At 45.6% G+C, this 70,811-nt stretch overlaps 20 non-coding genes across 20 annotated transcripts; all 20 read right to left on the bottom strand.

The window, feature by feature from the left end:
- Positions 1–40,424: 40,424 nt before the first annotated feature.
- On the bottom strand, positions 40,425–40,587 carry LOC148508988 (U1 spliceosomal RNA). Its single transcript, XR_015869515.1, has one exon. It is a non-coding gene; the product is annotated as a U1 spliceosomal RNA (small nuclear RNA).
- Positions 40,588–41,621: 1,034 nt separating this feature from the next.
- On the bottom strand, positions 41,622–41,785 carry LOC148508987 (U1 spliceosomal RNA). The gene has a single exon (XR_015869516.1). It is a non-coding gene; the product is annotated as a U1 spliceosomal RNA (small nuclear RNA).
- Positions 41,786–42,818: 1,033 nt separating this feature from the next.
- On the bottom strand, positions 42,819–42,982 carry LOC148508986 (U1 spliceosomal RNA). The gene has a single exon (XR_015869510.1). It is a non-coding gene; the product is annotated as a U1 spliceosomal RNA (small nuclear RNA).
- Positions 42,983–44,015: 1,033 nt separating this feature from the next.
- LOC148508985 (U1 spliceosomal RNA) lies at positions 44,016–44,178 on the bottom strand. The gene has a single exon (XR_015869513.1). It is a non-coding gene; the product is annotated as a U1 spliceosomal RNA (small nuclear RNA).
- Positions 44,179–45,210: 1,032 nt separating this feature from the next.
- On the bottom strand, positions 45,211–45,374 carry LOC148508984 (U1 spliceosomal RNA). The gene has a single exon (XR_015869506.1). It is a non-coding gene; the product is annotated as a U1 spliceosomal RNA (small nuclear RNA).
- A 1,033-nt stretch (positions 45,375–46,407) lies between these two features.
- Positions 46,408–46,571, bottom strand: LOC148508983 (U1 spliceosomal RNA). The gene has a single exon (XR_015869508.1). It is a non-coding gene; the product is annotated as a U1 spliceosomal RNA (small nuclear RNA).
- Positions 46,572–47,603: 1,032 nt separating this feature from the next.
- On the bottom strand, positions 47,604–47,767 carry LOC148508982 (U1 spliceosomal RNA). The gene has a single exon (XR_015869525.1). It is a non-coding gene; the product is annotated as a U1 spliceosomal RNA (small nuclear RNA).
- Positions 47,768–48,801: 1,034 nt separating this feature from the next.
- Positions 48,802–48,965, bottom strand: LOC148508981 (U1 spliceosomal RNA). Its single transcript, XR_015869523.1, has one exon. It is a non-coding gene; the product is annotated as a U1 spliceosomal RNA (small nuclear RNA).
- A 1,033-nt stretch (positions 48,966–49,998) lies between these two features.
- Positions 49,999–50,162, bottom strand: LOC148508980 (U1 spliceosomal RNA). Its single transcript, XR_015869507.1, has one exon. It is a non-coding gene; the product is annotated as a U1 spliceosomal RNA (small nuclear RNA).
- Positions 50,163–51,194: 1,032 nt separating this feature from the next.
- On the bottom strand, positions 51,195–51,357 carry LOC148508979 (U1 spliceosomal RNA). The gene has a single exon (XR_015869519.1). It is a non-coding gene; the product is annotated as a U1 spliceosomal RNA (small nuclear RNA).
- Positions 51,358–52,376: 1,019 nt separating this feature from the next.
- LOC148508978 (U1 spliceosomal RNA) lies at positions 52,377–52,539 on the bottom strand. The gene has a single exon (XR_015869518.1). It is a non-coding gene; the product is annotated as a U1 spliceosomal RNA (small nuclear RNA).
- Positions 52,540–53,571: 1,032 nt separating this feature from the next.
- On the bottom strand, positions 53,572–53,735 carry LOC148508977 (U1 spliceosomal RNA). Its single transcript, XR_015869512.1, has one exon. It is a non-coding gene; the product is annotated as a U1 spliceosomal RNA (small nuclear RNA).
- Positions 53,736–54,754: 1,019 nt separating this feature from the next.
- LOC148508976 (U1 spliceosomal RNA) lies at positions 54,755–54,917 on the bottom strand. The gene has a single exon (XR_015869520.1). It is a non-coding gene; the product is annotated as a U1 spliceosomal RNA (small nuclear RNA).
- A 1,032-nt stretch (positions 54,918–55,949) lies between these two features.
- On the bottom strand, positions 55,950–56,113 carry LOC148508975 (U1 spliceosomal RNA). Its single transcript, XR_015869511.1, has one exon. It is a non-coding gene; the product is annotated as a U1 spliceosomal RNA (small nuclear RNA).
- A 1,020-nt stretch (positions 56,114–57,133) lies between these two features.
- LOC148508974 (U1 spliceosomal RNA) lies at positions 57,134–57,296 on the bottom strand. The gene has a single exon (XR_015869521.1). It is a non-coding gene; the product is annotated as a U1 spliceosomal RNA (small nuclear RNA).
- Positions 57,297–58,328: 1,032 nt separating this feature from the next.
- On the bottom strand, positions 58,329–58,492 carry LOC148508973 (U1 spliceosomal RNA). The gene has a single exon (XR_015869514.1). It is a non-coding gene; the product is annotated as a U1 spliceosomal RNA (small nuclear RNA).
- A 1,033-nt stretch (positions 58,493–59,525) lies between these two features.
- Positions 59,526–59,689, bottom strand: LOC148508972 (U1 spliceosomal RNA). Its single transcript, XR_015869509.1, has one exon. It is a non-coding gene; the product is annotated as a U1 spliceosomal RNA (small nuclear RNA).
- A 1,033-nt stretch (positions 59,690–60,722) lies between these two features.
- On the bottom strand, positions 60,723–60,886 carry LOC148508971 (U1 spliceosomal RNA). The gene has a single exon (XR_015869524.1). It is a non-coding gene; the product is annotated as a U1 spliceosomal RNA (small nuclear RNA).
- Positions 60,887–61,896: 1,010 nt separating this feature from the next.
- LOC148508970 (U1 spliceosomal RNA) lies at positions 61,897–62,058 on the bottom strand. Its single transcript, XR_015869517.1, has one exon. It is a non-coding gene; the product is annotated as a U1 spliceosomal RNA (small nuclear RNA).
- A 1,032-nt stretch (positions 62,059–63,090) lies between these two features.
- LOC148508969 (U1 spliceosomal RNA) lies at positions 63,091–63,254 on the bottom strand. The gene has a single exon (XR_015869505.1). It is a non-coding gene; the product is annotated as a U1 spliceosomal RNA (small nuclear RNA).
- Positions 63,255–70,811: the final 7,557 nt, after the last annotated feature.

Raw genomic sequence — 70,811 nt, 5'->3', positions numbered from 1 at the left:
TCATAAATCTGCATATAATATTGTACCTGGCTATATTTACATATTATTGCACTGATCCCTGCTGAAAAGTTTTAATGCATATTGTGCATGCCTCATAGGACTAAAGAATATAAGGTAAAATCTAATTAGCGGTAATTATCACATAGATTGTCTATACCCTTAGAACCCAGTATTAAATAAAGTCTGGTATTCACATGGTATCTTGCGATTGTACACAAAAATAATGAGTAAAGTTAACAATTATAGTAAGTAAAACACAAGGTTATCTCCTTATTCTAGTGTGATATAGTATCTTGTGATTATACACAAAATTACTAAGTAATTTTAACAATTACAAAATATAAACCAGATGATTTTCTCCTCATTATAGTGTATTAGCAGGTACAATAGGTCACAATACAAACAGTGATGTAGCATAAATAAGTATAAGTAAGACACTTAAAGTGTTCCCCACTTCTACTTTCACCTGTTTTCCGAATCCTACGTATTGAACAGGTGATGAGAGAGTGGGGAAGCTTGTGTCGTAGGGAGCACCGCCAACTATAACTTTATATATTCAGAATTAAAATACTGATATTTTCAGAATAAGTTGGTTGTTGATATAGTATCTTATTTTAGTCCGGTGCCGGACCACCTCTATATTCTGCACAACTTTGCTAACTTGAAAAGCTTTTGCGATGTATCTTTATTTGCTGATTAGTTGCATCTTTGCAGCATGCCTACTGAGATCTTCTAATTCTGGAGTCAAATTTATCTTAAAAAAGGTTTTCTGTCATTAAATGGGAATTATATTGAATTTTCTTCTGTATACCATGCCCCAACAACAGTAAAGGTAAGTCTATTTGGAGGGGGAGAGCCGCGACTAGTTCCCTGGAGCCACAACCGCAACATCCCCCCCCCCCCAGACAGCAGCGGTCCTTTCCAACGTAGAGTGCTGGTGATTGTCTGTTAGGTCAGGTGTTTGTCGGCAAACTCACCTGGCAGAGGACACCTCCCAGATACTCCAGTGCCATACTCCTTGCCCCGTGAAAAGCACCTCAGGCAACGGCACTAGCGCTACCACCCAACTGTAAGCATATAAACTAGCGGGACGCCACTGTCTAGTGACATTAACCCCATCCTGGATATCACCTATATCATACAAGTTTGGTTTCCACACTTTACTAATTAGTTGCTGTTTAGTTGGTCATTTCATCAAGACTTGTTCATTTATTTATACCCCTGTAATTTAGGGATTATATTTTCTTTTCTCATTGATTCTGCGACCTAGTTTACCCACTTGGTTGCTAAAATATCACTCTAGGTGCATCTACTGTGATATCTGACCCAACAACGTGCACAAGATACATACGATCGGATTTAATATATGGACATTTTAATTGTGTGATATATCATGCTTTTCTAGATTCCGCTGATTTCTCCGTCAAGTTTCCAATTTATATTGTACACAATTGCATTTTTATCTATACGATATTGATGAGTAAAATTATTTACTTATTACATCCTTGTTTTTCTACTTCTTATTTACATACAAAAGAGGGGTTTCTGAGTGCATCTATTACTCTTTCCCATTTGTGTAAAGCTCAACTAGTCTTTGGAACAGTATATCTGAATGATGTTTCAGAATGATGCCCAGATGTAAGCTGTAGAATCGGTATGTAATGCAGCGGCATCCTGATGGTTGGTATACTTACCCTCCCCCCTTCTCCCCCTAAACCTTCCTTTTTGTAACCTAACCTAACCCTCCCAAAACCGCACCCTAACCCTCCCCATTAATGCCTAAAGTCTCCCCCCTTCGTGCTTAACCTTAACCCTCCCCTCTTAGTGCCTAACCCTAACCCCCCATCCCCCCAGTGGTGCCTAACCCTAACCCTCGCCCCTAGGGGTGCCTAACCCTAACCTCCACCCAAACCCTAACCACACTGCACTGCCTAAACCTATCCCCCCCCCGCGGCTAACAGTAAGGGCGTCCCGGACTTACCTCGCTCGGGCTGGCGTCCTTCTGTATTCCGGCATCGGGATTAAGATAGGCGTTGGTATTTCAACGCCTATCTTAAGTCCTTTGTCGAGCTTCCCCAGTTGGGTCTTAGACCGGCGGCATCGTGACGCCAGTCTCATAACTACATCCCACAAGCTACATATCTCTTCTGTGTTCAAGTACAGCATTTTGATGCTGATTCTGCATCTGTATAAGCTATTGATTATACGTGCGACTGCCTCTTTTTTCTTTCTCTAATATTCAGATGTGACAATCCGCCTAGGTACATTGGTAGTCTATGTGACTGAATGCTCTAAGCATATCCCGTCTGCTTTGTTAGCGTCCATACACACAGTCGTCTTGATTAGTATCTGAATCTCCGCCAGCCCCATGCTTGGCGTAAATAATTGGTTTAATGGAGTTGCATTCCCGCAATGTCAACTACAAAGACACAATACAATTTTAATACATGTCCAGAAGCTGCCCATGACACTACCATGAGTTTCCTAAAGAAAATAAACTGTACAGTGCGACTCAGTACTCCCTTCCGGGTTGCGCCCATTTCACCTGTGTGATGTCCTTATGTCAATTATGAATACTCACAGGATGAAGGTTCCGGGGTGCGTCGGGACTGTGCACTGTTTTCTTACTGAGAAATCTTTTTCCACTTTAAGTTGTTGTATTCCCCCGACAGAGAGGTGAGGTTCCCATGCAGCACAGGACAACTGACCTAATCACTAAATAAACTTTATTACACAGAAAGGATTGGCTTATTTTACCAAAATATATTATCTACAGTACCTGTGACCCTTGGTTTTTATTCATAAACCAGGTTATCTAATAACATATTCATTAAACATACACAAAAATTATAGAAACATAGAATTTGACGGCAGATAAGAACCACTTGGTCCATCTAGTCTGCCCATGTTTACATTTTGGTAACCTGAACCCTATGTGATCCTCAGTTCTTTGTAAGGATATTCTTCTCCCTTTCCCAAGCATGTTTACATTGTTCTACTGTCTCTGATGGGAGGCTATTCCACTTATCTACTGCCCTTTCTGTGATGTAAGTTTTCCTCAAATTCCTTTGAATCTACCTCCCGCCAGTCTCAGTGCATGTCCTCGTGTTCTAGTACTTCTATTCTTTTGAAGAATGTCTCCCTCCTGCACTTTGTTATAACCCATGATATATTTGAAAATGTCTATCATGTTCCTCCTTTCCCTTATCTGCTCTAGACTATACATATTAAGATCTCTTAATCTTTCGTGGTAAGTTCTGTGATGTAGGCCTTGCCCCATTTTAGTTGCCCTTCTTTGTACAGTCTCTAATGTATTTATATACTTCTGGAGATGTGGCCTCCAGAACTGAACACAGTATTCTAGATGAGGCCGTACCAATGACCTATACAGTGGTATTATCACTTCTTTTTTTCTGCTACTGATTCCTCTCCCTATGCAACCAAGCATCTGACTTGCCTTTCTAATTGCTTTGTTACAATGCTTACCTGCCTTTAAGTCACCTGAAATAGTGACTCCTAGATCCCTTTCCTCCTCTGTAGTTTCCATTAGAGTACCTTCAATACTATGTTTAGCTTTTGGGTTCTTGATAGCCAAGTGCATTATTTTGCATTTTTAGCATTAAACTGTAGTTTCCGTGTTCTTGTCCATTCCACTGGTCTACCTAAATCCTCCATCATTTGACTGACCCCTCCAGGTGTGTCTACCCTGTTGCATATTTTTGTGTCATCTGCAAAAAGGCATACTTTCCCTTTAATACCATTTGCAATGTCACCAACAAAGATATTAAAAGCACTGGTCCAAGTACAGAACCTTGGAGTACACCACTTGTCACAATTCCTTCCTGAGACTGCACTCCATTTACTACTCTGTATCCTATTCTGCAACCAAGTTCTTATCCATAAAACCATCGAGACCATTCATGTGTGGGGTTGCTTCTCAGCCAAGGGAGTGGGCTCATTCACAATTTTGCCTAAGAACACAGCCCTGAATAAAGAATGGAATCAAAACATCCTCCAAGAGCAACTTCTCTCAACCATCCAAGAACAGTTTGGTGATGAACAATGCCTTTTCCAGCATGATGGAGCACCTTGCCATAAGGCAAAAGTGATAACTAAGTGGCTCGGGGAACAAAACATCGAAATTTTGGGTCCATGGCCAGGAAACTCCCTGGACCATAATCCCATTGAGAACTTGTGGTCAATCCTCAAGAGGCGGTAGACAAACAAAAACCCAGAATTTCTGACAAACTCCAAGCATTGATTAGGGAAGAATGGGCGGCCATCAGTCAGTATGTGGCCCAGAAGTTGATTGACAGCATGCCAGGACGAATTACAGAGGTCTTGAAAAAGAAGGGTCATCACAAGGGTGCAAATATTGACTCTTTGCATAAACTTAATGTAATTGTCAATAAAAGCCTTTGACATTAATGAAATGCCATAGTAACATCTGACAAAAAGGTCTAAAAACACTGAAGCAGCAAACTTTGTGAAAACTAATACTTGTGTCATTCTCAAAACTTTTGGCCACGGTTGTAATAATAACAACTTATGGGTGGTAATGGAACATTTGCACATAGGCAATGTTTAGCGAGGGCGTGATAGTGGAATTGCGGAATATGCAGCGCTGTGCCTATGTGTCATTGATCCTGTTTTAGATGTATCTTTTTCTACAGGTCTATGGTTAGTGCAAGTGCACCCTTATAATGACAGCTATATATAGGATTAGTTTTATGGCCTACATGCATTCAACTCTGCATCATCCCAGCAGTTTACTACTATTCAGGATTTAGTTGATATTCCGGCAGGCACAAAGCCGGCGCTCACAAGATAAGTGCCGAAATCCAGACAAGGATTGCTGCGATAACGGAGGTAAGTATTAGGGGTTAGGGTTAGGGCCGGTGTTAGGGTTAGGCTGCAGGAGGGGAGGGTTAGGGGTAAGCGGAGGGGGGACAAAATGGGCTTCTGCTCAAGCGATTCAATTTCGTAGTAGTGCATGCCTGGAACCTCTAGTTTCATACTTCAAAGAGGATTTGTGGTTGTTCCCTAATCTGTATTTAATATAAACAGGGCTGGATTAGGGGCCACATTGGTCTGGGACTGAAAATGTTCATTGTTCAAGGGCCTATATTGAAAAGGGGAGGAGCTGTAACCAGTGTTATGTGGGTGTGGCCAGAGACAAGTGCGTGTTTACACCCCATACACTATCTGCCCCACTATTACCCTAAATACATAAAGATAGAAAAAATGCATAATTGTGTGACAAAACTATAAAAAACAATATTAATTATATTAATATTAATTAGAATTTATGGCTGACTGTGTGACTTGCTGGATAACTGGTCATCATCATGCTGATGATGGGCCTATTACTATGTGGAGACCTGGAGCTGTAGTTCCATCTTCCCCATTGTTAATCTGACCCTGACTATTTTATAGAGAACTATAAGTTATCAACTGTAAGGTATGCTTACATTTACCTGAAAGTTTAATATGAAGATAGATAGGTAGGTAGGTAGATAGATAGATAGGTAGGTAGGTAGGTAGGTAGATAGATAGATAGATAGATATGGTGAAATGCCGGTAGGATGTGAGGATATGATTTAGGGGTCTATGTACTAAGCTTTGGAGAGAGATAAAATGAACAGAGACAAAGTACCAACCGATCATTTTCCTAATTGTCATTGGAAAATGTCAGGGACTGATTGGCAGGGAGACTCCTTGAAATAGTAGCAATCTCCCTGATTGCACCTTATCCCCATTATAAAGTAAGTTAGTCAGTCTGTCTGTCTGTCTGTCTGTCTGTCTGTCTATCTATTAATTATAATAAGCGAGAAATTCAACAACTTCTGCCGGCCCTCCTAGTATAATAAAGTCGACTGCAGGTAAAATTCTGTACAGCATGATCTCCAACAACATCAAAAATAGATCATGATCAAAAATATTAGCCCTCATATGTTCTGCCAAGAAAATGTTTCATCGATAAAAGTCCCTCATTGTGGGGAATTGAGGTATAGAGATTGCATACGTCCAGAAAGGAAGGAAAAAGAAGAGATTCTGCACAGAACTGGATTAGACTAGATATTAATTATTAACCCACCATTATGCATCACTGAATATACCACATTAATTAGTGTTGGTGGTGCTCCCACAGCCTAAAACAGATACAGCAGCAAGTAAGAAAAAAGTAAGGCTATTTTTTGGGGCACACTTAGATGAAATTTCATGATTATTGAATTAAAATGTAACTTTTATTAAATACATATAAAATGATAAGAGATATTTGTACAAAAAGAATTATACAGTATATGGCGAAAATATTCAAACATTTTCTGCATTCCACCAGACACACTTAGAATTAGATATCTGTGCACCCGCGCACGCAGGGGGGGTTTCTGAGTACCTAGAAACCCCCCCTGCCAGCCGCTCCATCGCTGCGCAGCTGAACTATTTTATTTTTTTGTTAAAAGAGAAGCTCAGGCAACTGTGCCTGCTGTCATACTGTGCTAGCTGCAGGGGGAGCTGCAGCGGCAGCGCACAGTCCCTCCTAGGCAGTTCACATGGCAGCACCAGCATTGTGAGAGGCTGAGAGGGAGCTGCTGCCGGGTGACAGAGATCTGATCGTACTGCTGGCAGTCTCACTCTCTCCTGGACTCGAGCTGCACTGCAGGTCTGTGTATAACATGTAGGGTGCAATGATGCCAGAGCTGTATTTATTTGTGTTTTTAAGTGAGAGGTGTGTGTCAGTGTAGTCTTTGTCAGTGTGTGTGTCAGTGTCAGTGTGTGAGTGTGTGTGTGTGTCAGTGTGTGTGTCTGTAGTCTGTGTCAGTGTGTGTGTCTGTGTCAGTGTGAGTGTGTCAGTGTGTGTGTATGTCTGTAGTCTGTGTCAGTGTGTGTGTGTGAGTGTGTGTGTGTGTCTGTGTCAGTATGTGAGTGTGTGTGTCTGTGTCAGTGTGTGTGTCTGTGTCAGTGTGTGTGTCTGTAGTCTGTGTGAATGTGTCTGTGTCAGTATGTGAGTGTGTGTGTCTGTGTCAGTATATGAGTGTGTGTGTCTGTGTCAGTGTGTGTGTCTGTGTCAGTGTGTGTGTCTGTAATCTGTGTCAGTGTGTGTGTCTGTGTCAGTATGTGAGTGTGTGTGTCTGTGTCAGTATGTGAGTGTGTGTGTCTGTCAGTGTGTGTGTGTCTGTGTCAGTGTGTGTGTCTGTAGTCTGTGTCAGTGTGTGTGTCTGTAGTCTGTGTCAGTGTGTGTGTCTGTAGCATACCTCCCAACATTTTAGGTTGGGAAAGAGGGACAGGTAACTCATTTACCCGCTGATCAGACATAATAGCCTGTCAGCCATAATATGATATCAAAGTAAGGTGGTGTGGAGTCCGGTCCGTGCACTGACTGGTACTCCTAGGTGTAGGCAGATTAGACAAAGACATAGAAGACACGCGTTTCGCCCAAACGAGGCTTGTTCACCTCATGCTAACCGCATAGCTGATGGTTGCCAGTATTTAAACGTGTAAAGTACACACGTCACCCACCTGCGGGTCTGGTGACAGACAGCACAGAGGTATATCTTTCGGTGCTATTTTGAGATCCAAAATCAGTTTAAGAAAACTTAATGTATCCTTAAGAAAAGATTCCTTAAGTGGTAGCAGTGGTCACAAAATGTAATCAAGGAGCTGGGCCACAGGCTGGTATAAGGAATCCCGAGTCAATATACAGTAATTGGCCTCCTTGGTGTTCTGGTGGCATTCTTATGTAACCTAGGTAACTGGAACCTTGGGGAACTCTGGACTGAAAACCTTCACTAGTTGACTTGATATTTTTCTATCCTCTTTTGCCTTAAGCAAAATATCAATGAGTTATTTTTGGAATTCTATGGTTGGATTCTTTTGTAGTTTGGAATACATTGCTGGTTCTGATAACTGTCGCTCAATTTCTGACCTATAATCCTTGATGTTCTGTACCACAATGGCCCGTCTTTATCGGCGGGCCTGATGAAACGTATATTCGTATATTTGATAACAGCTTTGTCCAATCGCCTATTAAACATCCTTAAAAATTAATTATTGGTCACAGCGTCAAAGTTTGACCTAGATACAGATTTAAAAAATTGATCCACAGGAGTATCAGTGGTATTAAGAGGCTTGGACTGAAAGTGTTACTTCAAATGTAATTAACGTGAAAATCATCATAATTAGTCAGCACAAATGACAGGTTCTTTCAGACACGTTAAAGATTAATTGGTCTTCTTGATGTTCCTTCTTCCTTCTCTGCCCATGCTCGCCCCTCGGGGTGATTTCTCTTTTACCATATTATCCTTGTCCATAGAAGGCTGGTCTAAAGGGACTGCTGCAGTTCTAGAGAATTCATCAGAATCAGTTAACCCAAAATCACTGTCACTCTGGCTATATGCAGAATGTTGTTCCTCCTTCTTGGATTCTTTGATTGCTATGGACGGTGTTGTCTACCAACATCACCACCAGATCTTGCTCTTACATTTTCCAATAGCCATTTATAAACTTCATTGTCTTTAAAATCTACACCCACCAATTGTTTTTTATTATTCTTAAGTTTGAGTAAATCTTTCTTATATTGATAACATTGCTGTTCTAACTTGTGTATCCAATTACATGTGATATCCTCCTGCAATATCTTCATATGTACTTTCTCAAATTCACTCAATTTATTTTTTATGGCCTTTAATTAATTCCCAGACTCCTCAATAAGAAGAACTATAAGATCTAGAGCACATTTATTCAAAATGGCAATCCTCTTTCTTGCAAACTCAAGATTATATCTGTCTATTGTTGGAATGTCTTTAATCTGAAACTACGTGGGATTTTATGTTCTCTGTATTATTCCGAGAGGATTACCCCATGGAGTAAATAATCAATTTCACGTTGTTTCATCTTAAATAACTGATTGTATAGATATTCCACATTTTGCATAGAATCAGTCAAGTTTAAATCATCCTTAAAAATAATATTTTCAATCTCAGCCTAGGAGTAACTAAAAGTCTCTCCTCTGGGTGTAATAACCCCTCTGCGTCCAATAGCGTCCTGTGTTTGTGTGGATCCTACTGGTTTATCCATGATAAACCCGGACAACATGGTGGATACTTCACAATAATGTTCAGTAAATGCAAATAATGCACACAAAAAGGAGTAGTGGACGCTGTCCAATCTGCTGTACAAATGTATTCAAAAACTTCTGTCGGCACCCCTAGTATAATAAAGTCATAATTCCCTGGTGTTCTTTTCAATAAAGCACACATGCAGATCCAAATAAGAATGGCACTCGGAGATGTCCAAATAGAGATAAAAGACTTGGTATATTGTGGCAACATTTCGGGGTGCAATCCCCTTTCTCAAGCCCTCACCAACATAGTATCACAAATAACTTACTCACCTAAATAGTAACCCAACACCACACCGCGTCCTTGCCACCGTCCTCACTGGTCCACTCATCAGAAGTTCCTAGCTGATGCACTTCTAGCTCCTGCATCCTACCGTTGCCCAGTAACCGCCGGCTTGCATTCCAGCACAACCACATATGTGCTGTCAGCAGCCCCGGCTACAATAGACCCAGCGGTCTCAAAGATAGAGATAGAGCCAAGGTTCTCTTGAATATAGAGGCAAGATGGATATTCAAACTCGACACGGTCCATCTTAAAGGACTGAATGATAAAGTTAACTGGAACACATTATTTTAATGGCTACATTTTCGGTTATCATTTTGATTACACTTCTATAGAACATCTTGTAAGTAAATGTGATGCAGTTTTTTTGCCTAGTATTTATGAATATGCATAGTAGTAGATTCTTCTTTCATTGTTTGCATATATATCTTTCATTGTTCTATATAATATTTTTATATGTCTTTCTATATATATCACTTCTATTATACAGTATCTTTTATTTTTTATATGGTATAGCCATGTGCGCCTCCCCCCCAGGTCACTCCCATTATGTGTCCAGCCTGACTGTGCCGGGGACTGAGTCCGCCGGCGCATGCTGCTGACAGCCATGCAGGGGCTGGCTGGCAACTTTTAGCCTGAGGGGCAAATGCATGCAGGCGGCCCTTGCAGAGGAGTAGCGTGTAGCCAGGGTGCCCTAAGAACATACGCGCTACGGCGGCGCCCCCCCTCAAGTGTTTCAAGGAGGAGGCGGGTCCATATGGGATTAATGTAAGGTAAAAATAAAGATATGGGGCAGCCCCCTGTCGTAGTGCCCATATGCAGTGCCCCCATGTGCCACAGGAGAGAACATCCTTATGCAGGCCTCCAGTAGTGCCCCCAGTAGTGATCCCCCCCTATGCAGTGCTCCTTGTGCCCCCAGTAGTAAGCCCCTTATATAGTGCCCCCAGCAGTGGTCCCCCCTGTGCAGTGCCCCTTGTGCCCCCAGTAGTAAGCCCCTTATATAGTGCCCCCAATAGTGGTACCCCCTATGCAGTGCCCCTTATATAGTGCCCCCAGTAGCAGTCCACCCCCCATGCAGTGCCCCCAATAGTGGTAACCCTTATGCAATGCCCCTTAAATAGTGGCCCCAGTTGTAGCCCCCCCCCTATGCAGTACCCCCAGTATTGCCCTTTATATAGAGCCCCCAGCAGTGGTCCCTCGATGCAGTGCCCCCAGTGGTAGTCCCCTCCCCCTATGTAGTGCCCCTAGTAGTAGTCTCCTCCCCTTGTAGTGCCCCCAGTAGTAGTCCCCCCCTTGTAGTGCCCTCAGTAGTAGTCCCCCCCCTTGTAGTGCCCCCAGTAGTAGTAGTCCCCCCTTGTAGTGCCCCCAGTAGTAGTAGTCCCCCCTTGTAGTGCCCCCAGTAGTAGTAGTCCCCCCTTGTAGTGCCCCCAGTAGTAGTAGTCCCCCCCTTGTAGTGCCCTCAGCAGTAGTCCCCCCCTTGTAGTGTCCCCAGTAGTAGTAGTAGTCCCCACCCCCCTTGTAGTGCCCCCAGTAGTAGTAGTCCCCCCGTTGTAGTGCCCTCAGTAGTAGTCCCCCCCTTGTAGTGTCCCCAGTAGTAGTAGTAGTCCCCCACCCCCCTTGTAGTGCCCCCAGTAGTAGTAGTCCCCCCCTTTGTAGTGCCACCAGTAGTGGTCTCCTCATTGTAGTGCCAGACCCCCCCCAGTAGACACACGTAATATAAAAAACCAAAATAATAAAAAACACTTACCTGAATCCCCGCTCCCGCCGCCACCATCTGCTCCTCCGTCTGTCCTCCCGGGCTGGGCCGCTCTGCATTATGGGAGAGACGTCATATGACATCATGACGTCTCTCCCATTGCCCACTGCAGGAGCCGGAAGATGGAGCGGCTCCCGCAGTGGGAGCAGCAGCAGCCAATGAGAGTCTGACAGACTCTCAGTGGCTGCTGATTACAGCAAACACACAGCTGCCGGAGCCGGCGGCTGTGTGTTTGTCACTTGTGTAGCGCTGACCGAACTCCATCCGGTCAGCGCTACACACGCGGGGCAGTCTGTGTCACAGTGACACAGACTGCCCCGGCCCGCGGCCCGCATGACGCTGCGGCCCGGGAGGCACATGGCACCCTGCCCCCCGGCCCAGCCTGCCACTGCAGCCATGTATGGGGTTGTGCTGGAACACAAGCTGGTGGTTGCTGGGCGACGGCGGGATGCAGGAGCCAGAGTTGCGTCAGCTAGAAACTTCCAGTGAGTGGACCGGTGAGGACGGCAGCACAGACGCAGTGTCGTGTTGGGTCACTAGGTGCGTAAGTTATTTGTTTATTTGTGATACTATGTTAGTGTCAACAATACAGGTACAGGAATTGTTACTTATCTGAGCTATAGATCGAAGTGATGCAACCTATAGTGATAAGTTACAATTCTGTTTTGAAATCCTTTATGAATAGACCCCCAAGTCCTTTATCTCTATTTGGATGTCTCCGAGTGCCATTCTCATTTGGATCTGTGTATATATATATATATATATATAGATATATATATATATATATATAAAACCAAAGGTGCAGCACTCAGAGCATATAAAATAACAGAAACAAGCACAAACTGTTGCGTTTCCACGTTTCAATCTTATTGATTTTCATCAGGAATAATGCATCCAACATTTCCATCTTACGTTATACCCTACCATGCAGCGTGAATGGCCACAGCCCACCGAGCACCAGAGCCAGGATGGCGTGCCTCAATGACATCATCGTGTATACACGTGATGCACGGTTGACAAAACAATACCATCACCATGGAAACAACATCACCAGTGCAGCACTGCAAGATACAAGACTACATAGTATATACAAAGTTAATATGGCAAAAATTGATCACCACCCATCTACACAATAAAGAATCAGGAATCACTCATAGCTGGTACAAGATGGTATATCAACATTATATAAAAAATTATATAAAAAATTATATTGTAACATAGTATGACATAGAAACAGTAGACAGCTACCTCATTATTGTAAACAAGTAAGTGGTAGGACTTCATTTAACTCCTGTTAGAGCCAGAAATTTGAGAGATATATTAGTCAAAACTGACATTATGGGGCAGGGTAAAACCCTGTCAAAAAATTTTTGGGCTGTTTTAAATGTTCCTGTGTTACCTGTAGACATTTAAGGAATCACTCATAGCTGGTACAAGATGGTATATCAACTTTATATAAAAAAATTCTATTTATTCTGTGGGAATAACAGATTATATTGTGTCACCCACGTAAATTTATTAGTGACCTCAGCCTTCTGTTTTTTACATAGCAAATCTTTCTGATCAATTGTTAGAACCCTCTTTTTTAATGGTAGAATCTTTTTACAATCATAGCCACGGGATACAAACCTCTCAATAAGGTCATCAATTTGTATTTCCGCATTATGACTAGGGGTGAGCAGGTTCGGATTTCTGAAATCCGAACCCCCCCGAGCCCCCCCGATCCGAGTCAGGCTTGACTTTTCCCGCCTGACTCGGGTCTGAAATCGAGGCAAAACATCATCATCCCGCCTTCCGGGTCTCGCGGGTTTTGGATTCTATATAAGGTACCCGCGTCGGCGCCATTTACTCACTCGGCTGTGGACAGTGAAGAGGGAGGGTGGGAGTTAGGGCTGGCTGTGTAGTGTAGTGTAGTGCAGTGTAGTGTTGTGCTGTGCTGCGCTGTGCTGCTGTTCTCCATAGGGGCTGTGTCCACTCCTCCAAAGCCCATAGGGGCTGGCTGTGTTGTGCTGCTGTTGTCCATAGGGGCTGTGTCCACTCCTCCAAAATCCATAGGGGCTGGCTGTGTTGTGCTGTGCTGCTGTTGTCCATAGGGGCTGTGTCCACTCCTCCAAAGTCCATAGGGGCTGGCTGGACTGTGTTGTGCAGTCAGTTGTCCATAGGGGCTGTGTCCACTCCAAAGTCCTGTGTAGTGTCCCAGCCCTAAAAGGGTGCTGTAGTGTTGTCCAGGGGGTGCTCTGTCCATCAGGGGTGCTCTCCCCAAGTGCAAAAAAAAAAATATTTTTTCTGTGTTTGTGAATTGTATGCGCAGTAGCCGCACGTGCATCAACAAAGTAGCGCCAAGCACACTCCAAACAAAAAAAATATATATTTTCTGTGTTTGTGAATTGTGTGCACTGTGGCTGCACGTGCATCAACAAAGGAGCAGCGGCAAGCGTGCGCCTGTGTCCCATAGGTAAAGGTCCGGCTTTCTTGACCGCTGAAGGGTGCTGTAACCCCCAAAGGGAACTCCAAACAAAATAAAAAAATATATTTTTTTGTGTTTGCGAATTGTGTGCGCAGTAGCCGCACGTGCATCAACAAAGTAGTGTCAAGCGTGCGCCTGTGTCATAGGTAAAGGGCCGGCTGGCTTGACCGTTAAAGGGTGCTGTAACCCCCAAAGGGCACTCCAAACAAAATAAAAAAAAATATTTTTTTGTGTTTGTGAATTGTGTGCGCAGTAGCCGCACGTGCATCAACAAAATAGTGCCAAGCGTGCGCTTGTGTCCCATAAGTAAAAGGCCGGCTGGCTTGTCAGTTAATGGGTGCTGTAACCCCCAAAGTACACTCCAAACAAAATAAAAAAATATTTTCTGTGTTTGTGAATTGTGTGCACTGTGACTGCACGCGCATCAACAAAGGAGCAGCGGCAAGCGTGCGCCTGTGTCCCATAAGTAAAGGGCCGGCTGGCTCATTTCTTAAAGGGTGGTGTAACCCACAAAGTGCATTAGTCTCCAACAAAAATAAAAAATTATTTTCTTTGTTTGTGTGCGCCTTAGCCGCACGTATATATCAATATAACATAAATGGAGGACCAAACTTTCTCAGATAAACATAAAATAGGGAAAGATCAAGAACCACTTCCTCCTAGTGCTGTTGCTGCTGCTGGGAGTTGTTCATCATCCCAGAGAGGAAGTAGGAACACCACTAAACAATTGACCCTCCAACAGTCCTTAGCGAGGAGGATGAAGTACGACAGCAGTCATCCTGAAGCAAAACGTATAACTGAGGCCTTGACTGCTATGTTGGTGTTAGACGTGCGTCTGGTATCCGCCATTAGTGCAGTGGGATTTAGACAATTGATGGAGGTAGTGTGTCCCCGGTTCCAAATCCCGTCTAGATTCCACTTCACTAGGCAGGCAATACCGGGACTGTACAGAAACGTCAGAAAAAGTGTCCTCAGTGTCCTGAAAAATGCGGTTGTACCCAATGTCCACTTAACCACGGACATGTGGACAAGTGGAACAGGGCAGACTAAGGACTATATGACTGTGACAGCCCACTGGGTAAATGTATCACCTTACGCAGCAACAACAGCAGCATCACCAGTAGCAGCATCTCAGAAACACCAGCCCGTTCCAAGGCTGTCTGTTAAAGGGTGGTGTAACCCTCAAAGTGCGCTCCACAAAAAATAAAAAATTCTTCTTTTTTGTCTGTCTTTGTGAATTGTGTGGGCTATAGCCGCACCTGCATCCTCAAAGCAGCAGCGACAAGCGTGCGTCTGTCTGTTAAAGGGTGGTGTAACCCTCAAAGTGCGCTCCACAAAAAATAAAAAATTATTCTTTTTTGTCTGTCTTTGTGAATTGTGTGGGCTGTAGCCGCACCTGCATCCTCAAAGCAGCAGTGACAAGCGTGCGTCTGTCTGTTAAAGGGTGGTGTAACCCTCAAAGTGCGCTCCACAAACAATAAAAAATTATTTTTTGTCTGTCTTTGTGAAATGTATGCGCAGTAGCCCACCTGCATCCTCAAAGCAGCAGCGACAAGCATGCGTCTGTCTGTTAAAGGGTGGTGTAACCCCCAAAGTGCGCTCCACAAAAAATTTAAAATTCATCTTTTTTTTCTGTCTTTGTGAATTGTGTGGGCTGTAGCCGCACCTGCATCCTCAAAGCAGCAGCGACAAGCATGCATCTGTCTGTTAAAGGATTACATTGGTGACAGCATCCAAGTAGGCATGTCAGACAGTCCGTATCTGTACTGGCAGGAAAAAGAGGCAATTTGGAGGCCCCTGTACAAACTGGCTCTATTTTACCTGAGTTGCCCCCCTCCAGTGTGTACTCCTAAGGAGTGTTTAGTGCAGCCGGTAACCTTGTCAGCGAAAGGCGTAGGAGGTTGCTTCCACAAAATGTGGAGAAGATGATGTTCATAAAAATGAATTATCTTCTCTTCCAGGGAGACCAGCCTCCAGAACATACAGAGGGACCTGTGGTGGTGGATTCCAGCGGGGATGAATTAATACTCTGTGAGGATGAGGATGTACACAACACTGAAGAGGGTGAGGAATCGGTGGATGAGGAGGATGAGGACGACATCTTGCCTCCGTAGAGCCAGTTTGTGCAGGGACAGATTAATTGCCAGCTTGTTTTGTGGGGGCCCAAACGAACCAATCATTTCAGCCACAGTTGTGTGGCAGACCCTGGCGCGGAAATGATTGGTTTGATAAAGTGTGCATGTCCTGTTTATACAACATAAGGGTGGGTTGGAGAGCCCAAGGACAATTCCATTCTTGCACCTCTTTTCTTTCTTTGCATTATGTACTGTTTGGGGCCTAGTTTTTCAAACTGCCATCCTGTCTGCCACTGCAGTTTCACTCCTTGATGGGCCACGTGTTTGTGCCCACTCGTGTCGCTTAGCATAGTCATCCAGCTACCTCGGTGCAACCTTTTGGACATAAAAAGACTATTGTGAGGTGTGAGGTGTTCAGAATAGACTGGAAATGAGTGGAAATTAAGGTTATTGAGGTTAATAATAGCATAGGAGCAGAAAAACCCACAAATTCTGTGATTTTAGCTGTTTTTATAGTTTTTTAAAAAAAAAAATACAGATCCAAAACACAAAACCCAGAACCCAAAACACGGAAGGGTGGTTTTGGCAAAACCAATCCAGATCCAAAACACGAAGAAAGATCCAGATCCAAAACCAAAACACAAAACACGAAAAGTGGCCGGTGCACACCCCTAATTATGACTAATGCTATTAATTCTCCTAAGGCAGAGGTTCTCAAACTTGGTCCTCAGGACCCCACACAGGTCATGTTTTGCAGGTAACCTAGCAAGTGCACAGGTGTACTCATTACTCTGACACATTTTAAAAGATCCACATGTGGAGCTAATTATTTCACCTTTGATTGTGTGAGGAGACCTGGAACACGTGCACTGTTTGGGGTCCTGAGGACCGAGTTTGAGAACCTGTGTCCTAAGCTTTATCATCTGGGAGTATGGAATGCCATATTTAAGGCCCTTAGGATGACAGCTATTGGCAAGCAGAAAAAGGTATTACAGTCTGTACTCTTACGAAATACCGAAGTATTAATGTTAGAAACCAGTAGACTGATCTTAACGTCTAAAAATTCAATCTCATGTTGTTGCATATTGTAAGTAAATTTCACCGGACTATCTGATACATTGTGAGTGTTGAAGATAGATTGTAAATCTTCACAGGGGCCTCTCCAAATTAATAGCAGATCATCGATGAATCTCTTATAAAAGAGAATCCTAGATGATATATTGCTGTTGATAACAAATATTTCATGTTCTACATCGAACATGTAGATATTGGCATTAGTGGGTGCCACTGAGGATCCTATTGCACATCCCCCGTTTTGGAGGAAAATCTCACCATCAAATAAAAATAATTTTTTGTAAGAATCAATTTAAACAAATGCAACAAAATGTCAATATGTAACCCATTAAAAAGACATTGCTTCAACAACAATTTTCTAACAACTGCTAATCCTGCAGTGTGGGGAATCACAGTATATAGACTTGTGACGTTAGCTATCACAAGCCATACTTCCCCTGATAATTCACCCAATGATTGTAAGCTGTTAAGTAGCATTGTGGTATTGAGAAGGAAATGAGGATGATTATGGATCATCAGTTGCAATATTGAGTCTAGGAATATAGCTGATGGCTGAAACAAGGAATTGCATACAGACACTATCGGTCTGCCAGGGGGGGGAGAAAAATCCCCTTGTGTACCTTGGACAAGGTATATAGCACTGGTGTAGTCGGAAACTCCGGTAATAACACCTCATAGATACTTTCATTAATGACCCCTGCATCTAAAGCCAGCTTCAACACCTCAATTAGAGCTTTTCTAAAGGGAGGTGTAGGATCACCTTGAAGTTTACTGTATATCCCCGGCTCATTCAACTGTCTCACAATCTAATTTTTATACTCAGGAAGATCCTGTAAAACTATGGATCCCCCCTTGTCCACTGGCTGAATAATCAATTAATTCTTCCACTTCAGATTGTTTAATGCTCTTCTTTCATCAGCTGTTAAGTTAGGATGAGTAGGTATAGCTTTTTTAACCACTTCCATGGTTTCTTGTTCCAACCTCCTCATAAAGGTCTTGATAGAGGGGTTGTTAGAAAGTGGATCAACTTTAATTTCTCTGGTATAGATTTCCAAGTAGGGGGATCCACTGCTTTATTATTATGAAAGTATTCTTTCGGCTGAAGTTTACGATGTATTTGTTGCTTCTCCACCTGCCACCTTAAATCTGCAAAATTATTAGAGGGCACAAATGAAAGTCCCTTAGATAAGACTCTCCATTCACTGTCAGAAAGGATATGGCTTGAAAGATTGAAAATGATGTCCTCTTGGGCTGCAAGGGCGGCGTTCTTCCACATCCGTTGGCGTTGGTTTTGACCCCCTCTCCGATCGGGCCTTCTTTTGAGGTTCCTTTCTTCTGAGTGACAACCCCCAAAGGGGTAGATGGATCCCGGCGATGTCTCTGTAACCTCTCCTTTTCACGTCTAGTGCTATTACTATCCCCCGATGTCTCTGTATCCAAGACCATGTTAGGATATCTTTTCCTAAAGAAAGGTTTCTTTGTTTCCTCAGCTCTGTTCCCAGATAACCAACGATAGACCTGATGTTGTTCATTGTCTTTGTCAACTTTACTTAATTTTTCACATTTAAATTTAATGAGGTTACGCTCCAGTCTGTATCCTCATCTGCAATCAGGTTGATATACCATCTTGTACCAGCTATGAGTGATTCCTTATTCTTAATTGTGTAGATGGGTGGTGATCAATTTTTGCCATATTAACTTTTGTATATACTATGTATTCGTGTTTCTTGCAGTGCTGCACTGGTGATGTTGTTTCTATGGTGATGGTATTGTGTATACGCGATAACGTAATTGAGATGCACCCTCCCGGCTCTAGTGCTTGGTAGCTGTGGCCATTCACACTGCATGGTGGTGTATAAGGTAAGATGGAAATGTTGTATGTATTATTCCTGATGAAAGTCAATAAAATTGAAATGTTGAAATGCAACAGTTTGTGCTTATTTCTGTTACTTTATATGTGCTGAGTGCCGCACCTTTGATTCTGTATTTTGCAGTTTTTTGGTATTGTGGGGGCACCAAGCTAAGATATATTTTTGTGTGAGTGCTGGACCATGTATTGGATAATATATATGTATATATATATATATATATATGTATATATATATATGTGTGTGTATATATATTTATGTGTATGTATATATATATTAAAGATGAACGGGTCTGGATTCCAGAGATCTGAACCCACTCAAACTTAGGGGATCCAAGTCAGATCTGAGCCGGCTCGGGTTTTCCCACTTGACTCGGATCTCAAAACAAGGCAAAACATCATCATCCCGCTGGCGGATTCTCATGGGTTTTGGATTGTAAAAAAGGTCCTGCAATAGCCACCATTTTTCATTCTGGCTGTGGAGAGGGGCCTGTGAATGTGCTGTTGCTGACACTGTGCATAGGGGCTGGCTACTGTTGTCATTGTCACTCAGGGGCTGGCTGCTTATGTCCATAGGGGGTGGGGCTGGCGTCCATATATAGGGGCTGGCTGGCCTTTGTTCTGTCCACTCCATAGGGGCTGGCTGGCTTTTGTCCATATAGGGGTTGGCTGTTGTCCATATAGGGGCTGGCTGGCTGTTGTCCAGTCCATAGAGACTGGCTGGCTGTTGCCCATAGGGGCTGACTGTGCTGCTGTGTTGTCCAGGTATTGCTCTGTCCATCAGGGGTGCTTTTCACCCCCAGTGTGAAAAAAATAAAATACATTTCTCTGTGTGTGTGTGCACGTTAGCCACACTTATCAGCAATGTAGGTGCGCAGGGGTGCTGTGCTGCCTGTGTCTCATTTATCAAGGGCTGCTGCCTCATTGAGGGGTGCCCCCCCTCAGTGTGAAATAAGTGAAAACTATTTTTTGTGTGTGCGTGTTAGCTACACTTATCAGCAACGTAGGTGTGCAGGGGTGCTGTGCTGCCTGTGTCTCATTTATCAAGGGGCTGCTGCCTCGTTCAGGGGTGCTTCCCCCCAGTGTGGAAAAAAAACAATTTTTTGTGTGCATGTTAGCTACACCCCCAGTGTGAAAAAAAAAAAAAAAATTTGTGTGAGTGGGTTAGCCACACTTATCAGAAACAAAGGTGCACAGAGGTGCTGTGCTGCCTTTGTCTCATTTATCAAAGGGCTGCTGCCTTGTTCAGAGGTGCTTCCCCCCCAGTGTGAAAAAAATAAAAACTATTTTTTGTGTGTGTGTGTTAGCCACACTCCCAGTGTGAAAAAAATTAAAAAAAAATTTGTGTGTGCATGTTACCCACACTTATCAGCAACATAGGTGTGCAGGGGTGCTGTGCTGCCTGTGTCTCATTTATCAAGGGGATGCTTCCTTGTTCAGGGGTGCTTGCCCACCCAGTGTGGAAAAAATAAAAAAAATTTTTGTGTGTGCGTGTAAAGCTGCCTACACGCATAGCAATATTTTACATGATTTGGCCGATTTTGATGAATCGTTATGACAAATCATATAAAATATGCCCATATCATTAGTGTCCACTCACGATCACAATGCCAATGCGCGTCCCCGCTCGTCGTATATCACATCTTCAGATCTGCCATGCTGTAGGGCAGATTTGCCAATCTGGGACACGATGTGGTGCCGATCGTGAGTACTTTTTACTCACGATGTATCTCACGATTCATCGTACATCGCATATTTTGACTGACGGGACCCTGTACATTCCCAATCACCATCTTGTGCAGCATCGTGGATTGAAGGAGATGGACGCATGATAGAGCCTGCACACCTGAAGTCTGGATTTCTGCACTTTGGTGAGCATTGGTACTGTATTGATGCAACCCCACTGCCCACCAATGTGTGCCACACACCTATAAATGCATGACCCAGCCACCACCCACAGAAATGAGGTGGGGAGTGGCTGGGTCATGCATTAACCTCCCACTGCCCACCAATGTGTGCCACCCACCTACCCATCAATGTGTGCCACCAATCTCAGGGGCCACCTAATAAATACCTAGAAAATCTGAAAATACTATAAATATATTAAAATTTCCTAAACAAATATATTATAACAAGATAAATAAATACATTGCAACAACATAAGCAATTCTATTACAACAACGTAAACAAATATATTACCTTTGTTTATGTTGCTGTAATATATTTGTTTATGATGTAATATAACACCATAAACAAATGTATTGCAACAACATAAACAAATACATTGCAACAACATAAACAAATCTACTAAAAACACTTAAAAAAACATTAAAATACAATTAAAAACACATTATATTCCTGTAAAAAAAAACATTAAAATACAATTGAAAACACATAAAAATCCTGTAAAAAACATATTACAATACAATTAAAACACATTACATTCCTGTACAAAATCATATTAAAATACAATTAAAAATACATTAAAATCCTGTAAAAAACATATTACAATACAATTAAAAACACATTACATTCCTGTAAAAAAAAACATATTAAAACTGTACAAATAAACAACATTAAAAATCACAAAACAATTTACATTGTTACATTGTTAATAATAGCTAAAAATTAATATGTCCTTTATTTTTTATTCTTCCTAGGAACGTCTATGGATAGTGAGCGTGAGTTTGTGACTGGATCCTCGAGATCCTACAGTCCAAAGAATGTCTATGGCGGATAAGCTGTAGACAATACCATAATAAGTTTCAGAAATTGGCAGCTTTAGAGGTGTTGTTGGAGTACACAAAAAAGTTAATTGCAGATGCTAACTTGAAAACAGTCCGCCAGAATATCCAGAACCTGCGTACGTTCTATGTCAAGGAGAAGATGAAAGTGGACGAATCAAAAAGCTTCACAGCAGGCACCGACGATGTGTATCATCCAACGCTGTGGTACTATAACTTGATAAGCTTCATTAGCGATCAGGAGCCGCAAAGGCAGTCTGTTGTCCTGAGGGACGAGCGAGTGAGTGGGAGAAGAGGCGGCAGAAGTGAGTGGACTGTTTGAGGAAGTTTTGGTAAGTAGGGACACAGGGTCTCATTCAGACCCGCTCGCGAGCACAGGACACTCGCAAGTGGGTTGATGGTACCCAAATGCGCATGCGCACAACGGAGGGAGCATGCGCGAGACCCGGCGAGCGACGGGGTAGCTGTCGCTCGGGGTCTCGCGCCATAGGGGGCGTGCTGTTGATGGTGAGTGATAGCACGCCCCCTTTGGTGGGAGTGCCGGAGGCGTGGCTGCCAGACGGAGGCGTTCCCATGGGAACGCCTACCGTCTGGGTCCGGCCCCACTGACATCACTAGTGATGTCAGTGAATTTGGCTCTGATAGAGCCAAAATCACTCCAGGGCTTGCGGCAGCGAGACCCTACCGCAGGGTCTCATCGCAAGCCCGATGGTCGCGATGGTCTTGACCATCGCGACCATCATCATGGACGCTTGCATAAGCTGTGGGTGGTAACCCACAGCTATGCGAGCATCCAAGAGGCCGCTCCAATGTTAGGTAGGAGGGCCCTGATTCAGAGCGAGTGCTCTGGTCAGAGCGTCCGGCTCTGAATCAGGCCCACAGTTCATAAACCAAAACATTTTAGATTAATCCCAATTGTCCACTATAGTCAGTTATCTCACAGACAGCCCTCCTGCCATGGTTCCGCACCTGGTCCATTGAAATAGGCCATATACTCCTCCCTCACTTCTTTGGCACATGCGGTTGATGTTGTTGGAATTGGAGGTGCAGACACTGATGTAAACTGGGCAATCTCCTCTGGATGTCCTGCATCTTCTAGTCTAGCTGTAACTGGCCCTCGTTGTGTAGTTTTTCTTTGCAGAAAGTTATTCAGCACACAGCACGCCATCACGACCCAGTCTATCTTGTCCAAATGTAGGTTTATGGTGGTGTGGAAAATGTGGAACCAGTTACTCAGTATTCCAAACACATTTTCCACAATGTGCCCGGACTGGGATAGACAATAGTTGTAGAACCTGTTCTCTCTGGTCAGGCCCCTCTGTGCAAATGGCTTCATCACATGTTCATGTAAAGCAAAAGCCTCATCTGCAATGAAAATGTAATTTAGGCCGTGCTTTGTCTCGTCCAGTGACAGCAAGTTGAGGGTTTTGTTGGTGAGTCTCTGGTAGAATGCCGTCTGTTTGAAGGACCCACCATCCGAAGCACGGCCATTCTTGCCAACATCCAGAAACAAAAATTCATTGTTGGCATTCACCACTGCCATGAGAATGATGGTGAAGAAGCCTTTATAGCTGTAGTAATATGATCCAGTGTTGGCAGGTGGGTTGATGCGTATGTGTTTTCCATCAATGTCTCCTCCACAGTTAGGGAAATTCCAACATTGTTCAAACTCTTCAGCGATGCTCTTCCACTCATCCACGGTGTTTGGAAACTAGAAAAATAGTTAAAAATGGGTTAAAACATGACTATAATATTTTTTCTCCATTTTTTTCCTATATAGACTCCCACCCAAGAACCTGATATGTACTCCATGCCGGACCTAAGTTTGATCGGGGACAGCGAAGTGGATACTTCTTCCCCAGTGCCAACAACCTATTGATTCCTACCTATCTATACACTCTAAATGTTGCTAAATAGCGTTATGAGTCGCACAAGAAATAATTGCTCTCCAGACTTTGATTGTGGTTCCAAAGCACAAAAAGATATTATTTACCAAAAAGCAGATAGTTGTGATCTAAATACAATTAGCGTAAATAAACAAATTATACAATTACAAGGTATAGTCGATACATACGCAAGCGCACCGGTCCCAGTTACAGTCATCAATCCAGAGGTCTGTGGTCATCCCAGAGAATGGCTACTAACTGGTGTCGGGACACAGGCTATATACCCTAACAGATCATGATAACAACAATGTAGACAGACAAACATAATTCCATTGGTTCTTGGTCTTTCTAGTACGCTGTAGTTGATAGGGCAGTTCACTGGGGGTATGTCCCAATTCTCCAGATTACATTGTCGTTCTTTAATTGATTTAAATTAGATAGAGACACTACATTACAGTGTACACATTCTAACCAATAATTTCCTATATTCCATAACCATCAAATGCAAGATGCGACTCCCTCGCTGATAGGTTCAGATATCTTGAAATAAACAGTGTGTCAGTTTAGTACCAAACATGCCATGTTTATCATGTTGTATACCATAAATATTAAATACATGCATTTTATATCATAATTAATAACTTTAATATAAACCATAAAGTGCAGGACCTTTTATGAGTGCAAATATATTTATGATTATATGTAAGTATGCGTTGTTTGTCTTCATGCAGCGGAAAAAGGTGTGCTGTGTGTTTCTATATAATTGCAACTGTATATCTATGTGTTCACGCATTGTGGATACCCATGTGATCGTTTAAGTGTATATATATATATATGTACATAAACACATATATACATATATATATATATACATACACACACACACATATATATATATATATATATATATATATACATACATACACACACTCACATATATATCCTCAAACTGGTCATTATTTATTTTACTTCTGTCTGGACTAAAAGAATGACAGACAATGGGGTTTTGTCCTGTTCATGGATGGGGCAAGCCTTGGAAAACAATCTGATAATTTTAACAAAAGGCTCCCCTAATACAACTTAAATACATCAGCATTGTATATTTGTTAACAATAGCTACACGTCTGGCAATTGTTTATTAAGATACATTTAGGACACTTCAATTGTGCATATCAGTGTCTGGGTTATATTTCAATTGCCACAGACATACTGTGTATATATTTGAAATAAACACTCACAGTATCTTTGTGTATTCTTGATTATTTGTCACAGACATATCTACAAGACAAGTCTGTCATCGTTGAATATATGAAGTCTTTAAATATATATATTTATATCTGTATCCATGCGTATGGGGTATGATAGGGTTTTAAACAGTATGCAGTGGTAATGCGATCGTACAATGCTAATAATAGCATATTAGCATCACACACCATGGTTTCATGCTGACCACGCAAGGTGGCGTAGTCAGAGGCAACCTAAAATGGCATCGCTCGATATTAATTTTAACATCTGGTCTCAGCCAATCATCTGGCTTCAACAAACCATTCAACCCCCCCATAATGTTCCGCACCTCCCCAAAGAAAAAAGAAAAAGCAGGGGAAAAAGCAGCAGCAGCAGTACACAGAGCAGGAGGACATATTTCTACAGCAAGCGGAACGCATCCTGCAAAAAACAGCCGGATGACATTGATGATTTCACAGCGCATATCAATATTGGAATGCGTAAAATGGATGACCCAACTAAGAATATTTTTCCAAAGGCTCATGTATGAGCTATTAATAAGGTCACTAAATAGTAATTTACATGGATCAACTTACATTGCAGACCCTCTGCTGTATTCACCTGTCCCAACCGCCTCTGTGAGGCCCCCCAGCCCAGTTGGAGGTTACTACACCACCCAGTACCCCACCCACAAGCCAGATTATTTATACTGCTCTGCTGGAGGCAGAGGATGATTTGCTCCATTATTCGTAAATATTAGTTTTTAAAAAAATTATTGTAGCCTGTACTATCACCAAATGTAATCATTACCAATAGGTGCTGTATGATATACGGTGGTGATGATGCTGATTGGACAAGGTCACTACACACATGGTGCAGATTGATGGAAGACGGGGCCACAATCTGTACTTGTGCTATGTGTGTATTGGCCTGTTCAATCTGGCCTCTGACCCACCATATAACATACAGCAGCCTACCTATAGGGATTGATAAAATTTGGTGACAATGCTGTTTTCTACATTTTATATACATAATGTAAACTTTATATATTAAAAAAAACTCAAATTTTTTTTTATTTACTACTGTGCAGTGTTGTTGGTACAGTCTAATTCATGCAGCATTATTGGCTGTCAACACAGTTATATAAAGAGTTTAAAAAAAAACAAAAACTTTTTCTTTCACAAGAAACAAATGTGTAATGTGTTTTTTTTTTATTACCTTGCAATACTGGTACCGCAGCACTTTAATGATAGCGTTGCATGTCTCTGGAATGATGGCACCCAAGGACTGAGGGGAGATGAGGATTCCAAACTTCAGGTCTTCCAGTGACCTTCCTGTAGCTAGGTACCTCTAGGGTAGCCACCAGTCTGTCTTCAGCAGGGATCGCCCTCCGCCACCTTGTGTCCTGCCTCCGGATGTGGGGGGTCACCATACTCATCAACTCCTGGAAAGTATCATCATCCATGCGCAGATAGTTGCAGTAGTCATCCAGGTTATTCTCCTTGATCTCCATCAGCAGGGACATGTGAGATCGAGTATCCCTTTGCAGCAGCCACTTGTTGGTCCAGCATGCTCTCCTCCTTCGCTGGGCCCTAACCTTCATCACCTTGAACCCAGCATAGGTGACCATCACTCTATATATGGATAGGGCTCCATCAGCACAGAATTCAGGAACAGGATAGAATCCAGGTAGGTAGCAAACACTTGCAGGTAGAACACACTTTGTAAAAGGCAAGCCAAATACAAAGCAGAGCACAGTAGCAATGTACAGGGTGCAGCTGGTATATACCTAGCCTCACTAGGAGCAGAGCAGAATCTGCACAGGGTTAAAATGGCACCTGCTTTCTATACAGGGGCTAGCCCCGCCCATTATTTAAATTTCCCACTAATTGTGAAGATCCTCGTGTGTTCTTTTGTTAACTCATGATCTATCGGGCATGATCTCATGATTTGGACTTTCGACACGTTGCAAGATAGATCGTGAGATCGTGATTTAAATTGGCAGCTTTTTTTGCCTAATCGTGACCATGACTGCCAGGGAGCTCCCGGGGAGTGTTCAGGGTAAATCGTACACGATGTCGCATCGTGAGCACATCGCTATGTGTGTAGGTACCTTGAGCCACAATTATCAGCAACATAGGTGCACAGGGGTGCTGTGCTGCCTGTGTATAATTTATCAAGGGGCTGCTGCCTCATTCAGGGACGCTTCCCCCAGTGTGAAAAAAATAAAAACATTTTTTTTTGTGTGCGTGTTAGCCACACTTATCAGCAATGTAGGTGCGCAGGGGTACTGTGCTGCCTGTGTCTCATTTATCAAAGGGCTACTGCCTCATTCAGGGGTGCTCTTCACCCCCAGTGTGAAAAAAAGATTAAAATCTGTGTGTGGTTGTGTGCATTAGCCGCAACTTAGCTGCGCTATAATTGCTTGGTGACACTGCTGTAAGACCGCCGTGAGTATGGAGGACAGTCACATGACAGGAGAGCAAGAACCACATACCAGTCTTGTAGCTGCCGGCAGCAGTCATGATGACAATTCAAGGCTGTCAACATCATCTATGAAGGCCAATGCACCAGGACTTAAGTCAGGCCGTGTAAAAAAATCTAATTTTACCCTGTTAAAGAAAAAAAAATGTAAAGCTAAGTTAGCTTTAGAGAAACAAAAAATTGGCAACATGCTATTCAGTATACGAAGTGGCAAGGAAAGGTTAAGGTCTTGGCCTTTATTTATGACTGGTGGTCCTAGTGATGAATTTAGCCCTTCTGCTTGTAGGAGAGGTACAAACAATATTTTAATTGTTAAGACAAGTAAGACACCAGAACCAACTGTGTGCTCTGAAAAATCACAAATCCAAGAGGAGAGACCTATCCGTTGTTCCTCAGAAGGATCCTTGAGTACTACGCCTGCTGCTGTCAGTGGATCTTCATCCCAGAAGGGGACCAGGAAGAAGACTACTTTAGTAGTTCAACCAAACAATTGACTGTCACACAATCCTTTGCATTTGCGAGCAAGTATGACAGCGAACACCCAGTTGTGCAGCGGATTACTGACACCATAACAGCTATGCTGGCATTAGATGTGCATCCAGTATCCGCCATTAATGCAGTGGGTTTTAGACAGTTGATGGAGGCCCTGTGTCCCCACTACTATGTCCCTTCTAGATTCCACTTCTCTAGAATATCAATTCCCAATCTGTACAAGGACATTAAAAATAACCTTATTAATGTCCTCCAAAAGGCCGTTGTGCCCACTATCCACTTAGCCACAGATATGTGGACAAGCGGGACAGGGCAAACAAAATATTACATGACTGTGTCAGCCCACTGGGTAGGTGTATTGCCTCCAACAGTGTAAACAGCAGCAGCATCTAACAAATGCCAGCTCATTCCGAGGCAGGCTACTCTGTGTATCACTGGTTTCACTAAGAGGCATACTGCTGAGAACCTCTTAGAAAAACTCAGGGAAATCATTGCAAAATGGTTTACCCCACTTGGACTCTCCTCGGGATGTATGATTTCTGACAATGCCAGCAATATTGTGCAAGCATTGATGATGATTATCCGTTTAGTCGACATCAACTTTTGGACACTTTATGGATCAGTGAACACCACGCTTCTCTTTCTCTAACCGCTTCCTTCAGGTCATTTATGGGCATGTTCGTGTCAGCCTTTATTGTGTCCAGCCAATGAGTTCTTTGCCATCCTCTTCTTCTGGACCTGCTGACGAATCCACGCATTAGCACTGTTTCTAGGGAATTAGCCCGCATGACATGTCCAAAATACGAGAGTCGTTGTTTGGTGATCCCTTCTAATTATATTTTTGGTTTGACCCGTTCTAGGACTGCCTTGTTCATATTCATTGCTGTCCATGGTATGCGCAGCATTCGCCTCCAGCACCACAATTCAAAAGCGTTGATTCTCTTGCAATCTGCCTTCTTGAATGTCCAGGTTTCACATGCATAAATAAAGATCGGAAAAACAATAGCATTGACCAACCGTGCTTTTGTTGCGCTGCTGATATCGTTGCTCTTCCATATCTTTGTCATTCCTAGCATAGCATTGCGGCCAAGTGCAATTCGTTGCTTTATTTCAGTAGATGATTCTCCACTGCGATCAATCTTAGAACCCAGAAAGAGGAAGTCTCATACCGATTCAACTTCCTCATTATCAAGAGCAATATGGACTGCATGGTCACTTGCCGTAGTCATTATCTTTGTTTTCTTGATGTTGAGGTACAGTCCCATGCTCTCGCTTTCTTCTTTGACTCTTCTGACCAGATATTCTATGTCTTTTCTACTTTCAGCAAGCAGAGTCGTGTCATCGTCATATCTTTGATTGTTGATGTTCCTACCTCCGATTTTTACTCCAATTGTAGACTCGTCCAAACTGCATCGTCTCATGATCATTTCAGCTTAAAGATTAAATAAAGCTGGTGAGAGAATACAGCCTTGTAGAACGCCTTTTCCAATCTTGAACCAATCCGTGTTGCCAAAAGCTGTCCTGACTGTGGCTTCTTGACTCATGTAGAGCGATCGCATCAGTTTCTCCAGGTGCTCCTGAATGCCATAAACATTTCAATAGCTTGTCATGATCAATGCAATCGAATGCTTTGCTGTAGTCAATGAAGCAAATGTACACGTCCTTTTGATATTCTTGTGTCTTTTCCATAATCCATCGCAGGTTTGAGATTTGATCTCTGGTCCCCCGACCCCTGCAAAATCCAACCTGCGTCTCTGGGAGCTCCTTCTCTACAAAGTAGGCCATGCATCTTTGAATAATCTTTAGCAATATTTTGCTTGCGTGCAATATGAGTGCAATAGTTCAATAGTTGCCACATTCCTGTGCATCACCCTTGTTTTGGAAGTGGGACAAAGACTGATCTAGTCCAATCTTTGGGCCATGAGTTCATTCTCCATATCTGCTGGCAAAGTGCTGTTAGTGTTGAGACAGGTACCCACTTGAGTAATTCAGCTTGTAAACTGTAGATGCCTGGGGCTTTCCTGTTTGGTAGTTGTTTTAAAGCCCAGGCATCCTCCTCCTCTAGAACATCTGGTTCATACTCGCTTGGGTTTTCCTGGCCGATGGGCTGATTTGGTCGATTGCCTGCATATAATTCCATGGTGTATTCCTTCCAACTGTGCTTGATTTGATTTTCATTCAGTAGGATTTTACCATTCCGGTCTTTGATGGTCGCTGCTTTGTGTGACGTATATGGTGCATGTGCCTGCTTCACAAAGGCGAACAGTTCACGAATGTGGCCTTGCTTGTTTGTAGTGCAAGCATTACATGTGGGCAATTTGAACACATCCCATATTTTGCTCACACAATAGATTTGGTAATGCAACACTTTTAAAAAAATTACACAGGAGCATGCAGGAGATGCTCTCGGTGGCCCAAAAGATTTCTGGACATTTTCAACATTCAGCAACTGCATGTCAAAGATTGCAGCACCAGCAAGAACTATTGAATTTGCCCTGCCATCAGCTGAAGCAAGAGGTAGTAACTAGGTGGAATTCTACCCTCTATATGCTTCAGCAGATGGAGGAGCAGAAAACGGCCATCCAAGACTACACTTTGGCCTATGACATAGGAAACGGAGCGGGTATGCACTTTAGTCAGGCGCAGTGGAGAATAATTTCTGTGTTGTGCAAGGTTCTTAATCCCTTTGAACTTGCCACATGTTAAGTTAGTTCAAACACTGCCAGATTGAGTCAGGTAATTCCCCTAATCAGACTTTTGCAAAAGCAGCTGGAGAAACTGAAGGAGGAGTTGAAACGGAGTGACTCCGCTAAGTATGTTGGACTTGTAGATCAAGCCCTTTACTCGCTTCAACAGGATCCAAGGGTCACCAATCTCTTGAAATCAGATCATTATATTTTGGCGACCATATTTGATCCTAGGTTTAAGTCATACCTTGTGTCTTTCTATCCAATGGACATTAATCTGAAATGATGCAAAGAGCTGTTGGTGAAAAAATTGTCAGCTCAAGCGGCATGTGACATGGCAGCATCTCCTCCTTCAGTTTCTGCAGCTGCCAGGAAAAAATTAAATTTTCCTGAGAGACCCACTGCTGGTGGTGATGCAGATTAGTCAGAAAAACATAATGACATCTGGTTGGGTCTGAAAGAACTGCCTACAATGCATGACATGTCTACTGTGACTTTGATACGGTTACCATTCAGAGAATGGTGGATGATTATTTTAGGGACAGCATCCAAATAGGCATGTCACTCAGTCCGTTTCACTACTGGCAGGAAAAAGAGGCAATTTGGAGTCCCTTACACAAACTGGCTTTGCTGTACTTAAGTTGCCCACCCTCCAGTGTGTACTCTGAAAGATTTTTCAGCGCAGCTGGAAACCTTGTAAGTGATTGGCATAGGAGGTTACTTCCCAAAAATGTGGAAAAGATGATGTTCATTAAAATTAATTACAAATGCCACAAGGAAGACCTTTACCAGCAATTAAGTCAAAAAAATACAGAACTGTCTGTAATGGTGGATTCAGTGGTGACGAACTAATATTGTGTGAAGAAGAGGAGGATGCACACACTGATGGGGATAATGATGACATCTAATCTAACGTATTGTAAAGCCAGTTTGTGTATGGGATCATTGCCACCAATGTCCACTGCACATTGGCAGCTTGTTTTGTGGGGGGTCCAAACAAGCCAATCATTTCAGCCACAAGTGGAAGTCTCTGTCGCGGAAGTGATTGCTTTGTTAAACTGTGAATGTCCTGTTTCATATATACAACATAAGGGTGGGTTGGAGGGCCCAAGGACAATTCCATCTTGCACCTTTTTCCTTTCTATTTTATGCTGTTTGGGGCATTGCTGTCTGACATTTTTAATGTTATGGTTTGTGAATGTCCTGAAATTGTAATGGCCACAGACAGCATCTCCTGTATGCCCCTTTCATTTTTTTAAAGAAAATTCTGAAGCAACTGCTGCTTGTTGTGTTAAACCGGCGGCACAAGTCACACAACAGTGACATTCAGCCAAGGGTTCTCAGCCCTCAAGGCTGCTTCATGGCCCAAAAGCCACCTGTCATCACTCCTCACCAGCCCTCAAGGCTGTAACGGCCGCAACTTGCCAAGAGTTCCAGCCCTCAAAGCTGTTGCAGGACTGGTTCCTTCCTAATTATATCTCTGTATTCCACTACTACTCAGCCTGGAGGCTGCATTAACAATTAACTATCAATTCTTCAGCCAGTGGCTGCACCAATTAGCAAGTATCAACTCTTCTATCTTCAGCCACTGTCTGTGCCAACTATCAATTCTTGAGCCAGTGGCTGAACCAATTATCAAGAATCAAACTCTTCTTACTTCAGCCAGTGGCTGCACCAATTATCAAGTGTCAACTCTTCTTACTTCAGCCAGTGTCTGTGCCAACTATCAATTCTTGAGCCAATGGCTGCACCAATTATCAAGTATCAACTCTTCTTACTTCAGCCAGTGGCTGCGCCAACTATCAACTGTCAATTCTTACTTCAGCCAGTGGCTGCACCAATTATAAAGTGTCAACTCTTCTTATTTCAGCCAGTGACTGCACCAACTATCAATTCTTCAGCCAGTGTCTGCACCAATTATCAAGTATCAACTCTTCTTACTTCAGCCAGTGGCTGTGCCAACTATCAACTATCAATTCTTACTTCAGCCAGTGGCTGCACCAAGTATCAAGTATCACCTCTTCTTACTTCAGCCAGTGGCTGCGCCAACTATCAACTATCAATTTTTCAATCCTCAAGGGTTACCCCAGCCATCATCTTTGCAGAGTCCGCGACTCTGTTTATCACTCAGTTTTGAGCCAGCTAGCTGGATGCAACCTTTTGGCCCTTAACTAGATAAAAAAATCAATATTGTGAGCTGTGAGGTGGTCAAAATTGACTGGAAACGAGTGGAAATAAATGTTATTTTTTTTTCAAAATTCCTTTTTATTAAGGTATATATAAAAAAGAAGTATACATATACAAACATATATAAAAAGGAGAGGGTAGGAGAAGAGTTACAGAACAGAGAGGGGAAAATTAATTAGGGGGAAAGTGGGATAAGGGGATACACACCAAACCTACAATTCACATAAAGAACTGTTGCATACTTCACAAATGCTTTGATGACACATGAAATCATATCACATCATATCACAATCATTGCTAATACAAAATTATAATACCCCGCATTATGAAAACTTACTAATGTCCCTGTTTTAATTGGTATAGTTAGTGATCTTTTGACAACCAATATTCATTCCAGCTAATCCATCGGATATGAAGACTGGAGGCCTTGGATGAATAAAGAACCCCGGCTATTTCCATCTTGTAGGGGGATTGTACACTTCTCTATCTCTGCGAGGGTAGGAACTGTGGAAGTGCGCCAGTATAGTGGAGATGAGGATATGACCCATTATATATGTGTCATTGAATATGGTATCTCCTTCTGTCACATGAAACATTGCTAGAAGTGGACTTGGTGCAATATGGGTATGAGAGATCTTTGAGATGAGAGCAAATATTGACTTCCACAAGATGAAAATGTGTAGTAAAGTTCCCACATGACCACATCCACGCCAACATAAATCAGACAAAGGGGCATATTCAATTACCCGCGGGACTTCTCCCGCAAGTAATTGAGGCTTGAATGTCCCGCGGCGCGGGGTTAAGCTATTCAATAAAATAGCTTTTCCCCGCACCGGTAAATGAGCCCTCGCTAGCGGGAACACACTGTTTCCGCGAGAAGTGCGGAAACAGTGTGTTCTTCTGACGCGCGCGAGGCCGACAAGGGCGGCTTCGTGCAGCTGTTACCTTGCACCTACATGAGGTGCGAGGTAAAGCCCGTCAGCGTGGATTCGCGCGCGGGGTCTCGTGGACACCCGCTCGTGGAATCCCCGCTTATGGAATCACCACCAGCGCGACAATTAGCTGCGGGGTAAACCCTGTGGCTAATTGAATATGCCTGGGAAAGATAGCCTACCTTCAGACTTAGGGAGTGACATTATTCGTCTGGCTAGCCTATGTTTCTTGCCTATCCAAACATATTTATAAAAAATGGAATAGAACTTGTTTAGAATATATTTAGGGACTATAATGGGGATAGTTCTGAATAGGTATAGTATTTTGGGCAGAATTACCATTTTTAGAGCCGCTATATGCCCCATCAATGAGACTTCTTGGAGCAACCAGTCCGACAGCATGAGCAAAATTTTACTCAATAGAGCTAGATAGTTACAGTGAATCAAGGACGTAATTTTAGGGGTAATTTGGATTCCAAGATATTTAAGGCCCCTATCCTGCCATGAGTATGAGTACTTAGCACTAAGGGAATGAAGAAGTCCCGGAGAAAAATTCAAAGGGAGGACCTCAGTTTTAGAACAGTTTAATTTATAATATGACACCTTGGAGTAATCCTCCAAAACTCCATGTAGATGAGGAAGGGAGGAGGTGGGGTCGGAGATAAATAGAAGAACATCTTCAATGAATAGGCATATTTTATGAACTTTCCCATATAGTTCCGAGCCCTGGATGATAAGTTGAGACCAAATGGCCTCCGCCAATGGCTCAATTGCCAAAGCAAACACAAGCAGAGACAGGGGCAGCCTTGGCGTGTGCCATTGTTTATTTAGAATGCAGGAGAGAGGAGACCATTAATAAAAACTCTGGCCAAAGGACTGGAGTACATACAGACATGGAGGTCAAAGCTCTGCCAGTTATTCCAAACTTGCTTAGAGTAGCTTGCAAATATCCCCAATGAATCCTATCGAATGCCTTTTCTGTGTCCAAAGACAGCAAAATAAGAGGGTCCTCTGTTGCAGAAAAGGAGTCGATAATATTGATAACCCTCCTTGTATTGTCGGGGAATTGTTTCCCCTGTACAAAACCAACTTGGTCCTGATGTATCAGGGAGGGGAGTAAAGGGTTTAGTCTATGAGCAATAAGTTTAGTGTATATTTTAATGTCAGTATTAAGTAAGGCTATTGGGTGGTAGTTAGCCAACATAGTGGGGTTTTTGCCAGGCTTGGGGAAAGCAACAAACCAAGCTTCTAGCATTTCTTTGGGAAAAGCACCAGATTCTGAAGCTGCATTGAAAACCTGGGCCAAAAGAAGAGCCAGGGAATCTTGGAAACATTTATAAAATCTGTTTATGTAGCCGTCTGGTCCTGGGGACTTGTTAGATGGGAGAGCATTAATGGCTGCTACTATCTCCTCAGCTGACCAAGAGTGGCTAAGAGACTGCAAATCATCTGTATTCAGAGAGGGAAGATGAATATCTTCTAGAAATTTGCTGATATCAACTGCAGTTGGCTGTGGAGTTGCAGAATCATCTCCCAGGTTGTATAGTTGAGAATAATACTTTCCGAATGTGTTAGCAATTTCCTAGGATCTGTAACTTTAACTCCATGAAGATTAGTAATTGTTGTAACCCGGTCTTTAGCTACTTTCCCTGTAAGTTTTCTACCTAATATTCTACCTGCTCTATCTCCCTGCGCATAAAATTTTTGCTTCAATCTAAATATAGATTTAGGTACTTATTTTAGAGTCAGCACATTCCATTCCTCCCTGACTTTACGGATATCTTTATATATTTTTTTATTAGATGGGGATGATTTATGTCTGGATTCTAAGTCAGAAATTTGAGTTTCCAACTTTGTCCGTCTCTGAAGCACACTTTTATAAAGTCGTGCTGCTGCCTGGATAGCTGTTCCGCGCACCACTGCTTTTAAAGCACACCATACAGTGAACACAGATGTTTCTCCTACTGGGTTAGTTTCAAGGTATAAATATAAAGATTGGGAGATGGATTGTTTAGCATCCTGGTCACTAAGAAGACAGTCACCCAATCTCCATGTGCTGGGTGAAGTTGTAATCGAGATATTCCATTGTAAACTAAGTGCAAAATGGTCAGACCATATCAATGGCAGGATAGAGGCCTCTTTAATCTGTTGGACAGTCCATTTGTCGGAGAGAGCTAGATCGATCCTACAGTATGAGAGGTGGACCTGGAAAAAAAAAGTATAATCTCTCATTGAAGGATTTTTGGCTCTCCAAATGTCGTAAAGATCATATTCTAATAGCATGCATCAGAATGCCTGAGAATGGTCATGGGGGTGGGCTTGTGAAGTAAGTTTGGGAGTAGATCATTCCACATGAGGGTCGAGGACCATATTAAAATCTCCCCAGCTGAAAGGCATGCCATTACAATGGGCATGAAATGTTTCTCAAAAGTGTCTAGTGAAGCTAACCTGTTTCATATTAGGGGCATATACTGTGGCTAGAGTCACTTGGGTATCTTCTAATTTGCAAAGAAGAATGAGGAAGCATCCTGGTCCATCACTTGTTTATCTAGGGTAAATTTGCAAGATGCAGTCAGAAGTATAGCCACTCCCACCTTCTTACTAGGGCCATTTGACGTATAGAAATGTGGGAACTTTTGATCGGTACATTGAGGGGGGCAGAGCGAGAACAATATCTCTTGTACAGCTACAATATGAGCTTTAGTGTTAGAGAAATAACGTAGTGCCAATTTCCTTTTGTTAGGGGACTTTAGACCCTTTGCATTTATCGATACTTCTTTAACAATTGTAAATCAGAAAAAGGGGTGATATTTGGTGGTAAACAGTTGTCTTAGTCTGGAGAGTCGATCTAGTGTGTATGTGAGGGAAAAGAATATTGCACCATGGATATGTATCCAAACAAAAAAAAATAAAAGATAAAGAAAAGTAGCAAATTAGTAGTGCAACTACTGTCAAAACAAAGGGATTGAGGGGATAGAACAGGAAAAAAAAGTAGAAAATGAACCATTGTGGGACTGTTTGGGGCCTCCTCCAGAGGTGGCACATTGGGGTACATGGAGCCATTGAAAGAAGGAACAGAAACATGCTCCCTCCAACACTCCATTTCACCTAAACTTGAAAGCATATTATTATTATTATTATTATTATTATTATCCTTTATTTATATGGCGCCACAAGGGTTCCGCAGCGCCTTATAAAGTACAGAAACAAATGAGCACACAAGACAACAATTATTAACAGTACAGACAATGCAGGAAAGTACATGATTTATAAACAATGCTGCATAACACCTAAATAAGCAGCAGGGTGTCAGTAATCAGTTTTAGGTGCCATTGTAAATGAAAGTAAAAGTAAGGCAAGAAGAAGCACGTGAGGAAAGAGGGCCCTGCTCGTGAGAGCTTACATTCTGAGGGGACGGTCAGACAAACAGGGGTAACACAGATGGGCTAGATAGTGAGGAAGGAGCATAGAGTAGTGGGTTAGGATGAGCGCTGGAGAGCATTGAGGAAGAAATGGGTCTTGAGGGCCCATTTGAAGATTAAGAGCCAGGAAGCCAAGTGATGGAGGAATTATGCAGGAGCAGTGGTGTCAGAGGGGTATAGCCAGGGTTTGGTGATGGCAAGGAGAATCAAGGCATTGCAGATGAAGTGCTCATGAACGGAGACCAGTTTATTATAGACAAAACTGGCTTTCCAGAGGGAACAGGAGAGAGGGACAAAGTTAAGAGGCGGGAAGAGAATGAGATTATTAGGGTTGATGTAGTGTGGAGGTGATATTGATCTAGAGAAGGAGGATAAGGAGTGTGGGGATATGTGGCTGGCTTCTGAATGAGGAAGGTTGACAGCAGGTGGTGGGTAAGGTGGAGGTTTAGTGTGGTGTGGGAGGGGGGATGGATAGGTAACTTGGAGAAAAGAGAGGGTACAGAGTTTAGTGGTGGTGCAGCAGGACCATGGTGGAAGAGAAGTTAATAATACTGGAGTTGTGGGAGATGCAGTGGAGAGACTTATATGTGATGAAGAGAGACAGGGGAGGGGGAGAACATAGAGGGGACTATGGATGGAGAAATTAGGTGAATACTGGTGGTAGAGGAGCAAATAATGTAGCAGCTGAGTGAGGGAGGAGTAGAAGAAAAGAGACATTGTGTAGATGAGGCAGTTGGGGGGGGGGAAAGTCAGTAGTAGTAATGAGTGTGAGATGAGAAAGCAGTACAGGTCCAAGGTCAAAATCAGATAAAAGGAAGAACTGTGCTGGAAGATGTAAAGGCACAATTACAATAGTATATTATAACCAAAAAAGGAGTCTAGAGGTGTTCAAGTTGCAAGACTTGAGAATTTGTGTAAAGTATGAATATATTAAAAAATAAATAAAAGGTATAGGTGTGAAACAATGGCAGATACTACAGTGGTATAAAGATAAATTGACAGTGGTATTGGAATTATTTAAACATTGTAGAGAAGAAACACAAACATACAAGTGTTAAATGTTCAGTAAGCAGGTAGTTGCTTGCAATGCTGAAGCAGGGTGTTGGCAAAAAGTGTGTCCAGGTTATAATGGAAGCTGGTGGCTGAGTAGCAGGGTTTCCAGAAGCTCAGAAGATCCTTTGTTTTTTCCCCAAGTTTTAGAGAGTTCTTTTAAAATGTCGTCCTCCTGTCTTCCTCCTGCTTAACTCCTGACTAACTCTTTAAGTTATGCTGTACATGTAGTCCCACTTAGAAAAAACCCACTTTGAAATAAAACCTAGCAGCCTTGTACAAGCCTAAAGCCTTGTGACCATGACAATGACCATAACCAAGAAACCAATATCAGTACTTCTCCGTCCCCTAGGGTGCAGCTGTAGCACTGAACTCCAGACTAACAAAACAGAAACTCAACATAGGAGAAAAATAGGAGAGTCTAGGAGTTTCGCCACCTGTTAGAATAGACATGCCCTGGGATGACGGACCCAATAATTATAGCAATATGGAAATATACGCATTAACAAAAGAGAACAGTTGCAAACACTGTGAGCAAATAGATTTCAATAGTTATAAGTGATTCAAATAGGTAACATCCACCCTATCGACTTATTGCATAGAAAAAAAGTTATGAAATGAATTTCAAAAGACAAATTTATAGACCACAGAGCTGGAGTTCTTAGCTGTAAAGACGATTTTGCTAGGGAACTATAGTGAGGATTTAACAGGAACTTGTATCCAAACATGGTGCTTCATGTAGAGGAACCTCCAGTAGTGGCCCATTGCCGGTTCACTTGGGGGCTACCAGGAATTTTTGCTGAAATGTTCTCCAGATTCCATGACACGAGGGGCTCAATTCTGTCTGCAGGATTAGAAACTACTGATATAGAGCCATTTCTTTGATTAGCAATTTAGTTGGGTATCCCCAACGATATTAGATATTGGACTTCTATAAAGCCCTCATGACCAGTAGAAAAGATCTGCGTAGAACTAGAGTAGATGTTGAACAGTCTCCATAAATCTGAAAGTCCCCCAAAATTTGGGAGGTGGTTTCTGAGGGTCTGACAGCTCGGAATATAGAATCCTTGATGTGTCGGGGCATTCTTTGCCTTAGGCAACCGGTGTATACGATACAAAAGGAAGTCAGTCGCATGATTGGTCGGCAGGAACTTCATAAATACATCTGTGACAAATTGTGTAAGATCCGATTGAGAAACTGACTCCAGAATGCCACGTATTTTAATATTATTATGCCTCGATCTATCCTCTAGGTCTCCCACCTTGCTCTGAAGGGCCACCACTTCCGCCTGCACGTCCTCATGTAGGTTAATAAGGGTGTTATGGGATTGAACCTCCTAATTTGAATTCAATAGAGATGCCAGTTTTGAATGAGACCAAAAGGCGCTTCATGGAGCCTACAGTCAGAGAGGCATTATCACTGGAATCATCAGTTGGGGAAAAGATAGGCATTACAGGGCTCTGTGTTAAGGTTGGGGAGTCAAGCCGCTTATTTCCTGTACCCATCCCCTTCTAGCATTTAGCCGACTCCCCAGGTGGAGTGTGCTTAAAAAAACTGTTAGGTGGAAACAATGGATGAGCCTCGCCCTGAAAGCACCACCTTTGTGATCATGGTATCTCCACTGCCAAGTAAGTACAAAGCGGACTTGTGCTCAGGAGGGCTGCTGCCTGGGCACACCCCTGTCAAGTGAAGGAGATTTACTTGGTGCATTCACAAGTGAACTCTTAGCTGGGGATAGCAACTGCAGGGAGGCCACATATCTCTTTGTGGATGTGTGAAGGTGGAAGAGGCCTATTCCTGATGCACCCCAAAGTATATAAATGCTACAAGTGCAAACATTCCCAGGACACAGTGCAGCAGATGGATTTGCATATGATGATGTCATCCCATCATCTGCATATGAAAAGAAAAGGGATAGGCAGGGAACTGCCCACCTGTGCCCACGGCAGGGCACAGTGGTCTTTCATTGGTGCCACCAGGTTGACTCCTAGTCCGCTCCCCCATGTGGCGTTCAAGGTGGGTCACTGGCGTCACAAGGGGGGTGCGGTCCCCACCGGGTGTCACCATCTGAGGGATGACACCAAAGTGCTGGCTCCCCCTCACTGACAAGAGCCGGGTGCTGCATTACATGCAGCACTCGGGTCCTAGCACAGTGAGGGAGAAGGCATTCAAACAGGCAGGTCCCCGGGGGCAGCCTGCACCTCCAGCACCCTCCAATGTAAAAAAAAAAAGAGGGTGTTCGGCCTGTGTGGCCACGCCCCCTGATTTTCCAGCATGCGGCTGAGCCGCGCGCACTTAGTGGTCCATTCTCTCCCGACCCACACCAGGTGCGAAGTCAGGTAAGGACGCCAATGAGGTGGGCTACCACTGCTACAGCTCTTTGAAGCATTCAAGCTGATTTCTTGCAGCTGCTTGACCATGCAACAGCTCCAGGCCTGCTCTTCAAAGCAAGTGAAACAGTGTGGTTCGTGCACCACCATCTATTGGTTGTATATGCAAAGCACACTTGAATGGCACAACAGCAAAGATGTAGGCAAAAAGCACAGAGGAGAAGAGTTCAGGATGACAGAGTGAAGCACTGAGAAAGAGGTTAAAATGAAGAGAGTGTTGAAAAAAATTGAGTAAATACTACCACAGTAAAAAAAAAGCTGACTTTTACCAGAAATTATTAGGGGAAAGCGCGAACGCAGTCCCCACTACCACAAATTATGCAGTCGAGTTTCCCGCATTTGGAGAAATCGCAGGGGTCAACACACCCAGAGTGCAATGGATGAGCCTCGTCCTGAGAGAACCACCTTTGTGATCATGGTATCTCCTTTGCTAGATAAGTATGAGGTGGACTTGTGCTCAGGAGGGCTGCTGCCTGTGCACAACCCTGTCAAGTGAAGGAGATTTACTTGGTGCATTCACAAGTGAACTCTTAGCTGGGGATAGCAACTGCAGGGAGGCCACATATCTCTTTGTGGATGTGTGAAGGTGGAAGAGGCCTATTCCTGATGCACCCCAAAGTATATAAATGCTACAAGTGCAAACATTCCCAGGACACAGTGCAGCAGATGGATTTGCATATGATGATGTCATCACATCATCTGCATATGAAAAGAAAAGGGATAGGCAGGGCACTGCCCACCTGTGCCCGCCGCAGGGCACAGTGGTCTTTCATTTGTGCCACCAGGTTGACTCCTAGTCCGCTCCCCCATGTGGCGTTCAAGGTGGTTTACTGGCGTCACAAGGGGGGTGCGGTCCCCACCGGGTGTCACCATCTGAGTGATGACACCAAAGTGCTGGCTCCCCCTCTCTGACAGGAGCCGGGTGCTGCATTACATGCAGCACTCGGGTCCTAGCACAGTGAGGGAGAAGGCATTCAAACAGGCAGGTCCCCGGGGGCAGCCTGCACCTCCAGCACCCTCCAATGTAAAAAAAAAAAAAGAGGGTGTTCGGCCTGTGTGGCCACGCCCCCTGATTTTCCGGCGTGCGGCTGAGCCGCGCGCACTTAGTGGTCCATTCTCTCCCGACCCACACCAGGTGCGAAGTCAGGTAAGGACGCCAATGAGGTGGGCTACCACTGCTACAGCTCTTTGAAGCATTCAAGCTGATTTCTTGCAGCTGCTTGACCATGCAACAGCTCCAGGCCTGCTCTTCAAAGCCAGTGAAACAGTGTGGTTCGTGCACCACCATCTATTGGTTGTATATGCAAAGCACACTTGAATGGCACAACAGCAAAGATGTAGGCAAAAAGCACACAGGAGAAGAGTTCAGGATGACAGAGTGAAGCACTGAGAAAGAGGTTAAAAAGAATAGAGTGTTGAAAAAAATGGAGTAAATACTACCACAGTAAAAAAAAGCTGACTTTTACCAGAAATTATTAGGGGAAAGCACGAACGCAGTCCCCCACTACCACAAATTATGCAGTCGAGTTTCCCACATTTGGAGAAATCGCAGGGGTCAACACACCCAGAGTGCAATGGATGAGCCTCGCCCTGGGAGAACCATCTTTGTGATCATGGCATCTCCTCTGCTAGGTAAGTATGAGGTGGACTTGTGCTCAGGAGGGCTGCTGCCTGGGCACACCCCTGTCAAGTGAAGGAGATTTACTTGGTGCATTCACAAGTGAACTCTTAGCTGGGGATAGCAACTGCAGGGAGGCCACATATCTCTTTGTGGATGTGTGAAGGTGGAAGAGGCCTATTCCTGATGCACCCCAAAGTATATAAATGCTACAAGTGCAAACATTCCCAGGACACAGTGCAGCAGATGGATTTGCATATGATGATGTCATCCCATCATCTGCATATGAAAAGAAAAGGGATAGGCAGGGAACTGCCCACCTGTGCCCACGGCAGGGCACAGTGGTCTTTCATTGGTGCCACCAGGTTGACTCCTAGTCCGCTCCCCCATGTGGCGTTCAAGGTGGGTCACTGGCGTCACAAGGGGGGTGCGGTCCCCACCGGGTGTCACCATCTGAGGGATGACACCAAAGTGCTGGCTCCCCCTCACTGACAGGAGCCGGGTGCTGCATTACATGCAGCACTCGGGTCCTAGCACATTGAGTGAGAAGGCATTCAAACAGGCAGGTCCCCGGGGGCAGCCTGCACCTCCAGCACCCTCCAATGTAAAAAAAAAAAGAGGGTGTTCGGCCTGTGTGGCCACGCCCCCTGATTTTCCAGCATGCGGCTGAGCCGCGCGCACTTAGTGGTCCATTCTCTCCCGACCCACACCAGGTGCGAAGTCAGGTAAGGACGCCAATGAGGTGGGCTACCACTGCTACAGCTCTTTGAAGCATTCAAGCTGATTTCTTGCAGCTGCTTGACCATGCAACAGCTCCAGGCCTGCTCTTCAAAGCAAGTGAAACAGTGTGGTTCGTGCACCACCATCTATTGGTTGTATATGCAAAGCACACTTGAATGGCACAACAGCAAAGATGTAGGCAAAAAGCACACAGGAGAAGAGTTCAGGATGACAGAGTGAAGCACTGAGAAAGAGGTTGAAACGAAGAGAGTGTTGAAAAAAATGGAGTAAACACTACCACAGTAAAAAAAAAGCTTACTTTTACCAGAAATTATTAGGGGAAAGCACGAACGCAGTCCCCCACTACCACAAATTATGCAGTCAAGTTTCCCGCATTTGGAGAAATCGCAGGTGTCAACACACCCAGAGTGCAATGGATGAGCCTCGCCCTGGGAGAACCACCTTTGTGATCATGGTATCTCCTCTGCTAGGTAAGTATGAGGTGGACTTGTGCTCAGGAGGGCTGCTGCCTGGGCACACCCCTGTCAAGTGAAGGAGATTTACTTGGTGCATTCACAAGTGAACTCGTAGCTGGGGATAGCAACTGCAGGGAGGCCACATATCTCTTTGTGGATGTGTGAAGGTGGAAGAGGCCTATTCCTGATGCACCCCAAAGTATATAAATGCTACAAGTGCAAACATTCCCAGGACACAGTGCAGCAGATGGATTTGCATATGATGATGTCATCCCATCATCTGCATATGAAAAGAAAAGGGATAGGCAGGGCACTGCCCACCTGTGCCCGCCGCACGGCACAGTGGTCTTTCATTGGTGCCACCTGGTTGACTCCTAGTCCGCTCCCCCATGTGGCGTTCATGGTGGGTCACTGGCGTCACAAGGGGGGTGCGGTCCCCACCGGGTGTCACCATCTGAGGGATGGCACCAAAGTGCTGGCTCCCCCTCACTGACAGGAGCCGGGTGCTGCATTACATGCAGCACTCGGGTCCTAGCACAGTGAGGGAGAAGGCATTCAAACAGGCAGGTCCCCGGGGGCAGCCTGCACCTCCAGCACCCTCCAATGTAAAAAAAAAAAGAGGGTGTTCGGCCTGTGTGGCCACGCCCCCTGATTTTCCGGCGCTCGGCTGAGCTGCGCGCACTTAGTGGTCCATTCTCTCCCGACCAACACCAGGTGCGAAGTCAGGTAAGGACGCCAATGAGGTGGGCTACCACTGCTACAGCTCTTTGAAGCATTCAAGCTGATTTCTTGCAGCTGCTTGACCATGCAACAGCTCCAGGCCTGCTCTTCAAAGCAAGTGAAACAGTGTGGTTCGTGCACCACCATCTATTGGTTGTATATGCAAAGCACACTTGAATGGCACAACAGCAAAGATGCAGGCAAAAAGCACACAGGAGAAGAGTTCAGGATGACAGAGTGAAGCACTGAGAAAGAGATTAAAAAGAAGAGAGTGTTAAAAAAAATTGAGTAAATACTACCCCAGAAAAAAAAAAGCTGACTTTTACCAGAAATTATTAGGGGAAAGCGCGAACGCAGTCCCCACTACCACAAATTATGCAGTCGAGTTTCCCGCATTTGGAGAAATCGCAGGGGTCAACACACCCAGAGTGCAATGGATGAGCCTCGCCCTGAGAGAACCACCTTTGTGATCATGGTATCTCCTTTGCTAGATAAGTATGAGGTGGACTTGTGCTCAGGAGGGCTGCTGCCTGTGCACAACCCTGTCAAGTGAAGGAGATTTACTTGGTGCATTCACAAGTGAACTCTTAGCTGGGGATAGCAACTGCAGGGAGGCCACATATCTCTTTGTGGATGTGTGAAGGTGGAAGAGGCCTATTCCTGATGCACCCCAAAGTATATAAATGCTACAAGTGCAAACATTCCCAGGACACAGTGCAGCAGATGGATTTGCATATGATGATGTCATCACATCATCTGCATATGAAAAGAAAAGGGATAGGCAGGGCACTGCCCACCTGTGCCCGCCGCAGGGCACAGTGGTCTTTCATTTGTGCCACCAGGTTGACTCCTAGTCCGCTCCCCCATGTGGCGTTCAAGGTGGTTTACTGGCATCACAAGGGGGGTGCGGTCCCCACCGGGTGTCACCATCTGAGTGATGACACCAAAGTGCTGGCTCCCCCTCACTGACAGGAGCCGGGTGCTGCATTACATGCAGCACTCGGGTCCTAGCACAGTGAGGGAGAAGGCATTCAAACAGGCAGGTCCCCGGGGGCAGCCTGCACCTCCAGCACCCTCCAATGTAAAAAAAAAAAGAGGGTGTTCGGCCTGTGTGGCCACGCCCCCTGATTTTCCGGCGTGCGGCTGAGCCGTGCGCACTTAGTGGTCCATTCTCTCCCGACCCACACCAGGTGCGAAGTCAGGTAAGGACGCCAATGAGGTGGGCTACCACTGCTACAGCTCTTTGAAGCATTCAAGCTGATTTCTTGCAGATGCTTGACCATGCAACAGCTCCAGGCCTGCTCTTCAAAGCCAGTGCAACAGTGTGGTTCGTGCACCACCATCTATTGGTTGTATATGCAAAGCACACTTGAATGGCACAACAGCAAAGATGCAGGCAAAAAGCACACAGAAGAAGAGTTCAGGATGACAGAGTGAAGCACTGAGAAAGAGGTTAAAAAGAATAGAGTGTTGAAAAAAATGGAGTAAACACTACCACAGTAAAAAAAAGCTGACTTTTACCAGAAATTATTAGGGGAAAGCGCGAACGCAGTCCCCCACTACCACAAATTATGCAGTCGAGTTTCCCGCATTTGGAGAAATCGCAGGGGTCAACACACCCAGAGTGCAATGGATGAGCCTCGCCCTGGGAGAACCATCTTTGTGATCATGGCATCTTCTCTGCTAGGTAAGTATGAGGTGGACTTGTGCTCAGGAGGGCTGCTGCCTGGGCACACCCCTGTCAAGTGAAGGAGATTTACTTGGTGCATTCACAAGTGAACTCTTAGCTGGGGATAGCAACTGCAGGGAGGCCACATATCTCTTTGTGGATGTGTGAAGGTGGAAGAGGCCTATTCCTGATGCACCCCAAAGTATATAAATGCTACAAGTGCAAACATTCCCAGGACACAGTGCAGCAGATGGATTTGCATATGATGATGTCATCCCATCATCTGCATATGAAAAGAAAAAGGATAGGTAGGGCACTGCCCACCTGTGCCCGCCGCAGGGCACAGTGGTCTTTCATTGGTGCCACCTGGTTGACTCCTAGTCCGCTCCCCCATGTGGCGTTCAAGGTGGGTCACTGGCGTCACAAAGGGGGTGCGGTCCCCACCGGGTGTCACCATCTGAGGGATGACACCAAAGTGCTGGCTCCCCCTCACTGACAGGAGCCGGGTGCTGCATTACATGCAGCACTCGGGTCCTAGCACAGTGAGGGAGAAGGCATTCAAACAGGCAGGTCCCCGGGGGCAGCCTGCACCTCCAGCACCCTCCAATGTAAAAAAAAAAAGAGGGTGTTCGGCCTGTGTGGCCACGCCCCCTGATTTTCCAGCATGCGGCTGAGCCGCGCGCACTTAGTGGTCCATTCTCTCCCGACCCACACCAGGTGCGAAGTCAGGTAAGGACGCCAATGAGGTGGGCTACCACTGCTACAGCTCTTTGAAGCATTCAAGCTGATTTCTTGCAGCTGCTTGACCATGCAACAGCTCCAGGCCTGCTCTTCAAAGCAAGTGAAACAGTGTGGTTCGTGCACCACCATCTATTGGTTGTATATGCAAAGCACACTTGAATGGCACAACAGCAAAGATGTAGGCAAAAAGCACACAGGAGAAGAGTTCAGGATGACAGAGTGAAGCACTGAGAAAGAGATTAAAACGAAGAGAGTGTTGAAAAAAATGGAGTAAATACTACCACAGTAAAAAAAAAGCTTACTTTTACCAGAAATTATTAGGGGAAAGCGCGAACGCAGTCCCCCACTACCACAAATTATGCAGTCAAGTTTCACGCATTTGGAGAAATCGCAGGTGTCAACACACCCAGAGTGCAATGGATGAGCCTCGCCCTGGGAGAACCACCTTTGTGATCATGGTATCTCCTCTGCTAGGTAAGTATGAGGTGGACTTGTGCTCAGGAGGGCTGCTGCCTGGGCACACCCCTGTCAAGTGAAGGAGATTTACTTGGTGCATTCACAAGTGAACTCTTAGCTGGGGATAGCAACTGCAGGGAGGCCACATATCTCTTTGTGGATGTGTGAAGGTGGAAGAGGCCTATTCCTGATGCACCCCAAAGTATATAAATGCTACAAGTGCAAACATTCCCAGGACACAGTGCAGCAGATGGATTTGCATATGATGATGTCATCCCATCATCTGCATATGAAAAGAAAAGGGATAGGCAGGGCACTGCCCACCTGTGCCCGCCGCAGGGCACAGTGGTCTTTCATTGGTGCCACCTGGTTGACTCCTAGTCCGCTCCCCCATGTGGCGTTCATGGTGGGTCACTGGCGTCACAAGGGGGGTGCGGTCCCCACCGGGTGTCACCATCTGAGTGATGACACCAAAGTGCTGGCTCCCCCTCACTGACAGGAGCCGGGTGCTGCATTACATGCAGCACTCGGGTCCTAGCACAGTGAGGGAGAAGGCATTCAAACAGGCAGGTCCCCGGGGGCAGCCTGCACCTCCAGCACCCTCCAATGTAAAAAAAAAAAGAGGGTGTTCGGCCTGTGTGGCCACGCCCCCTGATTTTCCGGCGTGCGGCTGAGCCGCGCGCACTTAGTGGTCCATTCTCTCCCGACCCACACCAGGTGCGAAGTCAGGTAAGGACGCCAATGAGGTGGGCTACCACTGCTACAGCTCTTTGAAGCATTCAAGCTGATTTCTTGCAGATGCTTGACCATGCAACAGCTCCAGGCCTGCTCTTCAATGCCAGTGCAACAGTGTGGTTCGTGCACCACCATCTATTGGTTGTATATGCAAAGCACACTTGAATGGCACAACAGCAAAGATGCAGGCAAAAAGCACACAGAAGAAGAGTTCAGGATGACAGAGTGAAGCACTGAGAAAGAGGTTAAAAAGAATAGAGTGTTGAAAAAAATGGAGTAAACACTACCACAGTAAAAAAAAGCTGACTTTTACCAGAAATTATTAGGGGAAAGCGCGAACGCAGTCCCCCACTACCACAAATTATGCAGTCGAGTTTCCCGCATTTGGAGAAATCGCAGGGGTCAACACACCCAGAGTGCAATGGATGAGCCTCGCCCTGGGAGAACCATCTTTGTGATCATGGCATCTTCTCTGCTAGGTAAGTATGAGGTGGACTTGTGCTCAGGAGGGCTGCTGCCTGGGCACACCCCTGTCAAGTGAAGGAGATTTACTTGGTGCATTCACAAGTGAACTCTTAGCTGGGGATAGCAACTGCAGGGAGGCCACATATCTCTTTGTGGATGTGTGAAGGTGGAAGAGGCCTATTCCTGATGCACCCCAAAGTATATAAATGCTACAAGTGCAAACATTCCCAGGACACAGTGCAGCAGATGGATTTGCATATGATGATGTCATCCCATCATCTGCATATGAAAAGAAAAGGGATAGGCAGGGAACTGCCCACCTGTGCCCACCACAGGGCACAGTGGTCTTTCATTGGTGCCACCAGGTTGACTCCTAGTCCGCTCCCCCATGTGGTGTTCAAGGTGGGTCACTGGCGTCACAAGGGGGGTGCGGTCCCCACCGGGTGTCACCATCTGAGGGATGACACCAAAGTGCTGGCTCCCCCTCAATGACAGGAGCCGGGTGCTGCATTACATGCAGCACTCGGGTCCTAGCACAGTGAGGGAGAAGGCATTCAAACAGGCAGGTCCCCGGGGGCAGCCTGCACCTCCAGCACCCTCCAATGTAAAAAAAAAAAGAGGGTGTTCGGCCTGTGTGGCCACGCCCCCTGATTTTCCAGCATGCGGCTGAGCCGCACGCACTTAGTGGTCCATTCTCTCCCGACCCACACCAGGTGCGAAGTCAGGTAAGGACGCCAATGAGGTGGGCTACCACTGCTACAGCTCTTTGAAGCATTCAAGCTGATTTCTTGCAGCTGCTTGACCATGCAACAGCTCCAGGCCTGCTCTTCAAAGCAAGTGAAACAGTGTGGTTCGTGCACCACCATCTATTGGTTGTATATGCAAAGCACACTTGAATGGCACAACAGCAAAGATGTAGGCAAAAAGCACACAGGAGAAGAGTTCAGGATGACAGAGTGAAGCACTGAGAAAGAGGTTAAAACGAAGAGAGTGTTGAAAAAAATGGAGTAAATACTACCACAGTAAAAAAAAAAGCTTACTTTTACCAGAAATTATTAGGGGAAAGCGCGAACGCAGTCCCCCACTACCACAAATTATGCAGTCGAGTTTCCCGCATTTGGAGAAATCGCAGGGGTCAACACACCCAGAGTGCAATGGATGAGCCTCGACCTGGGAGAACCACCTTTGTGATCATGGTATCTCCTCTGCTAGGTAAGTATGAGGTGGACTTGTGCTCAGGAGGGCTGCTGCCTGGGCACACCCCTGTCAAGTGAAGGAGATTTACTTGGTGCATTCACAAGTGAACTCTTAGCTGGGGATAGCAACTGCAGGGAGGCCACATATCTCTTTGTGGATGTGTGAAGGTGGATGAGGCCTATTCCTGATGCACCCCAAAGTATATAAATGCTACAAGTGCAAACATTCCCAGGACACAGTGCAGCAGATGGATTTGCATATGATGATGTCATCCCATCATCTGCATATGAAAAGAAAAGGGATAGGTAGGGCACTGCCCACCTGTGCCCGCCGCAGGGCACAGTGGTCTTTCATTGGTGCCACCTGGTTGACTCCTAGTCCGCTCCCCCATGTGGCGTTCAAGGTGGGTCACTGGCGTCACAAAGGGGGTGCGGTCCCCACCGGGTGTCACCATCTGAGGGATGACACCAAAGTGCTGGCTCCCCCTCACTGACAGGAGCCGGGTGCTGCATTACATGCAGCACTCGGGTCCTAGCACAGTGAGGGAGAACGCATTCAAACAGGCAGGTCCCCGGGGGCAGCCTGCACCTCCAGCACCCTCCAATGTAAAAAAAAAAAGAGGGTGTTCGGCCTGTGTGGCCACGCCCCCTGATTTTCCAGCATGCGGCTGAGCCGCGCGCACTTAGTGGTCCATTCTCTCCCGACCCACACCAGGTGCGAAGTCAGGTAAGGACGCCAATGAGGTGGGCTACCACTGCTACAGCTCTTTGAAGCATTCAAGCTGATTTCTTGCAGCTGCTTGACCATGCAACAGCTCCAGGCCTGCTCTTCAAAGCAAGTGAAACAGTGTGGTTCGTGCACCACCATCTATTGGTTGTATATGCAAAGCACACTTGAATGGCACAACAGCAAAGATGTAGGCAAAAAGCACACAGGAGAAGAGTTCAGGATGACAGAGTGAAGCACTGAGAAAGAGATTAAAACGAAGAGAGTGTTGAAAAAAATGGAGTAAATACTACCACAGTAAAAAAAAAGCTTACTTTTACCAGAAATTATTAGGGGAAAGCGCGAACGCAGTCCCCCACTACCACAAATTATGCAGTCAAGTTTCACGCATTTGGAGAAATCGCAGGTGTCAACACACCCAGAGTGCAATGGATGAGCCTCGCCCTGGGAGAACCACCTTTGTGATCATGGTATCTCCTCTGCTAGGTAAGTATGAGGTGGACTTGTGCTCAGGAGGGCTGCTGCCTGGGCACACCCCTGTCAAGTGAAGGAGATTTACTTGGTGCATTCACAAGTGAACTCTTAGCTGGGGATAGCAACTGCAGGGAGGCCACATATCTCTTTGTGGATGTGTGAAGGTGGAAGAGGCCTATTCCTGATGCACCCCAAAGTATATAAATGCTACAAGTGCAAACATTCCCAGGACACAGTGCAGCAGATGGATTTGCATATGATGATGTCATCCCATCATCTGCATATGAAAAGAAAAGGGATAGGCAGGGCACTGCCCACCTGTGCCCGCCGCAGGGCACAGTGGTCTTTCATTGGTGCCACCTGGTTGACTCCTAGTCCGCTCCCCCATGTGGCGTTCATGGTGGGTCACTGGCGTCACAAGGGGGGTGCGGTCCCCACCGGGTGTCACCATCTGAGTGATGACACCAAAGTGCTGGCTCCCCCTCACTGACAGGAGCCGGGTGCTGCATTACATGCAGCACTCGGGTCCTAGCACAGTGAGGGAGAAGGCATTCAAACAGGCAGGTCCCCGGGGGCAGCCTGCACCTCCAGCACCCTCCAATGTAAAAAAAAAAAGAGGGTGTTCGGCCTGTGTGGCCACGCCCCCTGATTTTCCGGCGCTCGGCTGAGCTGCGCGCACTTAGTGGTCCATTCTCTCCCGACCCACACCAGGTGCGAAGTCAGGTAAGGACGCCAATGAGGTGGGCTACCACTGCTACAGCTCTTTGAAGCATTCAAGCTGATTTCTTGCAGCTGCTTGACCATGCAACAGCTCCAGGCCTGCTCTTCAAAGCAAGTGAAACAGTGTGGTTCCTGCACCACCATCTATTGGTTGTATATGCAAAGCACACTTGAATGGCACAACAGCAAAGATGCAGGCAAAAAGCACACAGGAGAAGAGTTCAGGATGACAGAGTGAAGCACTGAGAAAGAGATTAAAAAGAAGAGAGTGTTAAAAAAAATGGAGTAAATACTACCCCAGAAAAAAAAAGCGGACTTTTACCAGAAATTATTAGGGGAAAGCGCGAACGCAGTCCCCACTACCACAAATTATGCAGTCAAGTTTCCCGCATTTGGAGAAATCGCAGGGATCAACACACCCAGAGAGCAATGGATGAGCCTCGCCCTGAGAGAACCACCTTTGTGATCATGGTATCTCCTTTGCTAGATAAGTATGAGGTGGACTTGTGCTCAGGAGGGCTGCTGCCTGTGCACAACCCTGTCAAGTGAAGGAGATTTACTTGGTGCATTCACAAGTGAACTCTTAGCTGGGGATAGCAACTGCAGGGAGGCCACATATCTCTTTGTGGATGTGTGAAGGTGGAAGAGGCCTATTCCTGATGCACCCCAAAGTATATAAATGCTACAAGTGCAAACATTCCCAGGACACAGTGCAGCAGATGGATTTGCATATGATGATGTCATCCCATCATCTGCATATGAAAAGAAAAGGGATAGGCAGGGCACAGTGGTCTTTCATTGGTGCCACCTGGTTGACTCCTAGTCCGCTCCCCCATGTGGCGTTCAAGGTGGGTCACTGGCGTCACAAGGGGGGTGCGGTCCACACCGGGTGTCACCACCTGAGGGATGACACCAAAGTGCTGGCTCCCCCTCACTGACAGGAGCCGGGTGCTGCATTACATGCAGCACTCGGGTCCTAGCACAGTGAGGGAGTAGGCATTCAAACAGGCTGGTCCCCGGGGGCAGCCTGCACCTCCAGCACCCTCCAATGTAAAAAAAAAAAAAAAAAAAAAAAAGAGGGTGTTCGGTCTGTGTGGCCACGCCCCCTGATTTTCCGGCGCGCGGCTGAGACGCACGCACTTAGTGGTCCATTCTCTCCCGACGCACACCAGGTGCGAAGTCAGGTAAGGACGCCAATGAGGTGGGCTACCACTGCTACAGCTCTTTGAAGCATTCAAGCTGATTTCTTGCAGCTGCTTGACCATGCAACAGCTCCAGGCCTGCTCTTGAAAGCAAGTGAAGCATTGTGGTTCCTGCATCACCATCTGTTGGTTGTATATGCAAAGCACACTTGAATGGCACAACAGCAAAGATGCAGGCAAAAAGCACACAGGAGAAGAGTTCAGGATGACAGAGTGAAGCACTGAGAAAGAGATTAAAAAGAAGAGAGTGTTGAAAAAAATGGAGTAAATACTACCACAGTAAAAAAAAAGCTGACTTTTAGCAGAAATTATTAGGAGAAAACGCGAACGCAGTCCCCACTACCACAAATTATGCAGTCGAGTTTTCCGCATTTCGAGAAATCGCAGGAGTCAACACACCCAGAGAGCAATGGATGAGCCTCGCCCTGAGAGAACCATCTTTGTGATCATGGTATCTCCTCTGCTAGGTAAGTATGAGGTGGACTTGTGCTCAGGAGGGCTGCTGCCTGGGCACACCCCTGTCAAGTGAAGGAGATTTACTTGGTGCATTCACAAGTGAACTCTTAGCTGGGGATAGCAACTGCAGGGAGGCCACATATCTCTTTGTGGATGTGTGAAGGTGGATGAGGCCTATTCCTGATGCACCCCAAAGTATATAAATGCTACAAGTGCAAACATTCCCAGGACACAGTGCAGCAGATGGATTTGCATATGATGATGTCATCCCATCATCTGCATATGAAAAGAAAAGGGAGAGGCAGGGCACTGCCCACCTGTGCCCGCCGCAGGGCACAGTGGTCTTTCATTGGTGCCACCAGGTTGACTCCTAGTCCGCTCCCCCATGTGGCGTTCAAGGTGGGTCACTGGCGTCACAAGGGGGGTGCGGTCCCCACCGGGTGTCACCATCTGAGGGATGACACCAAAGTGCTGGCTCCCCCTCACTGACAGGAGCCGGGTGCTGCATTACATGCAGCACTCGGGTCCTAGCACAGTGAGGGAGAAGGCATTCAAACAGGCAGGTCCCCGGGGGCAGCCTGCACCTCCAGCACCCTCCAATGTAAAAAAAAAAAGAGGGAGTTCGGCCTGTGTGGCCACGCCCCCTGATTTTCCGGCATGCGGCTGAGCCGCGCGCACTTAGTGGTCCATTCTCTCCCGACCAACACCAGGTGCGAAGTCAGGTAAGGACGCCAATGAGGTGGGCTACCACTGCTACAGCTCTTTGAAGCATTCAAGCTGATTTCTTGCAGCTGCTTGACCATGCAACAGCTCCAGGCCTGCTCTTCAAAGCAAGTGAAACAGTGTGGTTCGTGCACCACCATCTATTGGTTGTATATGCAAAGCACACTTGAATGGCACAACAGCAAAGATGTAGGCAAAAAGCACACAGGAGAAGAGTTCAGGATGACAGAGTGAAGCACTGAGAAAGAGGTTAAAACGAAGAGAGTGTTGAAAAAAATGGAGTAAATACTACCACAGTAAAAAATAGCTGACTTTTACCAGAAATTATTAGGGTAAAGCGCGAACGCAGTCCCCCACTACCACAAATTATGCAGTCGAGTTTCCCGCATTTGGAGAAATCGCAGGAGTCAACACACCCAGAGTGGAATGGATGAGCCTCGCCCTGGGAGAACCACCTTTGTGATCATGGTATCTCCTCTGCCAGGTAAGTATGAGGTGGACTTGTGCTCAGGAGGGCTGCTGCCTGGGCACACCCCTGTCAAGTGAAGGAGATTTACTTGGTGCATTCACAAGTGAACTCTTAGCTGGGGATAGCAACTGCAGGGAGGCCACATATCTCTTTGTGGATGTGTGAAGGTGCAAGAGGCCTATTCCTGATGCACCCCAAAGTATATAAATGCTACAAGTGCAAACATTCCCAGGACACAGTGCAGCAGATGGATTTGCATATGATGATGTCATCCCATCATCTGCATATGAAAAGAAAAGGGATAGGCAGGGCACAGTGGTCTTTCATTGGTGCCACCTGGTTGACTCCTAGTCCGCTCCCCCATGTGGCGTTCAAGGTGGGTCACTGGCGTCACAAGGGGGGTGCGGTCCACACCGGGTGTCACCACCTGAGGGATGACACCAAAGTGCTGGCTCCCCCTCACTGACAGGAGCCGGGTGCTGCATTACATGCAGCACTCGGGTCCTAGCACAGTGAGGGAGTAGGCATTCAAACAGGCTGGTCCCCGGGGGCAGCCTGCACCTCCAGCACCCTCCAATGTAAAAAAAAAAAAAAAAAAAAAAAAGAGGGTGTTCGGTCTGTGTGGCCACGCCCCCTGATTTTCCGGCGCGCGGCTGAGACGCACGCACTTAGTGGTCCATTCTCTCCCGACGCACACCAGGTGCGAAGTCAGGTAAGGACGCCAATGAGGTGGGCTACCACTGCTACAGCTCTTTGAAGCATTCAAGCTGATTTCTTGCAGCTGCTTGACCATGCAACAGCTCCAGGCCTGCTCTTGAAAGCAAGTGAAGCATTGTGGTTCCTGCATCACCATCTGTTGGTTGTATATGCAAAGCACACTTGAATGGCACAACAGCAAAGATGCAGGCAAAAAGCACACAGGAGAAGAGTTCAGGATGACAGAGTGAAGCACTGAGAAAGAGATTAAAAAGAAGAGAGTGTTGAAAAAAATGGAGTAAATACTACCACAGTAAAAAAAAAGCTGACTTTTAGCAGAAATTATTAGGAGAAAACGCGAACGCAGTCCCCACTACCACAAATTATGCAGTCGAGTTTTCCGCATTTCGAGAAATCGCAGGAGTCAACACACCCAGAGAGCAATGGATGAGCCTCGCCCTGAGAGAACCACTTTTGTGATCATGGTATCTTTTCTGGCAGGTAAGTATGAGGTGGACTTGTGCTCAGGAGGGCTGCTGCCTGGGCACACCCCTGTCAAGTGAAGGAGATTTACTTGGTGCATTCACAAGTGAACTCTTAGCTGGGGATAGCAACTGCAGGGAGGCCACATATCTCTTTGTGGATGTGTGAAGGTGGAAGGGGCCTATTCCTGATGCACCCCAAAGTATATAAATGCTACAAGTGCAAACATTCCCAGGACACAGTGCAGCAGATGGATTTGCATATGATGATGTCATCCCATCATCTGCATATGAAAAGAAAAGGGAGAGGCAGGGCACTGCCCACCTGTGCCCGCCGCAGGGCACAGTGGTCTTTCATTGGTGCCACCAGGTTGACTCCTAGTCCGCTCCCCCATGTGGCGTTCAAGGTGGGTCACTGGCGTCACAAGGGGGGTGCGGTCCCCACCGGGTGTCACCATCTGAGGGATGACACCAAAGTGCTGGCTCCCCCTCACTGACAGGAGCCGGGTGCTGCATTACATGCAGCACTCGGGTCCTAGCACAGTGAGGGAGAAGGCATTCAAACAGGCAGGTCCCCGGGGGCAGCCTGCACCTCCAGCACCCTCCAATGTAAAAAAAAAAAGAGGGAGTTCGGCCTGTGTGGCCACGCCCCCTGATTTTCCGGCATGCGGCTGAGCCGCGCGCACTTAGTGGTCCATTCTCTCCCGACCAACACCAGGTGCGAAGTCAGGTAAGGACGCCAATGAGGTGGGCTACCACTGCTACAGCTCTTTGAAGCATTCAAGCTGATTTCTTGCAGCTGCTTGACCATGCAACAGCTCCAGGCCTGCTCTTCAAAGCAAGTGAAACAGTGTGGTTCGTGCACCACCATCTATTGGTTGTATATGCAAAGCACACTTGAATGGCACAACAGCAAAGATGTAGGCAAAAAGCACACAGGAGAAGAGTTCAGGATGACAGAGTGAAGCACTGAGAAAGAGGTTAAAACGAAGAGAGTGTTGAAAAAAATGGAGTAAATACTACCACAGTAAAAAAAAGCTGACTTTTACCAGAAATTATTAGGGTAAAGCGCGAACGCAGTCCCCCACTACCACAAATTATGCAGTCGAGTTTCCCGCATTTGGAGAAATCGCAGGAGTCAACACACCCAGAGTGGAATGGATGAGCCTCGCCCTGGGAGAACCACCTTTGTGATCATGGTATCTCCTCTGCCAGGTAAGTATGAGGTGGACTTGTGCTCAGGAGGGCTGCTGCCTGGGCACACCCCTGTCAAGTGAAGGAGATTTACTTGGTGCATTCACAAGTGAACTCTTAGCTGGGGATAGCAACTGCAGGGAGGCCACATATCTCTTTGTGGATGTGTGAAGGTGCAAGAGGCCTATTCCTGATGCACCCCAAAGTATATAAATGCTACAAGTGCAAACATTCCCAGGACACAGTGCAGCAGATGGATTTGCATATGATGATGTCATCCCATCATCTGCATATGAAAAGAAAAGGGATAGGCAGGGCACAGTGGTCTTTCATTGGTGCCACCTGGTTGACTCCTAGTCCGCTCCCCCATGTGGCGTTCAAGGTGGGTCACTGGCGTCACAAGGGGGGTGCGGTCCACACCGGGTGTCACCACCTGAGGGATGACACCAAAGTGCTGGCTCCCCCTCACTGACAGGAGCCGGGTGCTGCATTACATGCAGCACTCGGGTCCTAGCACAGTGAGGGAGTAGGCATTCAAACAGGCTGGTCCCCGGGGGCAGCCTGCACCTCCAGCACCCTCCAATGTAAAAAAAAAAAAAAAAAAAAAAAAAGAGGGTGTTCGGTCTGTGTGGCCACGCCCCCTGATTTTCCGGCGCGCGGCTGAGACGCACGCACTTAGTGGTCCATTCTCTCCCGACGCACACCAGGTGCGAAGTCAGGTAAGGACGCCAATGAGGTGGGCTACCACTGCTACAGCTCTTTGAAGCATTCAAGCTGATTTCTTGCAGCTGCTTGACCATGCAACAGCTCCAGGCCTGCTCTTGAAAGCAAGTGAAGCATTGTGGTTCCTGCATCACCATCTGTTGGTTGTATATGCAAAGCACACTTGAATGGCACAACAGCAAAGATGCAGGCAAAAAGCACACAGGAGAAGAGTTCAGGATGACAGAGTGAAGCACTGAGAAAGAGATTAAAAAGAAGAGAGTGTTGAAAAAAATGGAGTAAATACTACCACAGTAAAAAAAAAGCTGACTTTTAGCAGAAATTATTAGGAGAAAACGCGAACGCAGTCCCCACTACCACAAATTATGCAGTCGAGTTTTCCGCATTTCGAGAAATCGCAGGAGTCAACACACCCAGAGAGCAATGGATGAGCCTCTCCCTGAGAGAACCACTTTTGTGATCATGGTATCTTTTCTGGCAGGTAAGTATGAGGTGGACTTGTGCTCAGGAGGGCTGCTGCCTGGGCACACCCCTGTCAAGTGAAGGAGATTTACTTGGTGCATTCACAAGTGAACTCTTAGCTGGGGATAGCAACTGCAGGGAGGCCACATATCTCTTTGTGGATGTGTGAAGGTGGAAGGGGCCTATTCCTGATGCACCCCAAAGTATATAAATGCTACAAGTGCAAACATTCCCAGGACACAGTGCAGCAGATGGATTTGCATATGATGATGTCATCCCATCATCTGCATATGAAAAGAAAAGGGATAGGCAGGGCACTGCCCATCTGTGCCCACCGCAGGGCACAGTGGTCTTTCATTGGTGCCACCAGGTTGACTCCTAGTCCGCTCCCCCATGTGGCGTTCAAGGTGGGTCACTGGCGTCACAAGGGGGGTGAGGTCCACACCGGGTGTCACCATCTGAGGGATGACACCAAAGTGCTGGCTCCCCCTCACTGACAGGAGCCGGGTGCTGCATTACATGCAGCACTCGGGTCCTAGCACAGTGAGGGAGTAGGCATTCAAACAGGCTGGTCCCCGGGGGCAGCCTGCACCTCCAGCACCCTCCAATGTAAAAAAAAAAAGAGGGTGTTCGGCCTGTGTGGCCACGCCCCGTGATTTTCCGGCGTGTGGCTGAGCCGCGCGCACTTAGTGGTCCATTCTCTCCCGACCCACACCAGGTGCGAAGTCAGGTAAGGACGCCAATGAGGTGGGCTACCACTGCTACAGCTCTTTGAAGCATTCAAGCTGATTTCTTGCAGCTGCTTGACCATGCAACAGCTCCAGGCCTGCTCTTCAAAGCAAGTGAAACAGTGTGGTTCCTGCACCACCATCTATTGGTTGTATATGCAAAGCACACTTGAATGGCACAACAGCAAAGATGCAGGCAAAAAGCACACAGGAGAAGAGTTCAGGATGATAGAGTGAAGCACTGAGAAGGAGGTTAAAAAGAAGAGAGTGTTGAAAAAAATGGAGTAAATACTACCACAGTAAAAAAAAGCTGACTTTTACCAGAAATTATTAGGGGAAAGCGCGAACGCAGTCCCCCACTACCACAAATTATGCAGTAAAGTTTCCCGCATTTGGAGAAATCGCAGGGGTCAACACACCCAGAGTGCAATGGATGAGCTTCGCCCTGGGAGAACCACCTTTGTGATCACGGTATCTTCTCTGCTAGGTAAGTATGAGGTGGACTTGTGCTCAGGAGGGCTGCTGCCTGGGCACACCCCTGTCAAGTGAAGGAGATTTACTTGGTGCATTCACAAGTGAACTCTTAGCTGGGGATAGCAACTGCAGGGAGGCCACATATCTCTTTGTGGATGTGTGAAGGTGGAAGAGGCCTATTCCTGATGCACCCCAAAGTATATAAATGCTACAAGTGCAAACATTCCCAGGACACAGTGCAGCAGATGGATTTGCATATGATGATGTCATCCCATCATCTGCATATGAAAAGAAAAGGGATAGGCAGGGAACTGCCCACCTGTGCCCACCGCAGGGCACAGTGGTCTTTCATTGGTGCCACCAGGTTGACTCCTAGTCCGCTCCCCCATGTGGCGTTCAAGGTGGGTCACTAGCGTCACAAGGGGGGTGCGGTCCCCACCGGGTGTCACCATCTGAGGGATGACACCAAAGTGCTGGCTCCCCCTCACTGACAGGAGCCAGGTGCTGCATTACATGCAGCACTCGCGTCCTAGCACAGTGAGGGAGAAGGCATTCAAACAGGCAGGTCCCCGGGGGCAGCCTGCACCTCCAGCACCCTCCAATGTAAAAAAAAAAAGAGGGAGTTCGGCCTGTGTGGCCACGCCCCCTGATTTTCCGGCATGCGGCTGAGCCGCGCGCACTTAGTGGTCCATTCTCTCCCGACCAACACCAGGTGCGAAGTCAGGTAAGGACGCCAATGAGGTGGGCTACCACTGCTACAGCTCTTTGAAGCATTCAAGCTGATTTCTTGCAGCTGCTTGACCATGCAACAGCTCCAGGCCTGCTCTTCAAAGCAAGTGAAACAGTGTGGTTCGTGCACCACCATCTATTGGTTGTATATGCAAAGCACACTTGAATGGCACAACAGCAAAGATGTAGGCAAAAAGCACACAGGAGAAGAGTTCAGGATGACAGAGTGAAGCACTGAGAAAGAGATTAAAACGAAGAGAGTGTTGAAAAAAATGGAGTAAATACTACCACAGTAAAAAAAAAGCTGACTTTTACCAGAAATTATTAGGGGAAAGCGCGAACGCAGTCCCCCACTACCACAAATTATGCAGTCGGGTTTCCCGCATTTGGAGAAATCGCAGGGGTCAACACACCCAGAGTGCAATGGATGAGCCTCGCCCTGGGAGAACCACCTTTGTGATCACGGTATCTTCTCTGCTAGGTAAGTATGAGGTGGACTTGTGCTCAGGAGGGCTGCTGCCTGGGCACACCCCTGTCAAGTGAAGGAGATTTACTTGGTGCATTCACAAGTGAACTCTTAGCTGGGGATAGCAACTGCAGGGAGGCCACATATCTCTTTGTGGATGTGTGAAGGTGGAAGAGGCCTATTCCTGATGCACCCCAAAGTATATAAATGCTACAAGTGCAAACATTCCCAGGACACAGTGCAGCAGATGGATTTGCATATGATGATGTCATCCCATCATCTGCATATGAAAAGAAAAGGGATAGGCAGGGAACTGCCCACCTGTGCCCACCGCAGGGCACAGTGGTCTTTCATTGGTGCCACCAGGTTGACTCCTAGTCCGCTCCCCCATGTGGCGTTCAAGGTGGGTCACTAGCGTCACAAGGGGGGTGCGGTCCCCACCGGGTGTCACCATCTGAGGGATGACACCAAAGTGCTGGCTCCCCCTCACTGACAGGAGCCAGGTGCTGCATTACATGCAGCACTCGCGTCCTAGCACAGTGAGGGAGAAGGCATTCAAACAGGCAGGTCCCCGGGGGCAGCCTGCACCTCCAGCACCCTCCAATGTAAAAAAAAAAAGAGGGTGTTCGGCCTGTGTGGCCACGCCCCCTGATTTTCCAGCATGCGGCTGAGCCGCGCGCACTTAGTGGTCCATTCTCTCCCGACCCACACCAGGTGCGAAGTCAGGTAAGGACGCCAATGAGGTGGGCTACCACTGCTACAGCTCTTTGAAGCATTCAAGCTGATTTCTTGCAGCTGCTTGACCATGCAACAGCTCCAGGCCTGCTCTTCAAAGCAAGTGAAACAGTGTGGTTCGTGCACCACCATCTATTGGTTGTATATGCAAAGCACACTTGAATGGCATAACAGCAAAGATGTAGGCAAAAAGCACACAGGAGAAGAGTTCAGGATGACAGAGTGAAGCACTGAGAAAGAGGTTAAAACGAAGAGAGTGTTGAAAAAAATGGAGTAAATACTAGCACAGTAAAAAAAAAGCTTACTTTTACCAGAAATTATTAGGGGGAAGCGCGAACGCAGTCCCCCACTACCACAAATTATGCAGTCAAGTTTCCCGCATTTGGAGAAATCGCAGGGATCAACACACCCAGAGTGCAATGGATGAGCCTCGCCCTGGGAGAACCACCTTTGTGATCATGGTATCTCCTCTGCTAGGTAAGTATGAGGTGGACTTGTGCTCAGGAGGGCTGCTGCCTGGGCACACCCCTGTCAAGTGAAGGAGATTTACTTGGTGCATTCACAAGTGAACTCTTAGCTGGGGATAGCAACTGCAGGGAGGCCACATATCTCTTTGTGGATGTGTGAAGGTGGATGAGGCCTATTCCTGATGCACCCCAAAGTATATAAATGCTACAAGTGCAAACATTCCCAGGACACAGTGCAGCAGATGGATTTGCATATGATGATGTCATCCCATCATCTGCATATGAAAAGAAAAGGTATAGGCAGGGCACAGTGGTCTTTCATTGGTGCCACCTGGTTGACTCCTAGTCCGCTCCCCCATGTGGTGTTCAAGGTGGGTCACTGGCGTCACAAGGGGGGTGCGGTCCGCACCGGGTGTCACCATCTGAGGGATGACACCAAAGTGCTGGCTCCCCCTCACTGACAGGAGCCGGGTGCTGCATTACATGCAGCACTCGGGTCCTAGCACAGTGAGGGAGTAGGCATTCAAACAGGCTGGTCCCCGGGGGCAGCCTGCACCTCCAGCACCCTCCAATGTAAAAAAAAAAAAAAGAGGGTGTTCGGCCTGTGTGGCCACGCCCCCTGATTTTCCGGCGCGCGGCTGAGCCGCACGCACTTAGTGGTCCATTCTCTCCCGATGCACACCAGGTGCGAAGTCAGGTAAGGACGCCAATGAGGTGGGCTACCACTGCTACAGCTCTTTGAAGCATTCAAGCTGATTTCTTGCAGCTGCTTGACCATGCAACAGCTCCAGGCCTGCTCTTCAAAGCAAGTGAAACATTGTGGTTCCTGCATCACCATCTGTTGGTTGTATATGCAAAGCACACTTGAATGGCACAACAGCAAAGATGCAGGCAAAAAGCACACAGGAGAAGAGTTCAGGATGACAGAGTGAAGCACTGAGAAAGAGATTAAAAAGAAGAGAGTGTTGAAAAAAATGGAGTAAATACTACCACAGTAAAAAAAAAGCTGACTTTTAGCAGAAATTATTAGAAGAAAACACGAACGCAGTCCCCACTACCACAAATTATGCAGTCGAGTTTCCCGCATTTCGAGAAATCGCAGGAGTCAACACACCCAGAGTGCAATGGATGAGCCGCGCCCTGGAAGAACCACCTTTGTGATCATGGTATCTCCTCTGCCAGGTAAGTATGAGATGGACTTGTGCTCAGGAGGGCTGCTGCCTGGGCACACCCCTGTCAAGTGAAGGAGATTTACTTGGTGCATTCACAAGTGAACTCTTAGCTGGGGATAGCAACTGCAGGGAGGCCACATATCTCTTTGTGGATGTGTGAAGGTGGAAGAGGCCTATTCCTGATGCACTCCAAAATATATAAATGCTACAAGTGCAAACATTCCCAGGACACAGTGCAGCAGATGGATTTGCATATGATGATGTCATCCCATCATCTGCATATGAAAAGAAAAGGGATAGGCAGGGCACTGCCCACCTGTGCCCGCCGCAGGGCACAGTGGTCTTTCATTGGTGCCACCAGGTTGACTCCTAGTCCGCTCCCCCATGTGGCGTTCAAGGTGGGTCACTGGCGTCACAAGGGGGGTGCGGTCCCCACCGGGTGTCACCATCTGAGGGATGACACCAAAGTGCTGGCTCCCCCTCACTGACAGGAGCCGGGTGCTGCATTACATGCAGCACTCGGGTCCTAGCACAGTGAGGGAGAAGGCATTCAAACAGGCAAGTCCCCGGGGGCAGCCTGCACCTCCAGCACCCTCCAATGTAAAAAAAAAAAGAGGGTGTTCGGCCTGTGTGGCCACGCCCCCTGATTTTCCGGCGTGCGGCTGAGCCGCGCGCACTTAGTGGTCCATTCTCTCCCGACCCACACCAGGTGCGAAGTCAGGTAAGGACGCCAATGAGGTGGGCTACCACTGCTACAGCTCTTTGAAGCATTCAAGCTGATTTCTTGCAGATGCTTGACCATGCAACAGCTCCAGGCCTGCTCTTCAAAGCCAGTGAAACAGTGTGGTTCGTGCACCACCATCTATTGGTTGTATATGCAAAGCACACTTGAATGGCACAACAGCAAAGATGCAGGCAAAAAGCACACAGGAGAAGAGTTCAGGATGACAGAGTGAAGCACTGAGAAAGAGGTTAAAAAGAATAGAGTGTTGAAAAAAATGGAGTAAATACTACCACAGTAAAAAAAAGCTGACTTTTACCAGAAATTATTAGGGGAAAGCGCGAACGCAGTCCCCCACTACCACAAATTATGCAGTCGAGTTTCCCGCATTTGGAGAAATCGCAGGGGTCAACACACCCAGAGTGCAATGGATGAGCCTCGCCCTGGGAGAACCATCTTTGTGATCATGGCATCTCCTCTGCTAGGTAAGTATGAGGTGGACTTGTGCTCAGGAGGGCTGCTGCCTGGGCACACCCCTGTCAAGTGAAGGAGATTTACTTGGTGCATTCACAAGTGAACTCTTAGCTGGGGATAGCAACTGCAGGGAGGCCACATATCTCTTTGTGGATGTGTGAAGGTGGAAGAGGCCTATTCCTGATGCACCCCAAAGTATATAAATGCAACAAGTGCAAACACAAATTAAAATACCAACCCACGACACTAGGGGGTAGTTGAAATCACATACCAGTAGTATTATGGAGACCCATTTTTTTATTTTTTATGTGTGCATTTCCTCTTTTATATGCTTTTGTTTCCTCTTGCTATGTGTAGATCCTTATTTCTTGGTTCCTGAATATCAGCTGCACAGCGCAAAGTGCATACATTGCATAAGTTGTAACATTGGTGCTTTGTGTGCAAATCATTTCCATATATGCAAATTTCCTTGTCATTTGTCCAAAGGGATCATGATTGATATGGTGTTTGTGGCCTTTCATGCATGGTTGAAATATGGCAATCAGTGGATGTAAATGGCATGAGGTGGGTATTGGAGGGGGAAGATATATATTAGGAGGGGAAAAAAATAAAAATATAATACAAGCAAAATTCAAATGATCTCCCTAATCTTAAATGCTCATGGTATAAAGGGATATATAAGGAAGCTGAGATGTTCTAGAAATTTGGTGGGGGAGAAAAGGCTGCAATAAACAGAGAAACAGACCAAGAGAGCCCCATTACATCAAAGGAGCAGTCAACTCATTAAATAAAAGTGATATTCAGGTATGTCATACCATTGAATACTCTCCATATATATATATATATATATATAATCATCATCCCAATACAAATCACATAAAAACGGTGTAAATAACTCCCAGTTGCCTAGCAAACCTTGCAATGACAATGATCACCTTAAAAGCCAATTGACTGGCAATAGCCCTAATGGCTACCAGTTGCCTGGCAACCAAATGCTTGGCACTGGCAATAAGGCACAGCAACCAGTTACCTAGCAGTGGTTGTCACGAAAATCCATCGCCGTGGCAACTAGTTAACTAGCAATGATTGCCATGGCAACCCATTGACATGACTACAGTCGCCATGGCAACCAGTTACCTATCAACCATCACCATGATGTACATAGCAACCAGTTGCCTAAAGACCATTGCAAAAGCAACCAGTAGCCTAGCAGCCATAACAATGGTTGCCATGGCAATGGTTGCCATAGAGACCATCACCTTGACAACCCATTGCCATGACTGCGGTCGCCATGACGACCAACGCCACGGCAACCAGTAGCCTAGCAACCATTGCCATAACAATGGTCACCATGGCAACGGTTGCCATAGCAACCAGTTACCTAGCAACCAGCGCCACGGCAACGGTCACAATAACAAACCATCGCCATGACAACCAGTTGCCTAGCAACCATTGCCAAAACAATGGTTGCCATGACAACCATCACCCTGGCAATGGTTGCCATAGCAACCATCTCCTTGACAACCAGTTGCCTAGCAATCATCACTATGACAAAGGTCGCCATGGCAACCAGGTGTGCAATAAGGGCTTGTTATGCTTCCATCTGCACATTATATTTACAAGCCAGCCTTTATTTACACTCTAAATAGAACACGAGTCTCTCTTTTACAACATAGGCACTTTGATTCTTCCCAAAAGAAAATAGTATCAGTGGCTTTGGTACAGAGCAGCCCAAAAGGGTCAGACCCACAACCTGACACAACTTAAAATACCAACCCACGACACTGGGGCGTAGTTGAAATCACATACCAGTAGTATTATGGAGACCCCTTTTTTTATTTTTTTATGTGTGCATTTCCTCTTTATATGCTTTTGTTTCCTCTTGCTATGTGTAGATCCTTATTTCTTGGTTCCTGAATATCAGCTGCACAGCGCAAAGTGCATACATTGCATAAGTTGTAACATTGGTGCTTTGTGTGCAAATCATTTCCATATATGCAAATTTCCTTGTCATTTGTCCAAAGGGATCATGATTGATATGGTGTTTGTGGCCTTTCATGCATGGTTGAAATATGGCAATCAGTGGATGTAATTGGCATGAGGTGGGTATTGGAGGGGGAAGATATATATTAGGAGGGGAAAAAAATAAAAATATAATACAAGCAAAATTCAAATGATCTCCCTAATCTTAAATGCTCATGGTATAAAGGGATATATAAGGAAGCTGAGATGTTCTAGAAATTTGGTGGGGGAGAAAAGGCTGCAATAAACAGAGAAACAGACCAAGAGAGCCCCATTACATCAAAGGAGCAGTCAACTCATTAAATAAAAGTGATATTCAGGTATGTCATACCATTGAATACTCTCCATATATATATATATATATATATAATCATCATCCCAATACAAATCACATAAAAACGGTGTAAATAACTCCCAGTTGCCTAGCAAACCTTGCAATGACAATGATCACCTTAAAAGCCAATTGACTGGCAATAGCCCTAATGGCTACCAGTTGCCTGGCAACCAAATGCTTGGCACTGGCAATAAGGCACAGCAACCAGTTACCTAGCAGTGGTTGTCACGAAAATCCATCGCCGTGGCAACTAGTTAACTAGCAATGATTGCCATGGCAACCCATTGACATGACTACAGTCGCCATGGCAACCAGTTACCTATCAACCATCACCATGATGTACATAGCAACCAGTTGCCTAAAGACCATTGCAAAAGCAACCAGTAGCCTAGCAGCCATAACAATGGTTGCCATGGCAATGGTTGCCATAGAGACCATCACCTTGACAACCCATTGCCATGACTGCGGTCGCCATGACGACCAACGCCACGGCAACCAGTAGCCTAGCAACCATTGCCATAACAATGGTCACCATGGCAACGGTTGCCATAGCAACCAGTTACCTAGCAACCAGCGCCACGGCAACGGTCACAATAACAAACCATCGCCATGACAACCAGTTGCCTAGCAACCATTGCCAAAACAATGGTTGCCATGACAACCATCACCCTGGCAATGGTTGCCATAGCAACCATCTCCTTGACAACCAGTTGCCTAGCAATCATCACTATGACAAAGGTCGCCATGGCAACCAGGTGTGCAATAAGGGCTTGTTATGCTTCCATCTGCACATTATATTTACAAGCCAGCCTTTATTTACACTCTAAATAGAACACGAGTCTCTCTTTTACAACATAGGCACTTTGATTCTTCCCAAAAGAAAATAGTATCAGTGGCTTTGGTACAGAGCAGCCCAAAAGGGTCAGACCCACAACCTGACACAACTTAAAATACCAACCCACGACACTGGGGCGTAGTTGAAATCACATACCAGTAGTATTATGGAGACCCCTTTTTTTATTTTTTTATGTGTGCATTTCCTCTTTATATGCTTTTGTTTCCTCTTGCTATGTGTAGATCCTTATTTCTTGGTTCCTGAATATCAGCTGCACAGCGCAAAGTGCATACATTGCATAAGTTGTAACATTGGTGCTTTGTGTGCAAATCATTTCCATATATGCAAATTTCCTTGTCATTTGTCCAAAGGGATCATGATTGATATGGTGTTTGTGGCCTTTCATGCATGGTTGAAATATGGCAATCAGTGGATGTAATTGGCATGAGGTGGGTATTGGAGGGGGAAGATATATATTAGGAGGGGAAAAAAATAAAAATATAATACAAGCAAAATTCAAATGATCTCCCTAATCTTAAATGCTCATGGTATAAAGGGATATATAAGGAAGCTGAGATGTATTCGAAATTTGGTGGGGGAGAAAAGGCTGCAATAAACAGAGAAACAGACCAAGAGAGCCCCATTACATCAAAGGAGCAGTCAACTCATTAAATAAAAGTGATATTCAGGTATGTCATACCATTGAATACTCTCCATATATATATATATATATATATATATATAATCATCATCCCAATACAAATCACATAAAAACAGTGTAAATAACTCCCAGTTGCCTAGCAAACCTTGCAATGACAATGATCACCTTAAAAGCCAATTGACTGGCAATAGCCCTAATGGCTACCAGTTGCCTGGCAACCAAATGCTTGGCACTGGCAATAAGGCACAGCAACCAGTTACCTAGCAGTGGTTGTCACGAAAATCCATTGCCGTGGCAACCAGTTAACTAGCAATGATTGCCATGGCAACCCATTGACATGACTACAGTCGCCATGGCAACCAGTTACCTATCAACCATCACCATGATGTACATAGCAACCAGTTGCCTAAAGACCATTGCCAAAGCAACCAGTAGCCTAGCAGCCATAACAATGGTTGCCATGGCAATGGTTGCCATAGAAACCATCACCTTGACAACCCATTGCCATGACTGCGGTCGCCATGACGACCATCAACATGGCAACCAGTTACCTAGCAACCATCGCCACGGCAACCAGTAGCCTAGCAACCATTGCCATAACAATGGTCACCATGGCAACGGTTGCCATAGCAACCAGTTACCTAGCAACCAGCGCCGCGTCAACGGTCACAATAACAAACCATCGCCATGGCAACCAGTTGCCTAGCAACCGTTGCCAAAACAACCATCACCCTGGCAATGGGTGCCATAGCAACCATCTCCTTGACAACCAGTTGACTAGCAATCATCACTATGACAAAGGTCACCATGGCAACCAGGTGTGCAATAAGGGCTTGTTATGCTTCCATCTGCACATTATATTTACAAGCCAGCCTTTATTTACACTCTAAATAGAACACGAGTCTCTCTTTTACAACATAGGCACTTTGATTCTTCCCAAAAGAAAATAGTATCAGTGGCTTTGGTACAGAGCAGCCCAAAAGGGTCAGACCCACAACCTGACACAACTTAAAATACCAACCCACGACACTGGGGCGTAGTTGAAATCACATACCAGTAGTATTATGGAGACCCCTTTTTTTATTTTTTTATGTGTGCATTTCCTCTTTATATGCTTTTGTTTCCTCTTGCTATGTGTAGATCCTTATTTCTTGGTTCCTGAATATCAGCTGCACAGCGCAAAGTGCATACATTGCATAAGTTGTAACATTGGTGCTTTGTGTGCAAATCATTTCCATATATGCAAATTTCCTTGTCATTTGTCCAAAGGGATCATGATTGATATGGTGTTTGTGGCCTTTCATGCATGGTTGAAATATGGCAATCAGTGGATGTAATTGGCATGAGGTGGGTATTGGAGGGGGAAGATATATATTAGGAGGGGAAAAAAATAAAAATATAATACAAGCAAAATTCAAATGATCTCCCTAATCTTAAATGCTCATGGTATAAAGGGATATATAAGGAAGCTGAGATGTATTCGAAATTTGGTGGGGGAGAAAAGGCTGCAATAAACAGAGAAACAGACCAAGAGAGCCCCATTACATCAAAGGAGCAGTCAACTCATTAAATAAAAGTGATATTCAGGTATGTCATACCATTGAATACTCTCCATATATATATATATATATATATATAATCATCATCCCAATACAAATCACATAAAAACAGTGTAAATAACTCCCAGTTGCCTAGCAAACCTTGCAATGACAATGATCACCTTAAAAGCCAATTGACTGGCAATAGCCCTAATGGCTACCAGTTGCCTGGCAACCAAATGCTTGGCACTGGCAATAAGGCACAGCAACCAGTTACCTAGCAGTGGTTGTCACGAAAATCCATCGCCGTGGCAACTAGTTAACTAGCAATGATTGCCATGGCAACCCATTGACATGACTACAGTTGCCATGGCAACCAGTTACCTATCAACCATCACCATGATGTACATAGCAACCAGTTGCCTAAAGACCATTGCCAAAGCAACCAGTAGCCTAGCAGCCATAACAATGGTTGCCATGGCAATGGTTGCCATAGAAACCATCACCTTGACAACCCATTGCCATGACTGCGGTCGCCATGACGACCATCGACATGGCAACCAGTTACCTAGCAACCATCGCCACGGCAACCAGTAGCCTAGCAACCATTGCCATAACAATGGTATGTCATACCATTGAATACTCTCCATATATATATATATATATTTATATATAATCATCATCCCAATACAAATCACATAAAAACAGTGTAAATAACTCCCAGTTGCCTAGCAAACCTTGCAATGACAATGATCACCTTAAAAGCCAATTGACTGGCAATAGCCCTAATGGCTACCAGTTGCCTGGCAACCAAATGCTTGGCACTGGCAATAAGGCACAGCAACCAGTTACCTAGCAGTGGTTGTCACAAAAATCCATCGCCGTGGCAACTAGTTAACTAGCAATGATTGCCATGGCAACCCATTGACATGACTACAGTCGCCATGGCAACCAGTTACCTATCAACCATCACCATGATGTACATAGCAACCAGTTGCCTAAAGACCATTGCAAAAGCAACCAGTAGCCTAGCAGCCATAACAATGGTTGCCATGGCAATGGTTGCCATAGAGACCATCACCTTGACAACCCATTGCCATGACTGCGGTCGCCATGACGACCAACGCCACGGCAACCAGTAGCCTAGCAACCATTGCCATAACAATGGTCACCATGGCAACGGTTGCCATAGCAACCAGTTACCTAGCAACCAGCGCCACGGCAACGGTCACAATAACAAACCATCGCCATGACAACCAGTTGCCTAGCAACCATTTCCAAAACAATGGTTGCCATGACAACCATCACCCTGGCAATGGTTGCCATAGCAACCATCTCCTTGACAACCAGTTGCCTAGCAATCATCACTATGACAAAGGTCGCCATGGCAACCAGGTGTGCAATAAGGGCTTGTTATGCTTCCATCTGCACATTACATTTACAAGCCAGCCTTTATTTACACTCTAAATAGAACACGAGTCTTTCTTTTACACCATAAGCACTTTGATTCTTCCCAAAAGAAAATAGTATCAGTGGCTTTGGTACAGAGCAGCACAAAAGGGTCAGACCCACAACCTGACACAACTTAAAATACCAACCCACGACACTGGGGCGTAGTTGAAATCACATACCAGTAGTATTATGGAGACCCCTTTTTTTATTTTTTTATGTGTGCATTTCCTCTTTATATGCTTTTGTTTCCTCTTGCTATGTGTAGATCCTTATTTCTTGGTTCCTGAATATCAGCTGCACAGCGCAAAGTGCATACATTGCATAAGTTGTAACATTGGTGCTTTGTGTGCAAATCATTTCCATATATGCAAATTTCCTTGTCATTTGTCCAAAGGGATCATGATTGATATGGTGTTTGTGGCCTTTCATGCATGGTTGAAATATGGCAATCAGTGGATGTAATTGGCATGAGGTGGGTATTGGAGGGGGAAGATATATATTAGGAGGGGAAAAAAATAAAAATATAATACAAGCAAAATTCAAATGATCTCCCTAATCTTAAATGCTCATGGTATAAAGGGATATATAAGGAAGCTGAGATGTACTAGAAATTTGGTGGGGGAGAAAAGGCTGCAATAAACAGAGAAACAGACCAAGAGAGCCCCATTACATCAAAGGAGCAGTCAACTCATTAAATAAAAGTGATATTCAGGTATGTCATACCATTGAATACT

The sequence above is a fragment of the Taudactylus pleione genome, unplaced genomic scaffold, assembly GCF_031769625.1.
Source record: "Taudactylus pleione unplaced genomic scaffold, aTauple2 ptg000333l, whole genome shotgun sequence".
Lineage (NCBI taxonomy): Eukaryota > Metazoa > Chordata > Amphibia > Anura > Myobatrachidae > Taudactylus > Taudactylus pleione.
The sequence above is the reverse complement of the archived record's forward strand: the minus strand, read 5'-3'. Positions and strand labels throughout refer to the sequence as shown.